The sequence below is a fragment of the Rhamphochromis longiceps genome, linkage group LG4 (genome assembly GCF_057381845.1).
Source record: "Rhamphochromis longiceps isolate RC_006_pf linkage group LG4, R_longiceps_female_GT1.1, whole genome shotgun sequence".
NCBI lineage: Eukaryota > Metazoa > Chordata > Actinopteri > Cichliformes > Cichlidae > Rhamphochromis > Rhamphochromis longiceps.
In genome coordinates, this window is record NC_140560.1 from 36973630 (window position 1) to 37042329 (window position 68700).

The window sequence follows — 68700 nt, forward strand, 5'->3', positions numbered from 1 at the left end:
CAGTGCTCCATTTTAAACCAACATTAAGACAAGACAGACAATACACTAACTAAGAATAGTACAATATATACATATACATACATACATAAGTCACTCATAAATAAATAGCTGGAAAAGAAACATGTGTAGCTGTAGCAGCAAACAGTGTGTTAAGTAGATGCGTTGTACAGGGAGCCACAGGCAGGAATGATTTCCTGTGTCGTTCAGTGGTGCTTTTCGGTAATCTCAGTCTCTCACTGAACGAGCTCCTGTGACTGACCAACATGTCATGGAGTGGGTGGGAGGTGTTATCCAACATTGTCTTTATCTTGGACAGCATCCGCCTCTCCGACACCACCTTGAGGGAGTCCAGCTCCATCCCCACAACATTGCTGGCCTTACGGATCAGTTTATTGAGTCTGTTGGCATCTGCGACCCTCAGCCTGCTCCCCCAGCATGCAACAGCATAGAGGATCGCACTGGCCACCACAGACTCATAGAAAATCCTCAGCATTTTCTGGCAGATGTTGAAGGACCTCAGTCGCCTCAAAAAATAGAGACGACTCTGGCCCTTCCTGTAAAGTGCTGTGGTGTTTTTAGCCCAGTCCAGTTTATTGTCAATGTGAACTCCAAGGTATTTATAGTCCTCCACAATGTCAACACTGACCCCCTGGATTGAAACAGGGGTCAAGTGTTTCCTGGTCTTCCTGAAGTCCACGATCAATATGACAGAAATATGACAGATGTTCAACGTCCTCTCAGACTTTTGGACCTTTAGTGTGTTTTTATTGTGTTACTGTGAATCACATCAGAGGAGGACGGCGCAAAGAAACGTCACAGAGACGTTTTACTGCTTACGAATAATCTCACGTTCATCTTTGTGTACTTTTAGTCATAATTGAATCAACTGTGTTTTCCCCACGTTATTCTAAACTTCTCTGTGGATATAAAAGAAATATGAGGAGAAGAAGAAAGTATGAAGTTATTTAAAACTGTGTTTGGAAACTTTCACAGTAATTTGTGTTGTAGCCTGAGCTGTGTTTGCACTCGGACTAAACGTTGGTTCCTCATCTTTTAGTTCCCATCTTCTGCTGCGCCGTCCTTTGTTCTGCTCCTTTGCTCCACGTGAGCAGCGCCGCTGACCTTTCGCCGTGACCTTGCTTGGCACTCTTTCCGCCCCTCTGTGTTTTAGTCACTCGGCGTCCTCGGGGCGTGTTTTGCAAGTCAACAATTCACATAAAGCAGGACACAAATGGCCGATTTTCTTCAGTTCCTTAAAAACCAGAGGATTAAGGAATCAGGGATGCTGAAAGGCCGCCACACAGCCCTCGGACTCGGGAGTTAAGCGGCTGTGAATGAGATGTGGCGACTCCAAAACAAAAGCTACTGTGTCACTCAGACGGGAACGCTGACGTCACGGCTCACAAAAGACGGAGGCTGTAAAACACCACCTCCGAGGGCTTCTTCTGGGCTTTTTTTTCTCTGTTTGAGCCAATCAAATATCCACGAGCGCTGCTGCCAAGTCCTCTCTCCAAGCAAACAGAGCTGAGAGCACGGCTACATTTTGATCCATATTGGTGGTAAAATATAGGCTCTCTGTCTCCTCGTGGGTGGCCCGGTTTGGCCAGAGGACACAGGCCTGCAGATTCTCGTAGTGGTCTCCATGGGGATGAGCAGGACGTGGGGAGGTATCTGGCTTACTGGAAACGTGGTTTATTGTTGACTTTCAGGAATGAGGAGGGGGCCGCTGCTCTGACGGCGGGGGTGGCACATCCCGGTGGAGTGAACGCTCACACAGTCAGGCCTCACTTAGACTCTGGACGGGTTTCTGTGGACAGATGTGGCCCAAACACCAGCACACACCAAACATCTGCAAAGTGGATGTGACGCTGAGCCACATGCAGACTGTATATAAAAGATGGATGCAGGTTTTTAGTGAGTCTCATTCTGCTCTCAGGTGTTTGCTTTGTCAGCCGCTCGCTGTCATGTTTGTATTTTCAGTGTCACACTGAGCTCATCCGTCAGTCCTGTTTCTTCTGTGCTGCTGAATTAATTTTAACTCAGAGCATTGTTGCAAAATCGTCCCTCTCGTTTCAGTCCATGAATGAAACGAAGGATCGCGCTAACATGTTAAAACCTGCAGAATTTCACAGCTTTTGAGTAAAAAGCAGAAAAAGGATCCTGAGAAAGCAGATGAGTCAAATCTGTCATTTTTCACCCTTCAACACCAACCGTCATCCGTCCACTTCCTGACTGAGCAGGTTTTCCATGTATGGATTCTTCTTTTCCTCCACGATGCTGTGGGAATATCCCAGTATGACACCGCTGGGATTCATTGAGCTCGGATTGCAAAGGAGTGGGTCAGAGAGCGTGGATCGGTCACGACATAGTTCAGCCTTTCACCTTGTGAGAACCTCTGGGATGACATGATGTCATGGTTAACGTGTTTGGAGTGTGTATGAGTGGGTGTGAAAGGTTTCACAGTGTGAGTGTGTTGAGGTGTGGGTTTGTAGGGTGTGTATGTATATGTGGTAGACATGTGTTCATGCAGCTTTTATAAACAAACACACAAACATCCTGACAGTCCTTCTGAGTTAAAGGCAATAAAAATGTACAACATAAGAGACGCTTTTAAATATTTTACTTTTGGTTGTGACACAGTGACGTCAGAGGAAGAGCAGCTCACAGAGCCGACGCCGAGGAGCTACACGCTGTGTCCCAGCGCCCTCTGCTGGGCATGTCAGGAAGTGACGTAAAGCTATTTCTTTTGTAACCTGCAGTCAGCGGGTGTTGTGTTGGGCTTGTATTCAAATAAAGACACGATCTTTATAACTCAGTGCTCTCAGTATAATCGATCCACTGCTTAAAGAGATGTGACAGTTCTGTAAAAATACATTTCTGCTGCCCTCTTTGGCCACATCTGTGCTGGAAAACTGATTTTTAACGTCACTGAATTATTTTCTCAATAAATTAAATTTTATTCGATTTTTAATTTATTTTGTATTTTTATTTTATGAAGAAGCCACGTTGCAAACACTGCGTACGGAATCCAGCCCGAAAGTTGTTCCTGCATCAAAATGACGTGAATTCATTTACAGCGGACAAAACTCTTTACGACACTTAAACCGAGCCAGCCTCTGGCGCCGGCGATGTGTACCTAATAAAGTGTCGGAAGACTGTGAGCAGTAAATATTTTGCAGCCGTTTTTTCCTGCAGTCATTAAAGGAAACATGGCTCCACTGTTCCTGTTAAACGTCTGAGAATAAACGCGCTTTGTCACCTCCAACATTTACAGATATTTTAAACGAACTGAAGCTTTTCGTGACGTGAAACTTGTTTTTCTGTTCTGATCGTGGAAAACTTTGGCATGTGTCAGCAAACCGCAGCTGCTCTCGTCCTGTTTTGATCAGCTGACCTGCCTCGGTCACATGACTCGGTCCTCTTCCTCTGCTCGGCTCCTCTGAGCACCAGCGCGATCACACACCTTAAAGCGCCGCTGGATCACAGCTGCAGGGCAGGTGGAGGCACCGCGGGTGGAGGCGCCGCAGAACTCCGTGTGAAAAACGCAGTTTTAGGTTTCGGCTCTGTGGCGGCTGGAAGAGATCAGCCTGTGTTCAAACAAGAGTCCCACTGAGGGTTTGACGGAGGCCGAGACGGAGGCGTGTTTCTGGGGTTTCACCACTTTGTGTGTCACGGTAGGTAAAGAGGAGAAAAGTGAGGACGAGTTAAATTTTAAATACATTTAAAAGCAGAGTCGGGGTAGAGTCATGGAGCTGACTACAGACAGGCAGATAAGAATAGTTTGGCTTATCTCAGGATGTTTCACAGAGACCATAAACAAGATCAGAGGTCAAAGTCAGCGGCTGCACCCACAGCAATAAGATCAGACCCTCATTACACCCTGCAGCTGCGCCTCACCTCACCTGCATGTTACAAACTTCTGCTTCTGCTTTGGTTTTCCATCGCAAGCTTGAAGCACGTCCTGCTCCTAATTCCTGTCATGCTGGACTCAACTAGGGCAGCTTTGCATGATTCACAGTTCATAATAATCCTCCTTTAGCTGGTTACTTTTTGTGAACTGTAAAGTTTGCTTCTCCACCTGAGATGCCTGTGTCAGGGGAAAACTGATAAACCGGAATAAGTGTGCTCGCACTGTAAGAAGCTGTGGTCGTGTTTAACATGAACATCGAAAGATTTGTGACAGAAAACGGTTTGATTTGTTCTGCTGTGTTTCCCAGTCGTCTGTGGCTGAGCGGGCGGTGTTTGCGGTGTCCGCCTCACCTGCTGAGAGGACACAACAACCAAAAGCATGCCGTCCAACAAATCGGTGTCAGACGCTCCCATCACTCAGTTCATCAACTGCAGGATCCTGAGGGACAACGAGCTGCAGAGGTACGACACACAAAACAACACTGCAAAGAGAGCCGGTCTGAGCCAGGAAACCCAGCTTCAACTATTCTGCTGAGACGAGCGCTCAGAGCTCCTGACAGCAGTATACTCAGAGCGCCGGGTCGCAGCTCGTGGGAGTGTTTGGGGTTTTGAGCCTTTGCAGCTCAGATAAATTCAAACTTGTGCGTCCAGTTTTGATTTGATGAAGTCATTAATGATGTATGCTGTACCATGGACCAGGATGTCGTGACTGTGGTGTGTGTGTGTGTGTGTGTGTGTGTGTGTGTGTGTGTGTGTGTGTGTGTGTGTGTGTGTGTGCGCGCGCGCGCGCAGAGAGGACCTGTGGGTGCGTGAGGGGAGGATTTTAGACCCAGAGAAGCTGTTCTTCGATGAGCAGGGATACGCTGACAAACGTGTGGACTGTGGGGGCAGCATCATCGCGCCGGGCTTTATAGACGTCCAGATCAACGGTACACACACACCCACAGACACACACCTTTGCATGTGTTTCAGAAGCTGCGCTGCTGCAGTATTTGATACCTGGTCAGACGGCGTGCTGGAACAAAGATGACAGAACTGCACAGCTTCAAACTCTTCTTAATGTTCAGTCTCTGGAGTTGAAGGTGGTGTCAGTGGCATCTGAGCTGACGCTGCAGTTTTTCAGAGTCATAGAGAGCATTGTTGCTGCTGAGGGGGCGGGGCTAGTTTACCCCGAGGGGAGTAACGGCTCGTCTTCCTGCTGCAGGAGGTTACGGCATCGACTTCTCGCAGGCGTCTGAGGACGTCAGCGATGGAGTTTCGTTTGTGGCCAAAAAGATCCTCGAGCACGGCGTGACGTCCTTCTGCCCGACTCTGGTCACCTCCCCTCCCGAAGTTTACCACAAGGTCACTGCTTCATTTTTATCAGTTCAAGTTTAGACGCGCTCGCGTGTTCAGGGGTTCCTAGTCTCTCCTTCAAAGTCATCTTCTGGAGCATCTCTGGACAGCTTCTTCCAGGCCAGCTTCTGCTTTCAGTTCCTTCACTGGAAGGTTCTGCTGCACCGCCTCCACCCGCCATCTAAAACCAAACCTGGAAACAACCAGGACGGAGCAGGGAGAGCACTGAGAGTTAAACTAAAACTGGAGATCAGGGTTGGAGGCAGCAGCACTGGAAGGTTCAGAGGTGCATCTGAAGCTGATGAAGTGAAGGCAGGTGTGAGTCGTGCATCTCCCTGAACACGCTGAGCGTTTACACGTCGGGGCGCTAACGATCGGTGACGTGAAGCTTCTACGTGTAAAATCACAGCATCATCAAAATGTGTGTTCCAGGTTCTGCCTCAGGTCAAAGTTCATGATGGAGGACCACATGGAGCTGGAGTTCTCGGTGAGGTTTTACAGATGCTGTTGGTGAATGTTTGTTGTGTTCTTTGTTTATCCTCATTGATCAGAAGCTGCAGACGTGTTTGCGTAAACGATCACGCTGCAGCGGTACACGAGCGCCGACCGCGGCCGAAAATGGTGTCTGTTTCACTTCCTGTAAACTTCCGTGTGCAGGTTTTCACCTGGAGGGTCCGTTCATCAGCGCCGAGAAGAAAGGAGCCCACCCGGAGAAATACCTCCGCACCTTCAAGTCCGGAGGCCTCGAGCACCTGATGGAGGTCTACGGCAGCCTGGACGACGTTGCCATAGTGACGCTTGCTCCTGAGCTGCCCGGCAGCCAATCGGTGGTGAGGGAGCTGAGCCAGAGGGGCATCACTGTGTCTTTGGGTGAGCATCGTGTAGTCACGGCAACGATTATACAGCAAAGTGATGATGATGTAAATAATAAAACACGAAAGTTTCATTTTCAGTTTTATTTACATCATTTTTTCTGTTTCTGTAATATTTGACATTTTATTTCTTAATTTGTCTTTTTTTGCATCCTTGTATTTTTTAAAATATGATTTTATTTATTTTAGATTATTTTTATTTTCTTTAAACATTTATTATTTTTGAGTTTTTTTAAAATTAAAAAAATCACATTTTTAATTTATTATTTTATTTATTTTCATTTTTAGGTGTTTTTTATTGTTTGCATTATTTATTTTAAGTGTGCTTTTATTTTGTAGATTCTTTTTAAAGATAACTTTCTAAAATGTTATTATCCTTTTTTCATTTCCATATTATTATTCAATCCTTGTTTACTTATACACTTTTCTCGTGTGCTTGTATTTTTTATTTTAATGATTGATTTCATTTTTATTTCCTGTTTCTGTTGAAATCGTGTTCCGGTTCGGTGCTGTGCGCGGTGTTAGCGTGGGCCTGTCAGTCCTCTGTAGAGCACCTGGAGCTGCTGTAATCGTCTGAGAGCGCTGATGTGAACAAAGTTTGCTCGACTGGTTCTTGCAGGTCACTCGGCGGCCGACCTGTCGCAGGCCGAGGAGGCGGTGCAGCAGGGCGCGTCCTTCATCACTCACCTGTTCAACGCCATGCTGCCTGTGAGTCCCAGCTGCTGCTCGTCTCTGAGTCAGTTTCTGTTCAGCCCGGTCGGTTTCACGCTCTCAGTAATCCTTCTGTGTCTGCTGTGGTCCAGTTCCACCATCGTGACCCGGGCATAGTGGGTCTGCTGACCAGCGACAGGATCCCCGCAGGCAGGGCGGTTTATTACGGCATGATCGCTGATGGCATCCACACCAACCCTGCAGCCCTGCGCATCGCTCACAGAGCTCACCCGTCAGGTCTGCCCGAGGTTTCTATTTCAGATCAGCAGCCAAAAGCACGAAAATCTCCCCAAATCTATTCCTAAATGTATCAGAATTTTCTTATTTTGGTTCCAGAGGTTGGTAAAAGTCTGCAAACGTGTTTAAACGTGTGGCATCACCTGGGAGTAGATGGATTTTGGACTTTCCCGTGTCTTGTGTGCTTCATACTTTCAGGTCTGGTGCTGGTGACGGACGCCATCACCGCGATGGGTCTTCCTCCCGGCCGTCACACTCTTGGCCAGCAGGTCATCGAGATCCAGGGTCTCCACGCCTACGTGGCAGGTCTGATGCTCTTCAGACGTTATTAGCTAACAGGCCCGTGGTTTCCTGAGCGATGCTGCAGAAAGGAGCAAACGCATAACTAGAACCAGAGATCGGAGAAGTCAAATAAATCGTTCTCGCGACGGTTTCATGTGTAAAACTCTGTAACGTCACTCTTTATGTGTTCAGGCACCAAGACTTTGAGTGGCAGCATCGCCACGATGGACATGTGTGTGCGCCACTTCAAGCAGGTCTCAGGTCAGTTTGTGTTACTTTAATGACTAAAACCAGGAAGTAGAATCATAATGAGCAGTGGCGCGCTGCCTCATGTAAACTCCAGCAGGTGAGACCCGGTTGCTGTGGCGATGCAGGTCAGATCATCATTGCTCTCCACTTCCTGTTCTGTCCACCAGGCTGCAGTGTCCAGGAGGCTCTGGAAGCTGCCTCCCTGCATCCGGCTCAGCTTCTGGGAATCAGCCCCAAAAAGGGAAAGCTGGACTACGGCTCCGACGCAGGTCAGAGCCGACTGCATCTTTATTTCTGCCTCCCTGCTGTTAGAGCTGCTGTAGTTCCTCCTTTGTGTCCTCAGCGTTTTCTTGGGTGTTAATTTGGACTTTTTTCATGGTGGGGTGGGGGGGGGGGGGGGGGGGGCTGTATAACAGTTGACCAAAGCCTGCAGTTCCTCTAGTGTCCAGCAGAGGCTCCAGCCAGTCTCCATAGACTCCCATGTTAAGCTTTACAGCAGAAATAAACACGTTTACAGCCAAACTGCTTCGAGAACTTCGAACTCGCTCTGTTTCAGATTTACAATAAAAGTTTTAATAAGAGTAAATAAAAAAACCATATGAATGTTGGGTGAATGTTTAGCCTCCATCTTGCACATTGTCAGTTGTGCAGCGCTTCAAAGGTCAACGGCGTTGGATTAAAGTTTAACGGCTGTAGCCGTGAGGTTCTCTGGGATCGCGCCGCCGCGCTCTGACCTTTCCTGGAGTTCATGTGCTTTCCTTTAAGTGAGGCCAGCGGCTCGATTCAGGCTGAATTTGTGAGACTTACAGTTTAACTGATCCTTCAAAGCATCGATGTTCGTCCAGATGTTCAGGAGGAAACCGTCTGCGACTGACAGAACTCCAACTTTCCACCGTCTTCTGATTCTTTTCTCTCAGCAGCGCTGCCTCCTGTCTTTCTTACACTCTGCACTATTTTGTTTTATAGACCTCGTTCTGCTCGATGAGGGCCTCAACGTCAAAGCCACTTATATTTCTGGAGAGGAGGTTTGGAGAAAAGGACAGTAGGAGATGAAGAAGGAAACTGGACCGCCTGTGCCTTTGTACATGATCGACATGTCGGGGTTTTAATGGACTGCCTGAGTGCACCAGGCACTGCCGGAAAACTGGACCAGAGTGAAATATTTCTGCATTATTAGTTTATTAAATGTCAGATGATGTGGAAAATGTTTTCCTGCTTTTCAAACTACCAAAGATTTCTGTTTATTACCCTGAAAGTCAGCGTGCTCATTGATCGTGTGTTGCTGAAAGTCTGTTGTGTTAAAGCAGCTGTATGACCTCTGCAGGGTCAGGGGTCACAGTAGATGTCACTGCACACCCTCAGTTTCTGTAAGCGTCTCTTTTTCTTTGTTGCAAATTTTACTGACACCATCAACAGAGTGTGGACAGACTGCTGCTGGTGTGGCAGCAGATTGTCTCATCGTGAGAGGGTCTGGTGGTCTCTGGTTTGAACGTTTTCAGCCTTTAAAAGAAGAAATAGTCACATCGTGGACTCATAACTGTCCGCGTGAGACCGACCTGGTGACAGGCTGTTCAGGAACTCAAAAGTAAGGGTGGGAAACTCCTGCTCAGGAAACTTTGTCATGAATCGCTCTCACGGGTAAAATGCTGCCCCCTGGCGGTGAAAGGTATAGTTAAAGGATAGTGAGAACCTCTTTACCCCTCAGGTGTCCACGAGGGTAACCCTCGTTTCTCTTTCCTGATCTGAACAGAAAGAGAAAAACCTGGAAATGAATCTGATGGTCGTCAAATCTGAGACAGATCGACAGACGCTGGCAGAGTTCAGGCTGTGCTCGCTTTAACCTTTGTGACACCAGACAGATCTGAGAGTACAAAAACTGTAACAAGCTGAGTGTTTACAGCAGGGTGAGCCTGAGCTCACTCAGATTATTCGTACACACTCAGAGCTCACAATTAGAAACACCGGACATGTTTAATCTGAAAATCCAGCACAGGAACAGGAGGGACGGTGGAAAGGACAGTCCAGTTTAATAATGACACAGTATGTAGGCTCAAACAGACACGATGTCCTTTGCAGTAACAGTGTGTGTGTGTGTGTGTGTGTGTGTGTGTGTGTGTGTGTGTGTGTGTGTGTGTGTGTGTGTGTGTGCGCGCGCGCACGCTCAGACACTCTTTATAAAGTAAAAGTCCTGCTTTCATTCAGTGAAAGTAAAAAAATTGTAAAAATACCGAGAGACACTAAGCAGCACAGATAAATACAAACTGATGACAGACTAATCTTCCATCTTGTAGTTTTTTAAAATTCTAATATTGGTGAAAATTTTCAGGGGAAAGGTTTAAAGCAAAGTCTCAATAAACGTAATTTTTCCTTTGATTCCAGTTTTATTTTTATTTAAATGTTTTTTTTAGTTTGGATGATCACAGTGTGACGTGATTTACCTGAAGCACCAATGATCGAGCAGGATCAGGTGATCAGGGACAGAAACATAACTCACATTTTACTGATTTTGCGCATGAGTGGTAAAACTTCTCAGCGCGTGTAAAAACCTCTGTGTCCTGAAGTTACGTTTCCACGCTATGATTCAAATTTAGCGCCGAGTTACACAGGAAGCATCAGTGATTCATAAAAACTAAACTTTGATTGTCAGTGTTTCCGTGCCGGTGGGAGCTGACGAGGCTGATCACATTTCAGCGAGATTTACGGCGGAGGCTGGTGCGCGAGAGCTGGACCGGTTCATCCTCCAGGACAGCACTGCGGGAGGAGACGGTCATCTTCCCGGAGAAGAGGCGCCATGCCCCGGCTGGCTGGCTCGGTCGGTGTCCTGTCCTGAAAACGTCCCCGCAGAATACAACCGTCCACGAGCCAGAGCGAAATAAAGAGGAAGTCACTTTCAAAATAAAAGCTCAGACACATTTTTTTTAACAACAAATATACATAGTAATGTAGTTATAGAAGGGTATGAAAAATTTCACAACTTGCAGTATCTTTTACAAGTCATGCATACAAATACAAGTACGTAAACAAAAAAGTATACTTTAAGAGAAAACAAACAAAATAAGCGATTAAAAAAGAAAGAGGTGCTCAAGGTATAAACAAACAACATATAAATGAAGTGAAACTGAACAGTCGACACAGCTCTTGTGTTTTACATGCTTTGGAGTCAGTGCTGTCCTTTAGATTCTCTAGATAATTGGAAAGCAGGGATTTAAAAACAAATATGTTTGGACGCTGTTGAGAAAATTTTGTGCAATGTTTGTGAAGTTCAGCAAAAATAATCAGAAGACTGATAATATATTTTTTTCCTGGATTTATTTTATCGGTATGTGAGAGGCCAAATAGAATATGTTGAAACTTCAGTTTCAATTTTGGTGTTTATAAAATTATTTAGATCAATACAAAACATACGTGTATACGTGCATTCCCAAAGTACATGACATATTGTTTCCTCTGCACTGCTGCAAAAAGTACAAAGAGTATCAATATTTTTCTTAAATTTAACCAGATATGTCTTTACCGGATAACATCTATGGATCAACTTAAGAGTAACTTCTCTGACCTTATTAGTGATAATAAATTTCCTTGACAGAATCCAAGTGTTTTTCCAGTTTATATCATTGTAAATATCCAATAGAATAAAGCTGCAGGTTTGGAAACAATATCTCTTTGAATAATTTGTCTAATACATTGATTTGTGGCTTTATCACTCAATAAAGGACAGATGTTACCGATGTATATGTTAGTGGGATTTAGTTCTGGAATAACACAATTTCTACCTTTAGGAGCAGACACCAGTAACCTTCTCACCCCATCTGGAATTGCATCAAAAACTACAGCGTATTCTTTTGGAGTGACAGCAAAATCATAAACAGACAAAAATTCCTTATAAGAAAATAATTGACCATTATCATTCAGTAACTGACTCACAAGTAAATTTTTTCTATCAACCCATTTAAAGCTCAGACAGATCACAGACGCTTAAAGCGTGCAGTGACGTCACTTTTGCTTATTAGAAAGAGTTTGAAGGGAGACGGTCCACTAAAGCACTGCAAGTAAAATCTGTCTTTCCAAGTAATGATCATTTACATATTGTTTTTACTTTATAGGACACAAATGTAATATTCCACTGAACGAAAAAGAGTTGTAACAGGGGCAAAAATAATAATATTAACACGCTGTACCTCAGAAAAAAGAAAATATTCATTCATCCCATTATTTTTTAACAGCATGTTTTTCTTGTAAATATACAAAACATATAAATTCCTGATTACTGAGAGTTATAACCAAGCAGTAACGTGAAGCACCAAACCTGCAGTTTCTCTGACGTCCACTAGAGGCTCCAGCAATGAGTCAGTCCCCATAGACTCCAGTGTTAAAACTTTACAGCAGAACTACGTTTACAGTCTGATATACAAGCTGATTGCATTGTTAGGGGCGTGGCCGCTGCGACTGACAGGTGGATGGTGACACAGGCACTGAAATGTTCTGGGCGGTCCCGGAAACCAGGATGAATCTTTCTTGTCATTGCACTGAGGTACAGTTCATTTCTGTTCAGTGATAAATCAGATGACATGTAGAATGAGGCCTTAACGTGGCTTCCTTCGCAGATTCCTACGCAAACGTTCAGCCTCCTCTCGGGGTTTAGTAATCTTCTTCTTGCTTTATTGGGATTTGATTTTGAAGGTGCGGAGAGGAAGTGGTTCTTCCTCCCCGCAGCTTGACGGTGGGGGACCGCGAGGAGCTCGATGGTGACTGTGCACATCGCTGTGTGAATGACAGAGGATGCATGGAGGTCTCCGGCAGCTGGCAGCCACAGATCCGTGTCCCCCTAGGTGCAGCAGCGGCGGCAGCGGGCATCCTCTCCGCGGTGAGTCTGCAGCTCTCCTCCGGGCTGCTCTTTGTTTTCATGCCTGCAGTCTCTCAGCCAGCCACCAGCTGTACTGCAGGTACACCAGGTTACCTAAAGTCTGCATGTGAACTTCAGGTATCAGCAGGGAAGCCTCTGCAGTGAGGGACAGAGGGAGGCACAGCAAACTGTCTCTGATCACTTCATTTAACAGCAGACATCTGCGGCTTTAACGCTCGGAGCGTATCTTTATCATTTAGTCATAAACACCAAGGAGGAGAGAGACAGTTTGAGAGCAAAGCTTTCTCTTCTGGGAATAAAATCGGAGGATTTTGGTAGAAGAGCGTGCAGCAGACTCTCAGTCAGCGTTCCGATCAGGAGCATCTGGATCTGGAGCTCCTGATCGTATCTGAAGTCCTTGTTCAAGGACACAACTGTGGAGCGAGCAGGAGCAGCTGGAGCCAGAGACACACTGATGAGTCTGATGAAGATGAAGCTGCTGATTAACATTTCATATAATCCTCCTCTGGTTTAAAACTGAAGTATGAGGATAAAAGTGATTTAGTTTAAAAATCTGTTAATAGTTAATAATAATCATAACATCACCCATTATTTAATTTTTCATGTATTACACATTTATCTTATCATAAATATCATACGTGGATATATAAGATCAGTGTACGTAACGTAGTCTTCAGACGGCTCCAAACAACCAGTTTCACAGAGTTTTTTGAACTTTTGGATCTGCATGATGTCAGAGAGCAGACAAAAGCTCCACCCACCACCTGTTTAAATGTTGCAGTTGCCCTAAAAGGGGTGGGGCTAAATCTTGTTTCAAACAGAAGAACTGTGAATCATGCAAAGGTACTTAAACTTTCCAGCACAAACTCAGCCTGACGTGCTTACTGAGGTCATAAATCAACAACTTTATTCAAACTCATCGTTACAACAAGAGGAGCTGCCACCTGCTGGCCGTTACAAATAATGCACGATTAGAAAGCTTCAGCACTTTTTCCATCTTTTATTTTCAGCGCGACCAAAACCTCACAGTAAAACAAAGAAACGGTAATTACTTCATCCCTCCTTTACATGCTCAGCCGGCGTCTGTCCACTTATGCTCAGTAAGTAAGGGAGGGAGGCTAATGACTCGTTGCTATTTGTGAATGAAGCTAAATGTGATTTTCTCTCTGGGATAATCTTTCTCTTAATGGTGGAAGTGGTGAATGATTAGGTTTATAAGGATGGATCTGCATCAATCAAACGTGGCTTTTAAGTCTGCTGCAGAGTCATTCAGACTTTGCAAATATAATTTCTTTCTGAAGTCACTCAGAAAAGAGTTTAGAACCTAAATGTATGCACAGGAACTCCAGCCTGCTCTGAACGCTCAGTTTATCGCAGCTTTCTCTACTCTTGGATCTGTATGATGTCATAGAGAGCACATATTCCGACCCACCTGCTGTTTAAACCTTTTTTTTAATGATGAACAACCAATCAGAATAAAGATGTCTTAAAGGGGGAGGGGCTTAAGCGCCTCCTTTCAGACAGGATGAACCGAGGGCTGCGGTGCGAGATAAAGAAGGATTATTTTGCTCTGTGTTTCATGCAAAGCTGCTGTAAAACCCAACAATAAAAAGATGAATGAGCTGAATGGAGACACTTAAAGTTTTGTGACACTGGTCAGAAGTGACGCACAGAATCCCATCAGCAGTGTGTTCGGCCGGGTTAACGCTTCAGTCCCAGCAAACCAAAGGAAGGAGAAGCCTGAAGACGTGGAGGAGCTCGTGCACATTAGCAGAGACGAGACAGTCAGTGAACGCAGCAGCACTGTGTTTGTGTTACTGTCCTCTGTGCATGCTCATGCCCCCTCTGCCTCCCCCTCTCTTTCATCAGGGCACTTCCACCTGAGCCAGCGGCATCATGGGAAGCTCCTCCTCCTCCCTCGCTGACGAGGCGGAGGACGATGCGGCGCCCCGGGGTGCAGCTCTGCCTCCCTCTCCCATCATGGGATGCCTGAGGAGCAGCCAAAGCACATTCCTCCCTCGGCAGCTTCCCAGACCGGGCCGGCACAGGGAGCGCAGGTGAGACACGAAGGAGGCGTGGCAAAGACGTAACGATGAGATGAGAACGAGACCGTGGCTCTTTTTCAGTTTGTAATATCTGCAGTGTAATATCCTCTGCAGCGGTCCCACTTCTGCTCTGATTTTTTATCAGCGAGCAGGTTTGTTTGTGCCTGCCGGTTTGCTGGGAATCAGAGCTGCAGATAATCAGCGCTGTGCAGCTCCACAGCAATGGCGTGTCCAGCGGGGTGGCCTGGGGGGGCACAGGCCACCCCCCAAACCAGACTGGCCACCCCAGGTGCCACCCCAAAGGCAAAACAATAAAATTCAATCAAATATCAATGTTTTCACGGTGACGCTCAGATATCCGAGTGTAAGTGAATGCAGCATCACTTCTGCGCTATGCGCATCACGTTAGCAAAGGTAGGAGAGCCAAGCGCGAAAGATGGCCAAGATGGCACTGCAGGAAACAATTTTTCGGTGAAAGAAAATGAGGACAGAATAAATGTCCCGGTAAGTAATATCAAGTTTGTTGAGTTTAGTAAACTTCGGTGAAATTAGAATACCAAGGAAAAAAATAACACTTAAAGAATTATTGCAGCTGTGGAATATTTCAGACAGTATGCTACTGAGGGCAGCTAACATAAGAGTTATGCGTTATAAGATATAATCTAAGTCGTAACATTGCTGTATGGAGCTGCAGATTTGGTTGCAGGTTAACATAGCTGGACTGGCCATCGGGCATACCGGGCATATCCCCAGTGACTTATTTTTTATTTTTTTTGTAATGGCCAGATGCAGGTCGATGTGTAGAAATAACTCCGTTGTTTGGTGGTGGCTATGACGGGGGCTTCCACAGAGGCAACAGGTGGATGAGGGAAGGGGAGGCAGGAGGAGAGACCCGAGGCAGCCACCAGTCCGAGTGTCAGGTGAACTGAACTTCAGGTAAGAAGTTATGACCTGCAGTCTATCTGGGTCAGATATAAACTAAGTTTAGGTGGAGTTTATTTTCACGTTGCTGACTTTTTACTGTCAGTTGCAATAACTCATACTGCGTTCTAGCCAGTTTGACGGAGTTTTTATACAGCTGGGTGGTGCTATGATGTTACTGATAGTGAACTTTATTTTATTCATAAGGTTAGTAGAGTTGCCAACAGCTCCTTAAAAAAATGGAATGGTCCCTCATTCAGAGAAAATATTACGCGTTTCGTATTGAGCTGAGAAGAGACGCAGTTTGTCCCGGACTTTAGCTAGAATGGAAAAAAGACACAAAGCTGGATTTATTCTGTCTTTACGCTGCACAGCTGCCTCTTCTCTCATTCTCTCACCCTCCCTCTCCTGTTGCTACTTCAATCATGAAACTGATCAATGATCAGCTGATCGGCTTTTCTCTCTTGTTTGTTTATCGCCCACTTTGCGCCAGAAAGAGGAAACCAGCAGATATTGCGCTAAACAACAGCAGCACGTTTAAGCTTGATCAGCTGTTGTTAGAATGTATTTAATATTAATTTCTAGTATCAGCTGATGTTTGCTGGAGCCACAGCTGTAAAGCTGCTGGTCATGATGTCTGTTTAGATATGTGGTGAGAGGGAAACATGAAGATGAAACCAGGAGATGTCCTTACTGAACCATCAGAGCTGAACAGGTGATGGAGAAACAGGTTTACCTTTTAGGTGACATGAATGAGTTGAAGTTATGAACTGTTTCTGAGAGATAAATAACACCAGGATCCTTTTTTATGTAGCTGACAGCTGGTAACTGTGCAGGGGCGGGTCTAGCAAAGTTTTGCCAGGGGGCCAGGTAGGGAATTAACAGGGAAAGGTGGGCACAAAGAAATACTTTTCTTTCTTATTCTCATTTAAAATACCTAGTTTTTATTAAATAATTATCTAAATCTTACAACCAAAGTTTTTATCTGACGTAAAATGTATAGAAATCATACATATACCAACAAGACTGTACATCACTGTCACAACAGCATTTGTTTTCATTCAAAGGCTTTATGGCTTTACTACCTGGTGGGTCGGTCTGTAGTAAAAATGCCCAATTTTTTTGTCCCAGTCCAGCCCTGCAGGTTAATACTGGCAGTGTCACCATGCCAGCTGACTGTATTTTATCATCAGCCAGTGTTGTTCTTTATCAATATTACCAAAGTTTACCATAAGGCAGCATAGAAAGTATTTACTTGCTTTCAGGTTTTATTCAAATGTTAGTCTTTTCATTTGTTTCCCCACTTTTTTCCTGTTTCAAAATCAAACACCAGTTTGTGAGAAGATTATCTTCTTTTTTTAACAGGCAGATAAAGTTTTGCATTGGCATTGGCTAATTTGTCAATTGTTTGTTACAAATGTTCGTATTTTAATTTTCAAAAATGTTTTTGCCCAAAACATATGTGCACTATATGTCAGTAAAAATACTATGCAAATATTGATGTCCTTGAATGCTGAGTAAACACTGACAAAGCACTGATTGTATCTCTTGTACTTTATCAACGCAGTATCTAAAAACTTTGCACCGTAGTGGTTAAAATCTCATTCTAATAAGAGTTAAAAGTGTATTTGGTTATTAGGTTTATAGGATTATTGAATTATGGTTAAGGGTTGGTAGAATTTTTTTTTTAAACATTATCTGCCAATTAAATCTGCCACCCTTCTCCAAATCTGTGCCCCTACCTGGCCCCCCCAACAAAAATTTTCTAGACACGCCACTGCTCCACAGAGACCTGCAGAAACCAGAAGAGGCAGATTTAACCTCTCCTCATCCTCCAGGCTGTCGTCAAACACGCATCTTTGCTAGGCTGCATTTTAACCACATGCTAATGAGCAGAGCAGATTTAGTCTCTTACAAGCATTTAGTTCCTGCAGCTGGGGGTGCAGGGTTAGGGGGTTAAAGTGCAAAGCCAACATGAAGAGCCCTGAATATGAGCTGTAAGCCCAGAGTCTGAGCGCAGGTGCCGCCCTTTAAACTGGCCGATGGTGAGCTAAAGGTTATCAGACCTGCTAACAATGTCTGTAATCCTCCAGGTGTTCAGTAACCATCAGCTTTACTCGATGTCCAGACCCGAGGTTGGAAATAGGGCCAAATCTAAAGTTGTAGATTTGAGTTTTACAGACCGAAGAAGAATCATTTTATTGTTTCTGGGGAAAAATAAGATAAATCGATCTTGAGAAAAGTGAAAATTGTCCTTCTGAGGTATCCGTCAGTTCCCAGCACAGGGTTTAACATGCTGTGTTCAGATGCTCGCCAAAGAAACACGTTAAACAGAATTTAGGTTTAAGTGGTTTAAAAAGGAAACGGGCCACAGAGTTGACGCTGTGTGGCCGTCTGATCACAATCATTACTAACCAGCTGGAACTATACGATGTATATTTCTGATCTCGACCTCAAAGTCACCAAACCTTTCAACAATGTTGAAATGTCTGGGATGCAATCTGGAAGTTTGAATCCAAAGAAGCAAAAACAAGGGAGGAAAACCACAGGAAGCAAAGCGGAGACGCGAGGCGGCGCGAGGGGAATAGGACAGATGGGCAAAGCATCGTCTGTGTTGGGAGTCAAACCCATAAAACGCTCAGCTCAAGGCTTCGATGTCACAGAGATGGACTCTGGAAGATGAACATTAAGATCAAAGGCGTGCAGCAGTCCAGACTGAAGAACTTCCTGTTGCACAGGGGGCGCTCTTACGCTCCTCCAGAATAAACCAATCTCTGTCCTAGCAAATTTTCATCATGCTGTTGATAGAAGAGTTCAAGAAGTTCGAAATAGTTGAGTTTTTAGATTTCTCAGAAGTTTCTGCTGTAGTAAGATGCCACACGCTGCTTTACGGCATCTTCCACTTTGATTTGGGGCATGAAGCGAAGAGGCTGCAGAGAGTTCGTAGCGTCACCTCCAACCACCTCAGTCAGCTGCTTCTGCTGGGCTTTAGCTGCAGCGGGCACCATCCTGAATCGTTAACCGACCAATCAGCACAGATTAGCAGAACGCTAAAAGCTGATTACTGTTTAATTAGGAACCGAGAAAAAATGAAGTCATGTTATTTGAGTTCAGCTGGATCATTGCTGCATGTGTGGGGGCTAAAACGTGAATCCTAAATTGTTTTATCCTCTGAGATTGATTGATTCCCGCTCACTGAGGTCTATTTTCTCCCCGCTAAATTATCCAGCTTCTCCTGCAGCACATGCAATAAACACACTCATACCATCCAGACACTGAGAGTACGTACACAAGCACCGACACACAGCTTCAGGAAACACACAACAAACAGAGAAGCACAGGAGACGAGAACAAAGGAGAAAAACATCTTCAAACCCACCGTGACCAGAACAGCTGGATCCAGCACCACCACAGCTCTCCCAGCTGCTTTTGTTAATGAGCGACTATAGTAAGGCTGAATCTATGTCCGTCGTTTAGACGTCACCGTGAATATTTCATGAATCGTTCGATATGAATCAAACCGCAGCCTTCCTTATTAATTATTACTGCATTTATGTCAAATAAACCACCGGCGCTCGGCTCACTGTGAGTCATCTTAGCCTTCGGGAGCCTCGGCCGGGAGTAGAGTTACTCGCTGACAGGAAACGGAGCGCTGATGGGGAAATCCCCGGTGGAAGAGCTGGTCTGAAGAAGCCCACTCAAGCTTTCCGCTGGGAATTCAGCTCAGCAGGCCACTGCACTCCCCGTCTGATGCACAGAGATCAAAATACCTTTCATAGATGTGGAGGAGAAGGAAAAGAGGCCGGCCGTGGCATCTGGAAACACACACAGCAGAACAGAAGAAGTTCCAGGGTTCTCCGAGGAATCGCCTCCTTAGAGCTGCAGGAAGTCCAGATCTCAGCAGGTTGTTCCATGATCCACAAAACAATCTGATTCAGGTTTAGAGCTGCCTGCACCTTCAGTGTTTCTCCTCCTTATTGAATGAAATGAAATCAGTTTTCTTAAATCATTTAAGAAAAATGAAATGAAATTATTTAAGATCAATAGCAGAGTACAGGAGTTGATAAGGCGCCAAAATAAAGTCAATAAGAGAAGTAAAAATTAAATTAAATAGAAGTGAAGAGCAGAAGTTAGACTGCTGCAGAATTTCATCATATCTGCAGCTCCGCCTTCTGTTACTACAGTAACCCCACAGCAGACATACGATGTCATTAAAAAGGCTCCAACAGCACAAACACGTCCAGTTCAGGTGAAGCTAGCAGACAGCTAGCAGCTACAGCCGCCTGTGTCACCATCAGTGTCGGGGAGTAACGGAGTACATGTACCAGCGTTACGTATTTAAAATAACTGTATTCTGTTACAGTTGAAAAAGGTGGTATTCAGAATACAGTTACTTTGTTTAAATAAATGGATTACATGGCGGTCTTTTCCTGTTTCATATGTTCGGCTGTGTCCTCTCTATTTTGGTGATTCCACGCCGGTGGAAACCCAAACAAACACGCATTAAGAGGCTCTAATGTCTGTGTCTCAGTTTCACGGCCCACGTCACCTCTACTTGCAGCCGCATAATGATGTGAAAAAATATTTATTCTGACAAGCCCAGAAAAAATATTTATTTAAATATTTTTTTAATTATTATTCAAAAAATGATTTAATATGAAGGCAATAGCAGAGTGTTACATGCATCGCCCTAAAGCACGCAGCCTGATGGGCAGTGTAGTCCGTGCTGCAGGGAGAATGGACTGCCATACCCGTGATGTGTCTGTGAGCGTGAGGAGGGAGAAAAAGGAAAAGTACGAACTGTCACCGAGCAGAAACGGGAGCTGGAAGCATGTAAATATAATAATAACCACTGCAGCCAAACAGAGAGCCTGACGAGCCCAGCTGTAAGTAAGCTGTTAAGACTCGACTGTACACTGTGTTCATGTTTTCCTCTGAAACAATGAGCTCCGTTGCAGCAGCCTTTCAACGCCTCTCTCTGTCTCTGCTAGCAAAGTCGACCCAGACAACCAAGTAAAACTAGTTTTCAGCTACGAGCCGACACGAGCCCGACGTATCAGCCAGAGGTCCTTTACTACGGTTCGGAGCCGCGGACCTGTTTTATATACGCGCTGAATAGTTTTCTACACGAGATCGCTGCAAAAAGTGCAGCCTTACCTAATGTCCACCTACTGTTACTCATTTATATTAAGATTTAAACCTTAACCGTCAGTAATAGTAATAAATCACAGCAATAGCTCATTCATGTAGTTGTAAACAGCATGATAATATATTAAGTAATCCAAAGTATTCAGAATACGTTACTCTCATTGAGTAACGTATTCTGAATACGTTACAAACTACATTTTGGGGCATGTAATCTGTAATCTGTAGTGGGATACATTTGAAAAGTAACCTTCCTAACACTGGTCACCATCCACCTGTCAGTCACAGAGGCCACGCCCCTAACAGTATAAACTTTAAGCCTTAATACAGTTGAAACAGGTGAGTTATAAAATCAGGTGTTATGAAGGAGGAAATGATCGACAGAGACCAATCAGTTTGTGTTTCTGGCTGTAAACATTTTTATTCCTGATGCAAAGTTTTAGCGTTTCTCAAACAATGTCATGAGAAGATGCTGCACCAAAAGCTTTGTGTTGATTGCTTTGGTTGTCATGGTTACGGTAGTTTTTCGCATTTGTCTGCAAATATTTGCTAACTGCTAGCCAAGTGACTCGCAGTTAGCTGTTCAGTGCAGCTCAAAGAGCAGCAGGAGGCTGTTTGCAGACGAGTTCCAACTACAGCCGCAGCAGTGTGCTGGCATCGAGGGTGGTTGCTGACAGCTCTCCGGGCCGTTCATTTGATTACATCCAACAAAACTTCTCAAAACCTGAGTGGGTGACTCACTTCTGGAGTCCCCAGTGGACGTCAGTGGAACTGCAGCCTTCACAGGTTGCAGGCCGTTTCCCTGCATCGGTTCCTTTTTCAGCCGCTGTAATTTGCAGCTAAAAGGCTCTCATTGTGTCCGGATTATGAGAAACATTTCCAGGAAATTGGATCCATCCGTCACTTTGTGCAGCAGCTGTTTTGGGACTACTTCCATCTGATTTGGTTTAAATTGAGTTGAATGAATGAGCATACAGCATTTATCTGCATGGAAATATGGGCCGATGAACACACAGGGGATCTGCAGAAAATGAGCACCTCCAACTTTTATGACCTTAGAAAGTTCTCATGTTTATATCTTGTCAGTAAAAATAACTCGGGGTTTTCTGTATTGCACAGCCTTCTGCGTGGGTAACGAGCAGCTTGTTTCTCAAGCACACAAACAGCAGAGGTTCTCACGAAGGCCGGTTGTTGATTAAAAGTGTGTTTTGTCCCGAGCGCGGCGTGCAGCAGCCGTCACCTGCCTCTTACAGACAGCTTGTTCTGCAGTAAATCCTTCAGGTCAGCTGTGCTGGAAGTTTCAGGCTTCATGCCAAACTACTTAGAAAAGTGCAGCCAGAAAATGTGGGCCAGCCTGAACACGGCTGTGACGCTGGCTCCCGAGGTCTCGTTCCTCCCTGGACACCAGGGTGCAGATTATCTGGGTCTGCTTTACAGCCGAGCATGAATCTGAGATTAGAACCGTGTTTTTATTCTATATTCACAAAGACGCTGAGCAGCCTGCTCGCGATGAAGCCGGCGTCAGGGAGGCAAAAGTGGAAGAGCAGATTTTGTTGTTTCATTTGCATATTCGTGCATTTTAATATTTTCCCTCCAGCACAGCAAAGGAAACTGTTATTCACTCACTCGTTTATATTTGGATTTCTTCTCATATTTTCAGGATTTTTCTTCCATTTTCGTCTCTCGGGCTTTCACAGATAAACACACTGAAGCTCGATGTGGCTGTGGTTTGCTTTTAGCAGATACTCACGGTGGAAATTTTCACCAGTGTCATGAAAAACACGGCAAAGTTTATCTAACATTTCCAGACATCATTCTTATCTCAATGAAGAAAATGTCTGAGACTGATCAGCTACTCTGCTTATTTCAAGCTGTTCATTTAATTCTTGATCTCTAGATTCAAAATAATCCAATATGGAGGGCAGGGAGTGCAAAGATTAATATTTAAAATTAAACTAAACTTAACTAAATATAAGGAAATAAATAAGTAAATTGTTATACAGTGTTCCCTCGATATAATGCGGTTCACCTTTCGCGGCCTCGCTGTTTCGCGGATTTTTTTGGGTGCAATTATGCTTTTTTTTTTCTTACAACACATTGTATTGTCAGTTAAAGACACGCTGCATATGAATACTGCTGAAAAAAGCTAGAGAGGATGAGGACCCAAAGATGACGAAACATCATCCACCCAGGAGACGCTTTGACCAATATCTATTTTTAACAACTGGTGTTTGCTGATGGATTTTATTTGTAGGAATAATATATATTAATATATATTAGTCCGACTCATATGTTGATCGATATTAGCTTTTTGCCGATATAATAAATCTGCATTTGTAACGGCTGATACATAAGAGTAAAGAAGAGACGATAGAAACACTCTTCAAACGTCTTATTAGTGTTGATGTTGCATAGTTTGTCCACCAGAGGGCGCTCTGCAACTTTTTTGTTTAGAATGCCTCAAAAAAGGAGTCAACAAGTAATTCATGACTTGTTGTAGCAATGAAACACGATTATTTTTTAGCTAAATTTTTATACTATATTGGTAAATCATCATAAATGGATTTTGATATCGATATCGGTCTCAATAATCTTACATCGGTCAGGTTCTGATGTTAATGTCCTCCCGTTTGATCACATGACTCTGTTTCTCTCTGTAGTTTCTCCTCTGGATCGATGCCCATCCAGAGGAGTCAGTGGGCGTGCGGCTGCTGCACTTTCCTCAACGCCGCCGGCGCCCCCCGCTGCTCCATCTGTGAAGCTCCTCGGCAGGGACCCGATGCCCGGTGGATGTGGCCCGGAGCAAGCAGAGAGGACGACGGTTGGGCGTGCCCACGCTGCACACTGGCGAACTCCCCTGACAGCCTGGCCTGCAACCTCTGCGGCTATGCCAGGGCGTCCGCGGAAGCCCAGCCCCGGCCTCAGCGCTCCAGCAGCTGCTCCGGCCCCCTCAGGATGTCCTGGACGGAGACGTGCCGACCCCAGAGCAGGAAGCAGCCCGGAGACGCCGACAAAAGCAGCCTGGCATGGGAGTGCTCGAGGTGCACGCTGCAGAACACGCCCACCTCTATGTCCTGTTCGGCCTGCGGTGGACCCCGCAAACTGTCCCTCCCTCAGATCCCGGCCGAGGCGCTCCTCGTGCCCGACGTCTGCGAGGATCACGGAGCACGGCGGGCCGAACCTGCAGCGGCGGCGCTCTCGCTATCGATTTCCACCCGAGGGGAGAGTTTACATGCAGAAGCTTTGCATCCGAACACCTCCTCCGTGCTGACTGCGCCCCCTGCTGGCCACAACAATCCAGTGCCCTGCAGCCGCAGAGAGGTGCCCCCTCCAGATGTTGGCCTCAGCCAGGCTCAGAGCACGTCTTCTCCCTCCATCCTCGCTGTGTCCCATCCCTCCACCCAGCCGGAGCTGCTGGCCGGCAGGAGACTCAGCATCCTTAAAGAAGAGATGTCCCCGTTGTCACCTGCATCAGACGCCTCCATGTCATTCTCGCTCGCTGTGAACAGGATGGAGGAGTGGGCGTGTCCGGCGTGCACACTCATAAACCGGCTGGAGTCCAAACACTGCCAGGCCTGCCACACCCCTCAGCAGCTAAAAGCAGAATTGTTCCCAAGGAGGAAGGAGAGCCGGCTGGTGGAGGCGCTGCGGCAGAGTGACGAGGGCACGGCCAAAGAGCTGTGGGAGAACATCGTCAGCTTCTGCAGAGAGGTGCGTTTAAAGCACACACCCACCTTTAAATTTAAGGTAGAAACAAGAGTTTATGCTGATGTTACTTCACTATCATGGAGGTGGACTGACAGTCTTCCTCAGAGCCAAAACGACCTCCACCCAGAGTGCAGAGCAGCCTGAACTTCGCTGTGTTCAGCTCTGGATCTGCATCAGAACCTCCGACATTAACGAGAAAAATTAAACAGGTTAAACAGCAGATGGAGGAGTGGGCGTGTCAGGCGTGCACATCTCATTGCATCATCGTCTTCTTCTTCTCCCAGAACGCGGTGACGTTTGTGGACGACAGTTTCCCTCCTGGTCCAAAGTCCGTCGGCTTCCCGTTGGACGACAGCGTCCAGCATCGGGTCAAGAAGTGGCTTCGTCCACAGGAAATCAGCTGCGCCGCCTTCAGAGACCGCGGCGTGAAGTGGACCGTTTTCCGCACGCTGCGTCCGTCCGACATCCTGCAGGGGCTTCTGGGTAACTGCTGGTGAGCTGATTATGCTGTCACAGAGTTTATTATTGATTATTATTCCCAGGATTTATTTCTGGATGATTGTTTAAGCACATTAAAGGAAGGCTGTGTTCGGGGAGCAGGTTCCTGAGCGCCTTGGCTGTTCTGGCGGAGCGGCCGGAGCTGGTGGAGAAGGTGATGGTGACCCGCTCGCTGTGCGCAGAGGGAGCCTATCAGGTGCGTCTGTGCAAAGACGGCTCGTGGACGACAGTGCTGGTGGACGACATGCTGCCGTGCGACGAGAGCGGCCACCTCCTCTTCTCTCAGGTGAAATTGTTCACGTGATGTGTGGTTGGTGTTGGAAAAAGGTCTCAGCTCAAAACACGGGGAAAAGTCCAGAGTTTTTCAAGGTAACTTTATTTATACCCAAAAGCAAGGTAAATTTGCTCTACAGAAAAATGACAGCATTTGGCATCCCTTCAAAAAAAACACACATACCTAATAAAGATATAAACCTCACTGTAGCACATATATAGTAATTTAATATCTCGAATCAAAAACAAAAACAGTTCTTATTTAATTCAGTGACAGCAACGGGGACAAAGCTATTTTTCTAACGCTTTGTCCTGCATCTCGGAAATAGAAGCCTCCGTCCTGAGGAAAGAAGCTGAAATTCACCTCTTAGAGGATGGGAACCATTTTTAAAGATTGGTAGAGCCATCCTCTGTACCTGCTTGGAGCACAGGGAGGCTAAACAAGACTCCCATCTTTAAGTTATCCTCTTCTTCCTTTGTACTCTGCGGCGCCACCCAGTGGCCTGAATTACACCTTACACAGTGAATTACACATTAAAAGAAGAGGCGATTCCTGTAGCATCATGGGTATTCCTCCATATCTGAGGCATTTCTGTTTAAAGGCACTTTGTGTGATTGCCCGCTGCAGAATTCTGCTTCACCACCAGAGGGCAGCGTTTTATTACTGCCTGAGTTCGGATGTTTTATCTGTGGAAGAATATCCTTTAGATTTTTTACAGGTTTCGACTGCAGTAAAATAATTTCTGTCCACCACACCGTACTTCACGGCATTTTGAGTTCAGGCATCAAATGAGCAGCAGTTAGCTAACAGATGTTTTATCTCTTGGAGTAGGTGAAGAAAACTATCCCTGGATTACTTTAATACTTTAATGCATCTTAGAATTTGGAGGTTTCTAATGGAAGTCCTGACGTGTCCACTCTCAGGTCCTGTTAGCCTGCTTTTGTCAGTAATGATGAGATCAGGATCAGGAACAGGCTTCGGGTTCTCTGATTAGCTGTGAGCACATATGTGCACTTCCTCTTCTCGTCATCATGTTCAAGCTTTGATCCTCTCCATCCTCCCCAGGCCCAGAGGAAGCAGCTGTGGGTGGCTCTGATTGAAAAGGCTCTGGCCAAGCTCCACGGTTCCTACTTTGCTTTGCAAGCCGGCCGCGCCATCGAGGGCCTCTCCACCCTGACCGGGGCCCCCTGCGAGTCGCTGGCCCTTCAGGTCAGCGCCACCAACCCCAAAGAGGAGCCCATCGACACGGACCTGATCTGGGCCAAGATGCTGAGCTCCAAAGAGGCCGGGTGAGACGTTTGTGGGAAGGTTGAAGCGCTCTGAGAGGACGGAGCTGTTTCTTTAAGCTCGGTTAACCCCGCCTCTGTTCGTGCTGCTGTTAGGTTCCTGATGGGGGCGTCCTGCGGTGGAGGTAACATGAAGGTGGACGACGCGGAGTACGAGTCTCTAGGTTTACGTCCGCGACACGCGTACTCTGTGCTCGATGTGCGGGACGTTGACGGCCACAGGTGAGGCTTCGAGGTCGCTCCGTTGGTTACCGTTCTCGTTATCTCATTATAGTTTAGTAAAAATAATAATAATACATTTTATTTAAAAATAGCGCCTTTCAGAGCACCCAAGGACACTGTACAACAAATAAGAGATATATTTAAAAAAAACCAAAAAAAAAAAAAAAACCCAGAGAAACTGGAAATATGCACAATAATAAGAGTAACAGGTAAAAGTTAAGAGCAGGTTTAAAAAACATGAACACAGAAGCTGAGAAACCTGCAGATCCTCCAGCAGAGAGCCATAGTTTACAGCCTGATGCTCAAACTGATTGAATGATAAAATATCTATAACTCACCTGTTTGAATTGGATTAAAGCTGAGTTTAGCGTTAATAGGGGTGTGGCTTCTTTGACGGACAGGTGGATGGGCGTTTGTCCCCCTCAGTAAAAACTGGAAAGACTTCCTTCCATATATGGTGTTGGAAACCTGGTGCCTGGTTTTGGAGTTTTTCCATAAACAACGTTTCAAACATAAATTAATGCAGAAAAATTCACCACAAATCAAAGAAGCCCCGCCTACTCAGCTCCACCCTCTCGTCCACATACAGTCATTCTGTGTCCAAAACACTGACGGTCAGACAGACCCGCTGATGACATCACTCTCTGAGTCTCTGCTTGAAGTTAACAGTTACAAAGTCGACCAAAGAGACGCCACAAGACCGAAAAGGAGACGCAAAGCAAACTGAGCGCAGCACAAAGTGCAGCAGAGACGAACTGCACAAACAGCAGAGACTCGATGTCTGCAGTCGTGTGCCTGCATCAGTCAGAGTGACTTGCTCCTGCGTGGGACAGGCGGGGGTGTTTTCTCCAAGCCTGAGCCCGGAGGCTCTGCTCTTATCATCCATCAAAACTCCCACAGTATAAATGCAGCAGGTCTGCAGACGAGCGCTGCCTTAAGGACACATTCAGAGAACAAATGTTCCTCTCAGCGTCACTCCATTAACCGCTTCATCATTCACACGCATACGGGATGTTTCCTCAAACCTACAGCGGCGACTGCTGCGAGCTACAGGGAGGAGGATCCGCAGGAGGAGGTGGCAGGAGTCGAACTGCAAGAGAAACCCTGGAGGGAACGGGAGGCTGATTACTCACAAACGGATGTTTTTCTGTCAGTGGGGTTGGAGGTGGAGTCTCCGTGGGCGTCAGACCCATCTCATTAACCCAGCAGCGTGAACATTTAGAAGACGTGAAACACATACCGCACATCACTGTGAGTCATCAGCATCTTCTTCATCGTACTCCTCGAAAAATTTAGAACCGCCTCTGACCGTGTGCACGAAGCAGTGATGAAGAGCAGGCTGTTCCTAAATGTTCACGCATCTTTAAGCTTTTATTAAGCGAGGAGCTGCATACACACTAAATCTGTTCAATTCAATTTTATTCATACGGCGCCAAATTACAACAACAGTCCTCTTCAAAGCGCTTTATATTGTAAGGTAGACCCAACAATCCTATGACCCCCTGTGAGCCAGCACTCGGTGACAGTGGGAAGGAAAAACTCCCTTTTAACAGGAAGAAACCAGGTGGAGGAATCAGTGCAATCTGGCACTTCCAGCTGGTTTTAAACCGCATAACCTGCTCCAGACCAGGTCACATGTTCAGCACCAGTTACCATGGTGATATAGCCAGGTTATAAAGGCTCGCCAAATCTGACTTTAAGCTAGCGAGCCTGTTAATCCCATTGTGTGTGTCAGGTTACTGCAGCTGAGGAACCCGTGGGGTCGCTTCTCCTGGACCGGAGCCTGGGCGGACGACTGGTCAGACTGGCCTCCGCAGCTGAAGAGGGAGCTGTGCGCCCAGCGAGCCGAGGACGGCCTGTTCTGGATGGACTTCTGGGATTTCACCAGGTGACGGCAGCAGCGTGTTTTTGATGTCTGCGTTAGTTTTATTCCCGGTCTGAGCAGGAAGACCTAAAAACAGAAGAAAACTTTACTCAGATGTAAAGTGGGAAAAACAAAGAGTTCATTTATGACAAATGACAGAATATAAAGTGTTCATTAACATCCACCCCGCCTGCTCTCTCTGCCCTCTTGTGCGTTGCTTTGTGTAATCTGTGACTGTAAAGTCGTCCTAACTCTCTTGCTAAAGGCTCTCTGGTGACCTGCAGAGTAAAGAAAAGCATCAAAACGCTGAACAAAAACAGACTCGCTGTTCTCTCCTGTCAGGTACTTTGACTCCGTGGACATCTGTAAGATCCACTCAGACTGGCAGGAGGTTCGAGTCCCCGGCGTTTTCCCCCGAGCCGCCGACGTCCCCGTGTCGGTGGTGTCGATCACGGTGCTGGAGAGGACGGCCATGGAGCTGGCTTTATTCCAGCAGGGCAGCAGGTAGGACGCGCACCTGTGCGGCTTTTCGTAACGTCACCGCTGTCACCTGAGCACCACAGAGGTGATAGTAAAGATAAATAAACGTCAGCGATGAAGTAAACATGGTGAAATAAAAGAGCCGTGTTTCAGGCGCTGGGACACGGCAGAGAGCCACCTGCTGGATCTGTGCGTGCTGGTGTTTCGGGTCGCCTACGACAGCGCCGGCACGCTGACGCTGGGCCGCCTGCTGGCTCACAGCCGCCGCTCGGTGAGGAGGTTCGTGGGCTGCGATGTCATGCTGGAGCCGGGCGAGTATGCCGTCCTCTGCTGCGCCTTTAACCACTGGCACAGCTGCATCACCGAGGGCGGAGGTAAGAACACGAGCACTCAATCTCCATGATGATTCTATATTTTGCAGCCAAAATGTGTCTTCTTTAAAAAGTGTTTTTACTCCAAAGGAGTCGGAGCTGGAAGATGATCCTGGTAGAAAATGTAGTTTAAATGGAGCTTCAACTGGTTCTGAGCAGACACATATCCCCCACATGCTGGTTAAAGCCCTGAAAGTTTACCCAGAATGCACTTTTTAAAGTTCTGGGGTTCGGCTGCTGAACAAAAAGCAGACTGCACCGTGGAGTGGACGTGAAGTTGGTTTCGTTGCAGAGCTTAAATCTGTTTTCCAGCCCTGAAAGTTTTGTGGCGATGGCTCCTGCACTCATCAGGTCATTAAGACTCAAAATGCAAGAAAAGGCTGAATTTTAGCCCCTCAGTGCAGAGCATCCAGCTCCATGTAAATGCTGCATGAACTCATTAAAGAGTTCAAAAGAGGTCAGGGGGAAACCGACTCAGAGGGAAACCGACTCAGGGGGAAACTGACTCAGGTGTACCTGAAGCGTCGCAGCAGGCGTTACACCGTCATCAGTGAGCCGCTGTTGTGCTGTTTCAGTGAGCTGCGGCAGGTCGGAGGCGCCTGGCTACGTGCTGGCGGTCTACAGCTCCAGACTGGTGATGGTGGAGCAAGTGACGGCCTCCAGCACCACCATCGCCGACGCCATCATCCAGCTGGCAGAAACCAAAGGCGAGCGGCACGAGGTGAGAGAATCTGAGAGCTTTGAAACATGTTTGTCACCTCTGACGTCCTCAAAGACTGAAACTCATTCAGATGTGTGTAGTTCATTCAGTATTTATGAGCTCTTAAATCTCTCGTCTTCATTTCATCGCTAACGATTTCAAATCGACTTCATTCATCATTAAACAACATCCACCCTGACATTAACAGGAAGTCTCTTTCATTGCTTCAAACTTTGACCTGTAATGGAGAATCACTGTTGTGTGTCAGGGTCGGGAGGGGATGACCTGTTACTACCTGACCCACGGCTGGGCGGGGCTTATCGTCATGGTGGAGAACAGGCACCCGAGGCATCACCTGCACGTGTCCTGCGACTGCAGCGACAGCTTCAACGTGGTGTCGACGCGCAGCAGCCTGAAGACCATCGACAGCATCCCTCCTCTGCACAGGTGCGCCGCACGCCGAGCCTCACGCTCCCACCCGGGAACGCCGCGACATTTCAGCGCAACTTTCAAAACGCCGCTGTACTTCATACACACTTAAATCCCAGCTGAGACCTGTTTGTAGTGGGACGCACCGAGACACGTGCCACCGTCCACAAACCTGTGGATCTGACTCTATCGGGAAATAGTCACAACTCAATTATGTGTTAATATTTAATTTCCTCGCTCTGAGAAATTAAAGGGGCGGAGCATGTTTGTACACCTGTGACTTGGTCTGTGTTTGTCTCTCAGACAGGTGCTTGTGGTTTTGTCTCAGCTGGAGGGGAACGCTGGGTTCTCCATCACGCACAGACTGGCTCACCGGAAGGCCGTCCAGGCCTCTCTGGGGAACTGGAGCCCCTCGAAGGCGACGCACAGTCCGGCTCTGAGCCCCGAGACCGCAGGTCTGCACCGGCCTCGGCCGCTATGACGAGCCGGGAGGAAGCATCTCGATGGACACAGGAACTCATCGGACCGCTGCCTTGATAGAGAACAGGGTTATTTCCCACGGACACCGAGTCTGTTAGAGTCAGAGCTCCTCATCGGCAGAAGTTATCAAAGTGAGGCTGAAAGAAAACAGGGTTAACATCAGAAAACACTTTAATTCTCCTTAAATCTAAGTTTAAACCAGTCTGAGATTACTTTAAACTGAATTTAATTAAGATGAAATTCATTTTCTACGAACTGTTTAAGGACCAGAGTTCACACATCATCTGTCATCACCAGAATAACACGCCACGTCTGATTGGATGACACGAACAGAGATGGCGACGCGTCACACAGCGACGTGACGGCTCGTCAGAGCGCGGACGAGCTCAATAATTCGGTTTCTCTTTCTTACAGATGTGGAACAGATGTTCCAAAGGTTCAGACATCATGTTGCTGTTAATCCCATCTGTTGGTTTGAAATGGAAGCAGCCCTCCCATTGGCTGGTTCACATTTGGTAAAAGGATGAGTATTTACTCTTTACTCTACAGACTAATTGCAATCATTCATCCACACACTTGTTTTTTTATTCTTTAGTTTTAAATATTTACGTAACTTCACATCTGGAGCAGCCAGGGATGAACCACAGGCCTGAGGAGCAGGTGTACCTCCTGACTTCAGTGGGAGTTTCTGTAGCCTGTCCGATCGATCTGTGTTATTATTTCAGAGGTTGAAGCATTTGTCTCTTCACAGATCTTTAAATGTCTCCTGCTCATTTCTGCCTCCATAGTTTTAATCTCGGACCTTCTTTATCTGCTGCTGACTCTTCGTGCAGCCGTTTGAGTTTCTGTCCCTTCAAGGCCCTACTGCCTTTACAGCCGTTTTGTTTCTCATTGGCCAGCTTCTGTAAGCCTGCAGAGGGGCAGCACTTAGTGTCTGTGAGCTGTGCTGTTCCTGTAGCAAAGGGAGAAGCTGCATGAGAGCCAGTTTCCCGTCTGCAGGGATGAAGCTTCTTCTTTTAAGCCAGTCTGGAAGTTAGTGCCGTCTCAGCTCCTTCAACATAAAAGCACGCTGTAACCTTTTCTTCTTCTTCTTCTGGATTATTGCAGGAAATCGTCTCAGTGTGAAATGCTATTTAATACCTTCCCTTTTTATCACTACAAACTGACACTACGTTTGTGAGCAAGCGGTCATGATCAACCTGTGAATGTTCACCTGTAAGGCGGGATTCACACCTGCACGCTGCTCCAACACTTGAAGGTGGAGCTCCTGATTGCTCTCTGCTTTGACTCCAACATTTTGATGCTACTCCCTCAGGATTTCCATATTGTGATTTCATTGGCTAGTGGCAGCACTGGAGTATTTGTATAAGCATGACTTGATTGGCTGACACCAGGTGAAGCTCGAAACACCTCCGTGTGAATCCTGCCTAACATCTGAAAGTGAAGGTCAGAAATTTGGTTTCAATTTTATCTACATAACACCAAACAACAACAGCCACCCCAGGTATTTGTATTGTAAGGTAGAGACTCTACAATAATACAGAGAAAACCCCAACAATCAGATGAGCAAGGACTTTGGCGACAGTGGGAAGGAAAAACTCCCTTTTAGCAGGAAGAAACGTCCAGCAGAACCAGTTTCATCTGCTCTGACCTCATAGTTGCACAGAGTTTAAATTAAATTTTGAATTTAGTCTAAAGTAACAAGTTTTTTGGGGGTTTTTGGGGGTTTTTTTTGCCCAACTCTGATTGGATGAGCTGGACCTGCAGGTGTCTCCCAGCCCAGGTGTCTGTTAACACTTTGACTTCTGCCTTGGGAGCCGCAGAGAAGTGAACCCGGAGCCGCACCCCCCCAGAAACACCACATTTAGAGCAGAAATCACATGATGCACTTTATCCGTCACATCAGAGCATGTTCAGGTCCACGCTGTCTTTGCTGCAACCACTGACACGTGATTGGAGGGCAGCCGTGGAGATGACGTGGTGTCCGCGTGATGTTTGAATGTTGTGTTTTAGAGTCACAGCGCAGAGCTGCTGTGTGAAGCATTAGCACTTTATCAACTGTATGCTGGAGTCTCTTTTATTTTGAAGGACGTGTAGGAAACAGTTTTATTCTCGTGGATTTAAAACTACCATCGTGTTGACAGAATAAAAACTATGCAAATGTTTGAAAGCTGTCTTTATGCTTCAGAAAAACAAGTCGAGCTCTTTATCTGCAGCTTCTCTTCTCTGATAGCAGGGTGAAAATAGACGTGTATGCATTCTGATGTGGTTAGTGTTACACTGAAGCTTTTTAAACGTTCAGGTTGACTTTTACTCCGTATTCTGTTCGCTCAGTAGCTACTTTAATATAAAGTTTATATACTGTATGCATAGCAGTATGAATGTAAATAACAATAGAAAAAAATATGCGGGTGAACTGAAGGAAATAAACATTTGAAAGTTTTCACATCTTCGTTTTTTCATTTTTTGAGACGCAATCAGCAGAAAAGTCTTTTAATGCAGTATTTCACAATAAACAGTTGCATGGCCCTTTACAGTGTGGAGAATTAAATACACAGAATTATCTAGAGTTCTTTTTTATAATTCGTGAGTGCACTAACACCCATCACTGTGTCACTTTTGACACCACAATATTTTAAAATCCACTGATTCCCAGGAAAGCTCTGGATCAACTCTTCCTAGTACATCTTTGCTGTACAATCACTTTGATTTTATTTTTTAACCCTTATTTATCAATATATATTTAAAACTAAATGTGCCGAATACGTTATGAGCCACTTCTTCTTCTTATATATGCATTAATGTAGAGCTTAATCGATTATTTCTGTCCCTAAGTAATCTTAAAACAGGACTGAGAACCCATAATCAGCACGTTATGGCTTTAACACGTATTGTAACCTTTATTTTTACATATTTGTAGAATTAACAAGACCGAATTAGTTATGAGGAGGTTCTTCTTTATGTGCACCATTTGACGTACTGACATGTGTCACTGAATTACTTTGATGATGAACAAATCTTAAAACTCGAGTGATTCGAAGGCGAGTTTGGCAGCGTTCCGATTCCCGCCCCTAGTACACCACGGCTGTAATGTGAGTTTTGTTAATAATTTTAAACATGTATTTATTGACATATTTGCAGAATAAACGGCGCCGAGTTGTTTTGTTTGTCACGTACTCATCACTGTCCCTAAACATATCCATAAATTACTTTCAGAGAGAAAAATTATTAAAATGCGAAATATTTTAAGGTATTTTCTGTCCCAAAACCCACTTCCGGACGTGATGACGCGTTTCTCATCACGCTCCAAACCAAAACATCTGTTGGCAGCTCGTAGCTGTGAGCTTTATCTTGGCGTTTTATTTGATATAAAAACGGCATATTTACACGTCACAGAGGAAGCGTGAGCCCTTCGAGGTCCAGGTGGTTTTCAGCCTCCTCAGGTGTGTAGCCGTGACGCTCAGGTACGCTTTTAGCTAGCGCTGGGTGTGTGTGTCGCATCTGCTACAGCTAGCTGTGCTGGCTGATAGCAGACTTCGTTGATTAGCTTTATAGCCCCGTTTTAATTAAACAACGTGGCTGGAGACCAAAGCTCTGAAGAACCAGGTCAGAAAAAGAGGGAAAGAAACATTAGCATGCTAGGGCTAGCTTCACCTTAGCATTTCCTCCTGTATGGTGTGTGGGCGGTGAGAGCTCAGAGCTCCGTGAAAAACGGGTTAGTCATGTTTTCGGTGTCTGTGGTGATGCGCAGTAAGAACTAATAAATGCACTCAAACTGACATGGTAGGATTACAGGTGTAGTTTTGTTTGCCTGTGCACAGTTGTTTACCTGCACAAACTCAGTAATCAAAGTTACAGCATTGTTGCATCTAGTCAATAATATCCTGATTGTGTAAGCAAAGTCTGATCTCATCGTCCAGTCAGGACAGGATGCTGTTCATTAGGATCTAGCTCCTGCCAGGTAAAGGTACCAAACATCCTCTTACACTGACTCACTCCCTGGATCTTTCCCCTCCAGTTTCCTCTTCCTCCTGTTGGATCCCAGTGTCAGGATAGGGAAGCAAAGCAAAGCAGCAGCTGCTGGTGGTGCAGCCGGCTCGGGTGACAAAATGTCCGAAAGTCCGGAGAAGGACGCCTCTGTGTCGGCTCAGGAGTTGAAGGAGCAGGGAAACCGTCTGTTCCTGAGCCGCAAATACCTGGAGGCCGCAGCCTGCTACACCAAAGCCATAGTAAGGGTCAGGCGATGGGGAGCGTGCTCGCCTTCCTCCCTCTGCTCATTTTCATATAAACACACTTTTCCTGACTTCCATGATTTTCTCTGAGAAACCGAGGAATCAGTCTGATCAGTGCCGCCTCCTCCGTGTGTCTGTTCTCCATCAGAGCCACAGTCCCTCCATTCCGGCGTACTACACCAACAGAGCGCTGTGCTACGTGAAGCTGCAGCAGTACGACAAAGCTCTGGCAGACTGCAGGCAGGCTCTGGAGCTCGACAGCCAGTCGGTCAAAGCACATTTCTTCATGGGACAGTGTCACCTGGAGATGGAAAACTACGACGACGCCATCGGCAACCTGCAGAAAGGTAGGGATTTAGAACACGCCTGCTTCTTTTTCAGAAATGAAGAAAGCGAGTCTGCAAACAGTGGAACACTGCATTAAAAAACCTCTTTGTTTCCTTCTCCAGCTTATAATCTGGCAAAAGAGCAGCGGCTGAACTTTGGCGACGACATCCCCAGCGCGCTGCGCATCGCTAAGAAGAAGCGCTGGAACAGTATGGAGGAGAGGAGGATCAACCAGGAGAGCGAGCTGCAGTCCTATCTCACCAAACTCATCCACGCCGAGAAAAAGAGGCAGGGCCCGAGAGAAACGAGCCGTCGGCCGTTTGGTCGCTGTAACGAGGGCTCCTGGAGTAAAGTGTGTCTGTCTGTGTGGTCTGATCCTCAGAGAACTGGAACACTGCAGACAGAAGCAAGAGGAAAAATCCGACGACAGCAGAGTCCGTCAGCGTTTCAACGAGATCCACACCAAACACGTAGGCTTTTATTGTGAAATTCTCCTCAGTGACATCAGGAGCGTCCTGATAGTGCAAAACATTAAAGCTGAAATGCTGCCAGCAAACAAATTCTGATTTATATTATTTATTTATCTGCAGGACAAATACCTGTCGGACCTGGAGGAGCTGTTCTGTCAGGTCGATGAAAAGAGGAAGGTCAGTGATGGTCCGCCGTGTTTTCCTCAGTCGGACGAGTCCTCGTACAACGAGCCGGTTTAGGACAAATGAGTTTGTTTTGGTGTTTGACAGAAGCGTGAGATCCCAGACTTCCTGTGTGGAAAGATCAGCTTTGAGTTGATGAGGGAGCCGTGCATCACTCCCAGCGGCATCACCTATGACCGCAAAGACATCGAGGAGCACCTGCAGGTAAAAAATGCCCCAACTCGCTCACGGCTGCTTTCATTGACTCATTTTCAGCACGAAAAACTCATCAAATCCTGATTTTACCAGCGAATGAAGTTTAACCGAAGTCTGTAGTATTGTGATGACGACAGGACGCACGGCTCTCTGTTCTGTTCCCACAGAGAGTCGGACATTTTGATCCAGTGACGCGCACGCCGCTGACCCAAGATCAGCTCATCCCAAACCTGGCCATGAAGGAAGTCATCGATGCTTTTATTTTGGAGAACGGATGGGTGGAGGACTACTGACCCAGTTTGTTCAATTCAGCTTTATTTTAAACATCCCAGTCACAGCAGCCGTCACTCTGGGAGTTTTTATCATGAGAGGTAAAGACAGCTGCTGCGTGAGGTCAACGGGCCAATCATCTCCTCTTTATTTCCTGTCATGTTCCAGTGCTGGATGTTTGTATTAAACATGACGTTCGGTGTGTGCGCTAATCCCCGTGAGCCAAAAAGTTTAAACTGCAGATGTTTTTTTCCTGCATCGCTGAGCTAAGTGGGCTAAAGTCCACTCTCGAGTCCAGTTAATGAGCAGAGTGGGTCCACTTTAGTGTCCACAGAAACAAAACCCACCACTTCCGCTTTAATCTGATTAAATACAGACTGAAAACGACGCCCTGCGCTGATGGCGTAGCAGTCTGAGAACCACATGACCACAATCACGCTGCTGCACAACAATCAGAGGCCCAGGCTGCGACGCGAGGTGAGAAAAGAGATCAACAGGTGTGAAATCATCACTCGCCAGCCAATCAGATCTCTGGAAAAAGGACGTAGGAGAGAGCGCTGAGCCGACACCGTTCTTTATGACTGTACGCTGCTGAAGGTATAAACATCGCAGGTTAAACTCTGGTTTTACTGGTTCGCACCCACGTCACAGCTCCGAACGCTTCGGCTGTAGATCTTTAATGTTTGAGGAGACGAAACTGGAAAGTCCTGAAAGGTGGTGTTTGTCAGGCCAGCGCTGCATTCACTGACACCTGAGCAAACATGAGACATCGCACCATGCTCAGTATTCTGTACGCCGGCCCGTTTTCACTCGTTTCATCCTCGATGTTTTTGCTATTTTATCGTTTCTGCTTCAGATCAATCAAGTTAAACCTGCGCGGTTGTTTAGTGGGAGCAGATTTCACAGGGAACGGTTTTCAGATCCAGGTGATGCAACGTCTGTACGGGAAAACTCTGATCAACCTGCCGATGTTCAGTAGAAATAAATGTGAATAAATCTTTCGTGTTTTTGTATTTCAGCCTCAGTTATTCGTGCTCGTCTCGCTCAGTGACCACAAACAATCCAAAACCAGCTCAAATAAAAGACAAAATGAGAAAAGCTCCAGAAACACTCACATCTTCAACCTCAGCTCTTTTTGTTTTACCCGGTGAGAAGCAGACAGCTACGGAGGCCTGCAGGGGCCAAACATATTAAAGGTTTTGCATGAATAAAATAAATGGGCACATTGAGAACGATTGCCTCAGATTGTTAAACTGTATATAAAAGATGGAAATGATTACTGACTCCGCCCACATCGGGGCCTCTGTATTAGCGTTTTGGCTTTTTGGCTCCAGATGTGTGGAGATTTCACAGCTGTCACATGCTTTTTGCATTTTGGAAGAAATTTTCCCCGAGTGCTTCCCTGACCGTTAGAGGCAGCCGGAGAGTGGGAGGGCTCAGTGTTAGAGTCATGTTACAGTTTGTTCAGATGTTCGGAATAAAAACATTTAAAACAAATCCAGTTTAGTTCCTCGGTTTAATTCCCAGGATTTTAAGTACTTTATTGCTTCTCCGTGACCCCTCGGGGTCGCCGTAAAAAAGTTAACATGACAGAAAATCAAATCTCATCAAAAAATGAAAAGATGTTTGCATTTGATTTCAAGTAAAACCTGTTGCAGCACACGGTGATCAGAGCTGAATTCAGCTTCCAGAGAGCAGAAACACAGCGTGATGGTCAACATTACAACAACCTGCTAAAATAAATGAGTAATCTGTGATTGTGATCCCCCGAGGTCTGCAGAATTAAACTGCAGACATCCTAAAATGACACAAATCTGTTATTTGCGGTTGAATCCCTCTGTGAGTCAGTTTTCTTAAAATGTGCCAGGAAATCCTTAAAGACGTCCTGAGAGCTCAGCCCAGGAAGGTGGAGATGAAGACGCTTGTGTCCAGGTTTAGAGTGGCGTGCCACCAACGGTCGGGGAAATACAGCACCTGGAGACAAACATGCAGAAACGCACCGTTAGCGCCGCGCTCACGATCCAGTCGTTCAAATGTAACAGGCGGCGCTCCGAGGGCTCAGTTTTAGAGCCGGTCTCCCGTCAGGGGCTGGAAAACCTCCAGGACGGCTGAAAACTTCAGAAGCATGAGGTGTAATTAAATGTCCAAGTAAGGAAACAGCCTGAGTATCACTGCTCTCACATCTGAAGCGTTGCTGAATCCCGTCTCTCTTAAATCAGCTGTTTATCTGTGGCGTTCTGAACGGGTCACTGCTTAGTTCGCCGGCATCTGGGGTCAGAGTCCAGACGAAGCTTTTTACTTTACACACATGAACTAACTTTCATGTTTTTACTGAAATGGACGCTGAGATAAAGCGACCCTGCTGTGTGTGCTTGGGGCGAGTCGTGAGCAGGTTGGGCGGCGTTACCTCTCCGGGTCGGATGGTGCACTCCAGCGGGGCCTCGTCCTCCAGCAGGTTGGGGTACGTTTCTGTGACCCAGGACAGAGTGGTGCGGTTCGGGTGGAAGTGAGGCTCCTGATCGGGCGGGTAGAGGAACCACCGCTGTGTGAGGAGTAATTCAGAGGTTAACAGGAAACGCATCACTCTGTGAGGAAGCAGTTTTAGTTTACTTCAGTTTTATTTTGAAAATCTGACACTGAGACGCTGCCACATGACCCGCAGATTTAAGCACGCATTTACACAACCACACCTCATCCACTCCGTTACTGGAAATCCAGCTCTGAATGGCTGAGATCCACCAGAGGGCGCCACATGTCCACAAAGCCACTCCCCTCCCCACACAGAGCCTCTTTAATTAGTTTAATTAAACAGCTGGTTTCCTCTATGGGCTCAAAATGTGGTCATAAATATTTTGTACTTGTAAATCAGGATTTGTATGTGTAAAAAAAATTTGTGTGTGGACTTAGCCAAAAAAATCCTGCAAGTTACAAGTACGAATTTTGACCCTATTTTTCTTCCCGTCATCTGATTGGTCAATGTCATGTCAATCACAAATGTAACAATCCAATCAGAGAACAGATGGGTTTGGCTGTCGAGGGGCGCTTTTTTTGAACTGCAGGTCCTTGAAGGGTGATACAGTTTGAAGCTGGAGGATCTCTATATAAATATCCGATAGCAGCTAGGTCCCCTAACTTTCAGCAGCTGTTGAAAGGAAAAAGTTGTGGTTTATCAGTGGTTAGAAATACCGTTATTACTTTAGGATTAGTTTAACACAAAGTCAGGGCTGACCCAGGACCATTGCTGTGAGTCACAGGGCGCAGCATAAAAGTCCTTTCACATCGGACGCAGGATGTGCTGCTAATGCTAACTGCTAACTAAAAGCAAAGGATCCAGAATTTGCTGCTGGCTGCTGGGCTCTGTGTGCAGCAGCTCTACCTGTACTAGATGCACCTGCTCCTTGTCTTTTCTATCTCTGACTTTATGTCCTCTACAAGAGTTTGTGGGTTTTTTTTTGCTGGTTCTTCAAATGTTCAATAAAAACATGTATGCTAATTCATAACGAAGAAAGCTTTGTAATGAAGACTGTCATTTCCAAAACACTGCCCGCCCTCACCCCGCGGTCCGCAGCGCTGTTGAAAAGGCTGTGGAAGTCCCTGTATTAAACACGTAGACCTGTGACACAAAAATCACCAAACTCTGACGACCACAGACTGTTTTCCTTCGTGGTGATGAAGGAAAACGCTGGGTTGGCATGTAAAAGAGCATTTATTCCCTTCAAAGACCTGCAGTTCAAAAAAAGCGCCCCTCGACAGCCAAACCCATCTGTTCTCTGATTGGATCGTTACATTTGTGATTGACATGACATTGACCAATCAGATGAAAGGAAGAAAAATAGGGTCAAAATCCGTACTTGTAACTTGCAGGATTTTTTTGGCTAAGTCCACACACAAATCTTTTTTACACATACAAATCCTGATTTACAAGTACAAAAAGTTTATGACCACATTTTGAGCCCATATTCCTCCCACCTTCCTTCCGTAGATGACCTCGGAGTATCCCGGGCCGTGCCAGTGGAAGGGGACTCCTGTTCCAGGACCTGAAGGAGAAGAAAGCGGAGCTGCAGTTTGGATTCCACTCTCGGATATTTCTGAGATTTCTTTCATTTTAAAAGAATTTTCACAGTAATGGTCCTAAAAAAGCAGATTATCATAGAGAATTATGTATCACACGAGTCCTGTCAGGTTTATCAGATCTTTTTCCTTCTCTTGATTTTATGTCATTCCTCGTTTGTCTGCCGCTCTCTGACCTGCGATGCCGAAGCTGTACGCTCCGCTGGTGAGCGGCAGGACGTACGGCGGAGACTCGTAGTGCTCGAAGAGACTCTGCCACTCGGTGAAGTTATTGTCCCCGAAAAAATACAGCGTGTCTGCAGGAAAGTCAAACATTATTCAATAAATCTCACAGCATAAAAGTCACAGCAGCGTCCAGTCGAAGAAAACAGACGGAAACAGATTCATAAGGAAAACAACAAAATATTTTTTAATTATGAATGAAAACAAACCATGTTAATAAAAGCAAAATAGTAAAAATAGAAAACATTTAAAATAAACAAAGTCTGACAGAAAATTCTGACTAAATTAAAAAATAAATAAATAAACAAGAGTAAAATAAAACAAAACTAAAAAAATGAAGTGAAATAAGTTTTAAAACTAAATAAATAAATAAGACATCACTAAATAAGAGGAAATACAAACAATTAAAACCAAAAAATATGAATAAACTAAGAAATCCTTTTTAAAAAAAGCAAAGTGACCAAAAATGTTTAGAATTAAACAAAAAATGACGAAACCTAAAAAACTTGAATAAATGAGAGAAAACAAAAAAACAAGTTTAACAAAGCAAAGCCAGAAACAGGAAACCAAACGAGAGCGTTTCCTGAACACCTGTCCCGGCGGCGGCTTTAAGACTCACCGCTGCCGAGGGCGTCCGCAGACTGAGGCCTCAGAAACTCGTCCACGTACTCCTGGAAGGGAACGTCCACTGAAACAGATCAGCACAGTCAGGAGCAGGAAGTGAACAGGTGTGTCTGCGAGGCCACACAGGTGAGACGGGCGTACCTTTCCTGTAGGAGTAGGTGTTGGCCGTGCTGAGCCTCACTCTGTGGGCGCCGTACTCTCTCAGTAAGCTCGACTTGGAGCACAGAAGCCTGAATTTCTGAAACAGATCCAGTGTGACCTTTCAGGCTGTTCACCTGTGCTCACCTGCCTGCAGCTCAGTCATGTGATGCTTACATGTAGATAAGATGTCTGTTTTCAATACGTACAGTGTTGTCAGTGAGGCCTCTGAGGATGACCGGCCTGCCGTACGCATACCTGCAGGAAACACAGTTGAAGGTTAGTGCTGCTGTTTACACGGTGATGTCATCAGTGAATGTCTGCTGAGAAACAGCAGCTTACTCACGCACCTCTCCATGAACTGCTGGTACGAGAGCGACGAGCCGTGCAGCACGTCGATGTTACACCGACCTTCATCCTGAGACCTGACGTCTGAGGCCGAGAACCTGAGCAGAGCGGGGCGCGCAGGTAAGAGCAGAGCTCACCTGTGGAGCTGCTTACACGCTCTAACATTCATTCAGCAGCTCCTCAGTCATTTAAATCTGTCTCCCTCGTTCCACCTTAAAAACCCAACATTCATGTCACATTCGAGCTGATGACCTCCAGGATGCGAGGAGGAGGAGCTATTAAATAAAACTGAGGCGTAGACTCAAACCCAGAGATCGTCCTTTTATAACATTCCTCAGACCTCATAGCAGCCATGTTATTGGTCACATGATGTCATTCAAAATGCTCCAACAGCACAAACACGGTCCAGAGGTCCAGGTCAGGTGAAGCTAGCAGACAGCTACACCTGTGTCTCCATCCACCTGTCAGTCACAGAGGCCACGCCCCTAATAATGCAAACTTTAAATAGGTGAGTTATAAACACAGGTGTTATCTACAGGCTGCAAACATGTTTATTTCTGCTGGAAAGTTTTAACCTGGAGTCTATGGGGCTGACTCACTGCTGCCTCTCCTGGACGTTGGATGAACTGCAGCCTCTCAGCAGCTCACTAATCTGAATCCAGAGTTTATCTTTAAACGATAAAATAATGTTCTCGTTTTAATTTCCACCCTCGGATCTGCTGAAGTGCAGCTGGAAGCTAAGATGGGAAAATCTGAAATTGTGCTTTTATATTTTATTAAACAATAATAAAAATAACGTGAAATGATTTTATTTATTTATCTGTGCGGGGACAAAATCAGCTGCCATATGACGTATTTAGGAGCACGCGGACAGTTTAATACGGTTATATTATCGTAGTCATAATCGTCTCTGACCGGGCTCGTTCTGCATGAAACGTATGACGTCATCAGTGCCACTGTAATCGCTCCTCGTGGACACAGCTGTTAACTTCACAGATTTTTGAACGGAGTCTGGTTGAAACTACAGCGAGGGTTGTTTGAATGAGTTTTATGCAAACGTGTCAGGCTGAAGCAGAGTGTAGCTCACCATCCTCCTCCATCCTCATCTTCCTCCTGCTGCTGCAGCTGCGCAGTCACTGCGGCGGTGAAGAAGATAAAAGCGAGCCGCGCCGCTTTGATCTCCATTCTCCCCAAAAGCCTCCGCGAGCTTCGACCGAGCTCAGCCCCACAAATCAGCCTGTTTCTCCTCAGTGTCCCACATGAACGTCAAGTAAGCGCCGACTCCTACTTCCTGGACGACAGCCAATCAGAAAGGACCACATTAATCAGACCGGTTGATGCGTTCGAGGTGCGTGGAACGTTTGAGCGCCTCTGTAGATCGGTTTGTAGTCCTCAACTCTTTATTTATTTCAAGAGGCCCGTTTCCCTGCAGCACTGCTGTGACCCACCTGGCCTTGATAAAGTCCTGCTGTTTGTTGCTGCTCTCATGCAAAACAGCACAAACTGCAGCACATCTATTTGCATTCTTGTTTGACTAAACAAAAAATTTGCTTTCTAATCTGAGACCTAACCATCGACTGCACGCCTCCAATTTCTTCCTCTATAATCTGTTTCCTGCTGGCTGCTCATTTGCATTTTGTATTTCTTGTATTGTGTTGTTCCAATACACCTGCTTTACATCTGATAAATACAGACTGCAGTATTTAAACATCAGCCGCCTGTTCAGAATGAAATTAAACACATTACACATCAGTTGAAATGTCTCATGATTCAGAGTCAAACTTGTTAGGATACAAAACCAAAGCAAGAACCATAATTCTATATTTATTACCATGTCACTATTTATTTAAATGAGTTAAACAACATGTAGCTGTACTGATGACAGAGGAATGTATATTTATTATACTCAAATAAATAAAAGGATTTCTAGAGTCTTAGCTTGCAAATTAAACTCAGGACTGTAAGTGCAGTCAGAGCCGTGAATGTGTGGACAGGGACAGCTTTTGAGTTTTACACTCAGGATGCGATTAAAGTTTAGACCTTCAGCTTCAGAGCTTTAACACAAATGTTCAGCAGTTACAGACATTTTTATACGCAGCACCGTTTCAGAGACTCGGACACGAATGAAAAATTGAGCGATGAGCACTTGATGGGCAGGTGAGGCCTGTCGTCATCACACAGCTGAAACATCCATGAAAGTTAAAATCTTTGAGGACCAACAGAAACATTTTCCTTCTAAAGCGAAGAGGGAAAAATCAGGAACTTTTCTCTCATTTAACTCTTTATTTGTTACTTCAGTGTGTATGAATAGCTGCGTGGAAGGTTTTTTATCAGCAGGAAGAACTGAAATGCATGAAAATGCAATTAAAACTCCAAAATTGACGCTTTCCTTCACATTTTCTGAAGCTGTCCAGTGTCCTTGCCAGGCCAATTCTGGCCCCTGGGTCTAAACAACAAAAGCCCCCCCCCCCGGCTGACAGGTCAGTGGTTGCTGACAGCATAACAGACACATACAAAGATTTCTTCCTTGGGACTAACTGTGCTCGGTCCTGTTATAAATCTTAATGGCATCCAAAGTGCCCATAGACAGTGCAAAATGTGCTTCTGGGTCTAAAAAGTGACGCCACCATGAAAGTCTGCAGAAAGACTTCCAGTCGCATGTTGATGTCACTGATTGGTCGACTCCGTTTCTATTGTTAGACTGATGACGGCCAAAGAGACACAGCAGCACGTTTAAACATCCCTGATCATTTTAATAAGCTGTGCAAAAGTTAGTAATAGTAAATATTCCTCTGATTTATTGGCCTTAAAGAGCAGATCACAGTTACTGGCACTTGGTTCAAACATTTTAAAACATTAAACTTAATTAACGAAAAGAAAGATAAAAAGAGATTTTTTAAAAAGTCAAAATGGTTCATATTTACTTTAGTCATCAGTTTAGTTCAGCTTGAGATTCCTTCATATTTAAAAAGGAGTTTTTATCTCCCCACTTTCACCAGCTGGTACTCATGAAACTGTTGAGCTGCTTTAACCAGAAAGTGCCCTGAGATAGTACGTGTTACATCGAGCACCACATAAACAACATAAAGCTGAATTAAAAAATTTTCAGTTCCTACAGTAAATGTAGACACTGGCTGAAGTTAAATATAACATTTTAAAAAAAATCACACTGATATTGATTGTTTAAAGGTGAGTAGTAGAGTAGAGAAAGAGAAAGTAGAACATTTTTGCACCAGTATTTTAGTTGAACACACTCAACATAACAGCTGTCGTTATGTCATTGCTCATTTATTGCTTTTATATACTGTAAATTTGATGTGTCCTAGCACATGGAGTTGTTTTTAATTAAACGATTCATCATTTTTCATGTTTCTTTAATTTATTACTGAAAAGCTTTACAAGTCATTAATAAGATTATTAATATGTGTATACATATTCTTTAAGTTATTTTCTTCCCTATTTGATATAAAAATGGAAACAGCAAAATAAACTGATGGATCAAATATTTCAATTTAATTAAAACATCAATCAAATACAAGATGTAATTCTTCTGAAGATTTTTAGATTTTATTAATTTGCGTCATTTAAAGAAAGAATGCATTTAAAAAAATATACAATTGTAGTTCTTTTTACTTTTACTTTAATAGAATATTTTAAGACTAAGGGGTAATTTTTTATAAAACACCATGATTTTTATAAGGGTGCACAGGCTCCATGAAAGTGAAATATTTTACTTTTTATAAATATGCTTTGTTAATTCAGTGATACTAAAAAGTGTCAGGGTCATTATTCTTCTGGTGGGATGATAATTTCCAACACAGTTTACTTTATTTCAGAATCCGTTTTAATGAAACTACACAGATTGGTCCATCTAAATGTGAGCTAATCAGTTTTAAATGAATTAGTATTGCTTTGTAATCTGTTTTTAGGATTGGACAAACAACAATAAAGTCACACATTCCCAAGATTCAAGTTCTCTGTAATGTTATTAAAAGAGCAAAGTGAACTGGAAACTAATGTGAATGTTTGATATCCTCAGGTGAGGTTTTTAAGTTTTTAAAGAGAAACTGATCTTGAAGTAAGTGTGATATTTCCAGTGATATTCAGCAGAAATGATGCATTCCTATGAGAGGACAAAGAGAGAGAAGAGGATGGGGAGGATGGAGAGCAGCAGAAGAACTGAGAGGTAGATGAAGTGAGCCGAGGAGGGCACAAAGGTGATGAAGCCCGGCTGGTCGGAGGTGATCTGGCTGTTGATCCAGGACTGGTACTGTGATACCCGAGTGTAGACTCCTGGGAAATTGGGCTGAGCGCAGCCTTTCCCAAAGCTCACCACTCCAGCCTGGACCCAAACGGAGCTGTTTTTAACCACCAGTGGGCCTCCAGAGTCACCCTGCACACATCAGACATGGTGGTTATAGTTACAGTAACTTGAATTTTTCTATTTATGTGACTGTTTGATTGTTTTTGCTCTTTAAGGATTCACACAAAGCTGCCCTTGACATTGCTGACAGAGTCAGTGTTTAAAAAAACAAGACAACTGTTTCTTTATTCATTTTTTACAGGAGCCAAAAAACTGAAGAAATCAGTTCATTTTTTGAACTATTTCACACTGACATTCTTTCTGCATTCCACTATAACTTAACTTAAGCAATAAAAAATCTAATTAAATTAGTCTTTTTTTCTTCTTCTTACAGATCTTAACATTTGACTTAAACATCATTATACATCTTCTTACTCAGTTCATTTTGTCGTGGTTTCTGTTTTTGTCACAGTGTTTTGAGTTTTTGTGGGTTCATAATTTATTTCTGGATTTATTGTGTGATTTTAGTCTACCGTAATTCTACATTCTTTAGTCTTTAGTACCTTAGTTCTTAGTTATTCAAGCTTCTAGTTTTTAGTTCCTTATTTAATATTGCATCTGGCCCGTCCTGGTCTTGTATCTGTGTGTCCTCCCTATAGTGCCCCCTGTATGTAGTCAGTCTTTTCTCTGTTTTGTTTCTCTTTCTGTCTCAGTGTCAGTCTGCCAGTCCCTCGTGGTGAGTGCTTTGTGTTTAGATTTGCTTCCCTCTGTATTGTATTTCCCTGATTTGGTTCAGCTGTGTTCCATCTCGCTGATTCATGTGTGTAGTTAAGACCTCAGTTCTCTGTTATGTTGTGAGCGCTGTGTGTTCTGTATTGCTTCCACAGTTTTCAGTAAGTTCTGACTAAGGACTCTGGGGGGGGGGGGGGTTAGCATACAATTTATTGAAAACAACACTTAGACTAAAACAGGTTGTTTTACAGCTGATCAAAAGTTAAGGGCCACATCTCCAAAAAACCCAGTAAACCCCCCAAAACAGAAATTAAAGTTCCAAACATGAAGTAATGAGTAGTTCCACCGTTATTGTTGATCACTTCAAAAATTTGTTGTGGCGTGCGTGATGCAAGTGTTTCCAGGAGGTGAGTGGGAACATTTCTCCAAGTGGTGAAGACGGCCGTATGAAGGGCATCTTCTGTCTGGATCTGTTGTCCATTTTTGTCAACTTCTCTTCCCATCCATTCCCAAAGGTTCTCAACTGGATTTAGATCAGGGGAAGACGCATGATGGTCCAAAAGAGTGATGTTATTCTCCTGGCCCCTTGTCCTGCAGCCATCGTGTACTGTAGCGTTGTCCTGTTGAAAAACCCAGTCAATACCACACAGACGAGGGCCCTCAGTCATGAGGGACGCTCTCTGCAACATCTGGATACAGCCAGTGGCCGCACTTCCTGAATATCCGTCGTCCCACTGAAGGAAAAAGCCCCAGACCATTATGGCGCCCCCTCCACTGTGGCGCATAGAAAACATCTCAGGTGGGATCTGCTTGTCCCATTTCTTTTTGTTGCATGGTGAAGCTCTACTTGGAACTTTGTTAAAATCCAACCTTGCAAAGTAAGATTTTTTTTTTTTTTGGCCATTTTTCAGGTGACCTTAAACATTTGATCGGGACTCTATTTACATATTTCACAGTTTCCACTGCTTCTAATTTCATTGGTGATTTACATCATAGTCCCAGACTTGATTGTGGGTGTTAAGATGGACTCAGACTAACCTGACAGGAGTCCTTTCCTCCCTCTGTCAAGCCGGCACACATCATGTTGTTTGTGATTCCACTGTAGGACTTACTGCAGTCAGCGTTGGACACAATAGGGATGCTCACCTCCTGCAGATTCCCAGGGAAGGGAAGTGGATCTGGAAAAGAAAACAGAAATATCAACATTTAGGTCTGAGGTGTGTAGAAAGTGCTTCATATGCACAGTCCATTAAAAAAAAGTGCAGCACACACAGTTTCTCTCCTGTGTGACTGGACATTTATCCTTTGCATTTTTCGTGTGTGGCGGAGACGTGGTCTTTGGCTTGCTGCAGAGGAGGGGTGACGCAGTGAGCTCGCAGGGCGCCAAGGCCACCTCATGATGGTATTTCGTGTCATTGGCTGAAACGCCATGAAGAGCAAACTGAGCTTCGACGTGCACGAACCATGAAGGAGGGTCGTGAAGCCAAAAATCCAGCAGCTTAACCGCCACAGCAAAAATTCAAACGTACAGCTCTGCTATCACTTCCACTATATATGAAGACAAAAAACAGCAGTGACTTTTGTAGGGTTACTGAAGTTTGGCTAGCTGGTATATAATAATTTGCTGTGCGGTGGCCAGCTACACAGCTATGTTAGCATAATATAAACAGAGTGACGCTGGAAGAGCGCTAACGTTTTTCCACTCAGTGAAGGTTCCTGATGGTTAGAGACAAATGTAATCGCATGGCAGGATGCTGTAAACAGACCAAACTTCAGTCAGAACAACTGAGATAATCCATCCACAATACGAGGTTAGTCATTCATATACTGCTGCTGAGCTGGAGTTACATCGTAAGGTTTTAAAAACTGAGCTTTAAAATGAACAGTGGTAATAAAAACAGAGGGAGGTGACAGTGATCACTGACTGGTTTTAGGGGCTTGTTCAGATTAAATAGAACAAGATACAAAACATTAAAACATTTTAAAAACACAACAGCCTTAATAAATGCAGAGTAGTTTGGACCTGGAAGCAGGGTTCACCACGTCATCACTTAAAGACTGGATATCCCAACTGCCGTGAATGTTTTAATGCAGTACAGTTGTTATTATTATCATTCAGCACATCCTGTTTATGACAGTGAAAATAAATAACATTCATATAAGAAATAAAATTGTCTCGTGTAAACTGTATATGGTGTTAAATAGGCCTATACTACTGTACTTTAATGTTGGTCATAAGGGTGGTGCTTCAAGAGCCATATATTTTATGAGGTGGTACTCAAAAGTTGAGAACAACTGGCCTAACATATGAAACAGGAAAATACCGCCGTGTAATCCCTTTATTTCAACAAAGTAACTGTATTCTGAATACCACCTTTTTAAACGGTAACTGTAACAGAATACAGTTACTCATATTGTGTATTTTAAATACGTAACGCTGTCTTTACATGTATTCCATTACTCCCCAACACTGCCGGCTCTGGTCATATGGTAGCTGAGGGTGGCTCCAGCCCCGACCCTGACCCTCAGAGAGATTAAGTGTACTGGATGCACACTCACCTCATTATTTAAATCTTTGGCCAGGTGGAAAAGTAGAATATGTCACCTTAAAATTAACAGGAGCTGAGGATAATCAAAATCAGTCTATAACAGGGCTGCCCAATCCCGGTCCTCGAGAGCTACTATCCTGCAGCTTTTAGATGCATCCCTACTCCAACACAGCTGAATCAAATGAATGGCTTGTTATCAGGCCTTTGCCAAACATGATGGCATGCTGAAGAGGTAATCACACCATTTGATTCAGCTGTGTTGGAGTAGGGATGCATCTAAAAGCTGCAGGATAGTAGCTCTCGAGGACTGGGATTGGGCAGCCCTGGTCTATAACAATAAAATGTAATAATTCTGAGCTGTCACTTAATCCTCACTATTGGAACCGATCCTTCCCCAGCCAGTGACCCAGGTCGTCGTCCCAGCAGGGAAGTCGCTGCCCTTCTCCGCCAGACAAACAGGTCTGATGTAGTTGTTAAATGTAACAGCTGAGGACAGCCGCAGCAGTGCGATGTCATTGTCACTAGTTTTGGAGTTATAGTCGGGATGGTTGATTATCCGGGACACTGACTGGGAAACCTCATTGGGATTATTGCCTCCCTGTGACTCGCGTCCAAGGTAAACAGTCAACCCCGGTGTGCCATAGCTGAGAAAACCAAGAAATAAGTATCTTAATGCTTTGGTTCAGAAGGTGAGGGGTGGGTCATGTGACACAATGAAAACCCACCTTTGGAAACAGTGGGCAGCAGTCAGGATCCACTGGTTGTTGATCAGGGAGCCGCCACAGAAGTGTGAACCGTAATGGTGCAGACTGACCTGCCAGGGCCATGCCCCGGCAGTAGCATCCTCGCCTCCTACAATCCTGGTGTTGAGTGGAGCAACTCCACAAACTGTAGGCAAATGCATATATGCATTTAGTAAACTTTCTCTGGGTAAGCGTCTGTGTATTCTGATTCAAAGCAGCTTCAGACAGTCAGCACATAAAAAACATGAGTGAAAGAAATCCAGTGGTCCACAAATGAAACCTCAGCGACTGTGGTCAACAGTCTGTCCCATGTCAGATTATTCAATTCAGATTTGCCCTTTTTTTCTTTAGGCTAAACACCCTAGGCAATCTTTCCAGTACAAATGAGAATTGTATCACTAATACTGTCCTTTACATACATGCCTCTGCAGGACAGCAGTACAAGAACTGCAGTCTCCATTTCACACACTTAGACATGCCCAAATGTATTGTTGAATTTAAAAGCATCGTAATGAAGGAGCTTATGCTGATAATATGACCTTACAGGGGATTCATTTCTGATGAAGAACTTACAGAAATGTCAGTGAACTGTATTATAGATATATGGATGACATCCTGCAAATGTGCAACTTTCCATTTAGCTGTTGACAAAAACTGTATCAGAAAGCATATTGGTAATTTTAAAATATTTAAAATATTAAAATAAACATCATGTTTTATTTCATAAGACTTTTAACTACTCACCGAGACCCTAAGTTCACCAGAAAAGTGGTTACCAAGGTCAAAGGTCAAGTGAGCAACAGGCTTATTTCACTTCTTTCAAACTGAGATTCATTTTGATTAAAGATTCAGATTATCTTCAGTTTTCTGTTTTACTATGTGTGTGTGTGTGTGTGTGTGTGTGTGTGTGTGTGTGTGTGTGTGTGTGTGTGTGTGTACTCACCATCGAGCTGTGCGTTGCTTCCTGTTTAGGGACAATAGAAACAGAGACATGATGTATTTGTTAGATCTCAGTGAACTGAACAGGCTGGTTGTTCTTAACGTGCTGTTAAGGTTTCTAGGTGGAGCTGGAATGTGCAGCATGAAGCCAAACAAAAGACAGAAACGATATCTTTATCTTTTAGCAAGACAAAAAAACCCCAATAATGTTGAAAGGCAGGATATATAAGTAGGCCACAAGAAGAACATAAGTGTACTGAGAGAGTGAGATAAGCAGAAACAGAGCAGTTAAGGAACCTTTCTCAATTCTCAAGTACGCAAGTACGTGCTCGCGTTCTCGGCGAGCACGTACTTGCCGAGAACGCGAGCAGGGACTCGCAATTTGTACAATTGGAACACCAGCGTACTTGATGATGTCTCAGGTCCGGAGTTTTTACTGCCATCCTCTTAATTTAACTGTGAGTAGGATATGAAGCTTAACTTTAATCACAGCCAAACCGGTTTACTCAGGAACAAATAAAACACTGAAATAAACCAAACATTAACATTTAGAAGTGATCTAAGCGACTTATATATCATCTTTAACCTCAGTAGTGAAATCTCTATTAATAAAAATAGTGTACATGTACATACGTGTACATACCTTAATAAAAACAAGCAGGTGAGATGTTAGAACGCTTTTATTTTTATTGTAGTGGACACTCAATACAATAGACAGCTGCTGGGGTTTGTTTAACCTGAGTAGCGAAAAGACCGCGGGGGGGTTAGAAACGATGTGCCGGGAGTCCGCTGTTCTCGCCGGCTCTAATGATCCTCGACCTCGCTGTCTGCTACGGAGCTGGCGGGTCACAGACGTCTCCGAAAACATCGGAGCGCGTTTGGAAATATGTGATATCTTGATAAATCGAGCCGATATTTGAAGTTTACACAGCTACATTCTTGCTTGAAAATAACTTAAACGTTTATTTTGTGACCCAGAAAGAATAATATTTAAATGTTTTTTTTCGTCCGCCATTGCCGCGTTTGAGTTTTGGACGAAATGCATTCTGGGATATTTAGCTGTACCGAGTCCACACAAGTCACTGGTCGTGTCCAAATTCATGGGCTGCATCCTCCTGAGGCCGCATTTGTAGGCCGATTACGTCACAGCAACGCGCCGAAAGCTGTTCAAATTTGTAGACTCCTCCGAATGCAGCCGACAAATGTGTCCTCCTTTTCCCCGAATATGAAGGATGGGTTGGGTGTGTCCTTCGTGGCCCACCATATCCCAGAATTCATAGCGCGGCCCAGCCAAACTCCAGTTTCCAGCAATGGCGGCCGCTACTAAGTTTTAAAATTACTCATACTAATCTTTCTGGGTCACAAAATAAACTTTTAACATATTTTCAGGCGAGAAAGTAGCTGTGCAAACATCAAATATCTGCTCGGTTTATCAAGATATCCCATATTTGCAAAAGTGCTTCGACGTTTTCAGAGGCGTCTGCTACCCACCAGCTCGACAACTAGCCGGGAGCTCGAGGGTTACTGATGCGGCCGAGAGCGGCACAACTCCCGGCACATCATTTTCAGATCACCGCGGAGTTTCGCTGCTCGGGTTAAACGTAATATATAAGTCACTTAGACAACCTAAAAATGTTATTGTTGGGCTTTTTTCAGTGTTTTGTTTGTTCGTGAGTAAATCGGTTTGGCTGAGATTAAAGTTATTAGATTAGATAAAATAAAACTTTATTAATCCCCCTCCTCCTTGGTTTTTACACAGCTGACTAAACGTCAAACAGAAACCTGATTAAACATAAGTATGAGACAGTCGAGAAATTACGCCAGTGTCCTGTTATATTTTATATGCTTGTCTGTGAGGAGAGGATTGCTGGAATAGTGATGATGATGTGCGCCATCACTGTCAATTGTCAGTAAACACTTCATCTGGCTGATGAATCTACACGTGAGATATTACAAAGTCTGCATTATTAACTCTGTAATTCGGCGCCATTCTTCTTATTTTACGGCGCTGTTGCTCAATCGGGGGACGCTCTCTGTTGAGGAGAAAAGCATGAATTTCTTTGTATACGGATTATCCATTGTTTAAATGTCCCGGGCAGTCGAAAAGGAGGCAGAGCTGTTGAGAAATGCTAGGAGCTAACTGGGCGCTAACCGTATCATTCAAATATATTGAATGTCGCAATGTTGGCAAAGAGAGGAAGTGACGTAAGATTTGCGCATGCGGGGTACCGATCGGGTTTCCGGTACGGATCGGGTAGTGACAGTGACAACACGTACTTCGAATTGGAACAGTACTTGGTCTCCGACTGATGACGTATCACGAGTACACGAGAACACAAGTACGCACAAGTACGCACATTGAGAAAGGGCCACTATGTTATCTCCGCGTAGTTTAATGCCACATATTAATGGTTTGACTGATATTAAATACCCGTGTTACTAACATACATTTGAACAATATATGTTAGTACACATAGCTGTAACATTTACACATAGCTGCAGTGCTGCAGACTAACACGTTTATTCTGTTTTATTCATTATTAAAATTCAGAGGAAACCGGATGTTTCCTCTGTCAGTACGCAGATTTTAAACAACAAACAGAAGTTTGTTTTCCCCAACCTTTCAGGTTTGTGGTGTCCTACAAAAAATAAAAAGGCACTTTGGACTAAATTTATATTCACATTTTGTTCAAATCGTACTTGACATAAACATAAAAAAGCAATTCTGCCCCTGTTTCCATCCATCAAATGTCATTATTTCTTTTTATTTCTTTTATCAGCTTTAAGTATTGTAAAAGATGAATAAAAATAGATTGATAAATCAAATCAAACAATGATTGAATAGAAGATAACACAAGGAAACATTAAGAGATACCATTTTATTGGAACACTGTCCTACATACATACACAAAGCATATGAATTGGATTTTAAATGAAATTTAGAAAATGCTTAAGAAATGAAAAACTGTCTCCTGATGTCACAGCAGGATGTTTTTACTCATATGGCAGACCCAATAGGACTGCGTCGTGTTAAGAGGAGAATGACCCTGGAAAAGTCACATTATAACATAACACTGAAATACAAATGTTTCAATAATGTTTCCAGTGAACATTTTTATTATTATAGGTTTCAGGTTTTTCTCTCCGGTCCTTCCTGTTTTAATGGTCTTGTAGTTTTAACATAGGTTATTGTTATTGTAGTTCTGCACATGGCTGATTTCTGCTTGCAGTGACATAATTATTGTTTCTGATCCAACCTGTGTGAGAGAATGCCCTCTGAGACGAGAGCGTTCAGTGAAAGGTAAAACCCACCCACGTGTCGATACCTCAGTATGAATCATCAGCAGGACACCGAGAATCAAACCGGCCAGCCTGGTTTTTTTAAACCGAAAAAAGCTTTGACGTGACCTGAAGCTCCTTTAACCTGTATGACTTCAAAGCTCTTTGACTTGTTTACTTTAGTCTACAGCTCTTAAATGAGCAGCTGACGTCATGTTTTCTTTTCCAAGAATTTGTTTGTTCTGTGGGACACGTCGGGAACATCGGAGCTTCTACAGTCTAAAAGCATGATGTGAGAAAACCAAAGAACTTTATGGTGAAAGCACTTTTCTGGTTCCTTTTAATGTTTTAGCAGGAAGATTCTTTTAAATCATGTCTAAAATAAAATGTATTATTTTTATTATTACTGAACTGCATTATTTGATGAATTAAAGCTGTTCTTTACTCACAGCTTGACTCCGTCTGAACTCTGACCTGTGATGTAAGAGGAAGCAGGAAAACACGCTTTTGTTGCTTTTTATGTTTTAAATGATTACAGGGACGATCTGTTTTATTATTTTATGATGAAGTCATGATGGCGTGATCATGTTTGTTTGTTTTTCTCAGCTGATTTCTCCTTGTTTTGTAATTAATGTTAAATTAAAATACTCTTAAAAACTTTTATTGGAATCAACTTTCAGTCCTCGACAGATGAGGAAGCCCTCATCCATCAGGCCCTCAGGGCTGAGCAGCTGACTGTCACCATCAGTAAAGCACAGCGGCGCTGTCATCACGCTTTAGAAACTCATTCAGTGTGCCCGATGCTACCAGTGCATGCGGGCATCTCATAGGTATGTACACAATGTGCTCTGGCATCATCACTATGACATATTAATTAGTTCCTGATGGTTTCTGTTCAGACTGAAAGAGGACAAAGTTCACAAGATTGTTTCCTGCGGGTGAACTTTATTTCACTTCCTCTTATTCTGCTTTGTTCGGCTAGCTTCACACAACGATCTTCGAAGAATAACTAACTAAAGTGAAGGCAAACGGTAGCCGACAGCTAGCAGCCGTGCTGTCTGTATCCATCACTCACAGCAGCCCTCACTTTAAGAAAACACATCTAAAGGCTACAGTTGTCTGTGGGACTGACTCGATGCCTCAAGCAAATAGAGAACTGCAGTTTTCAGTATTTACACCAAAATAGCCCCAAATATTCCTGTCAGAAGCCACGTGCCGACCTAAATGTAAACGTCAAAATATTTGACTTATTCTTTGCATATTTCCACGACCCTTTATCCATAACACATTCATAGAACCTACCGTTGTATATACTGGATTATCTTATTTTGTATTTCTTGAGTTTATATTCTGGTGCACTCTTTGCATTCTTCTGTTATCTGTACCTGAGCCGTGGGGTCTGTAAAATCTTATCTTCAAACTGGTACAGTTTACAAGAATTCACTCCCATGACTGCCAATTGAAACTACCACAGATCTCTTACAGGACAGTCGCCTGAGAGCAGGAACTGTCAGCAGTGAAGTGGAGGAAGGGTTCAGATATTTAAAAGATACTTTTACTGAGAACTTACATTAAAAAAAACCTGTAAACGTGTGAGCAGAAGGATAAACTACAGCAATACAAATTGTATGCTTTTTATTGATGCTGAGACATTTCCATGTACATGAATTGTTAATTTTATTAGTTGAGTAAATTTGTGATGTTTCACATCCTTCTAAACTTTATACATTTAACATTTATCTCTGAATTTAGTGAAATAAAGTACAAAGTATTAAAACGATCCTTCTAACTTTAAGATCTCAGGTTGTTGAAGCTGGTATTGTTGTGGCTCTTTTCATTTGTTCATTTATTCCTGGTAATCATGAGTCAGCTTGTTGTGGGACTAATAAAGGTTATCTTATCTTATCTTATCTTATCTGTAATGAGCAGTAAAAGCAGCACAAGAGCCCGGCTCAGGTCTCTGAGAAAGACGGAGTCAAACTGACTCGTCTGGATGTTCGTGTTCGTGTAGCAGTGAAAACAGGAAATTTACAGATTTAAAAGCAGACTTTTAATTTTGTTTGATGTTACAACCTGAACAAATGTGTCCACGGCCATTTATAACTTACAATATTGTAAATTATTACAATTTTGTAAAAAGAGACGAGCCGAATTTCTTTGTATCATCATTTAAATTGCAAAATAAATGAGATTGTGAGTCTTAAATCTCAGGTGAGACTCACCTGTAAGCGTTAAGGCCAACAGCAGGACTCCACATGAAAACAGCTCCATCCCCACAGAGTCTCTTCTCAAAGTGTCTCCCAACTCCAACGGCAGGAGTCTGTAAAGCACGAGGGCGTGACCGCCTGCATCATACCTGACCGTCAGCCAGCTGAGCACACGCCACAAACACACCTGACACACCTTCTTCTTCTGAAACCAAAAGCAAACACAGATGCAAACAGACCGCACTGCTCACGGTGCTAATGTTGTTGTCCTGATTTGTTTTTATTGATATGTTTACATTCATACAGATTTTCCACCAGTTTTCCTGTGAAAATGGTTTCATTTTTATTAATTTGCCAACAAAATATGTCAAATATTAAAAGCATTTCTGTATTTTATTTTACAAATATTATTACTTAGATTTTTATGTTCACTCTTCTTCTGACAAATAAAGTCGTCTAAGGAAAGAGAGCTCCTTCGACGACGATGACCTGGATGACTGAGAACCTTCACCGACAAATAAAGTCACAAACACTTTTCTTTATATTTATATTTTATATTTCATTCCGCACCGATCGACCTCTGCCCCAGTTACTAACGACTGTGCTGGCCTTAACGCTGCACCTGAGACCACAGACCAATTGTAAAGTCAGATGTGACGCTGATGGAGAGATCGGTGCAGGGCGATGGAGATGCAAATCGTTTCAGTGAGATCTCATTCATGGAAGTGATGTGAGACACACGGAGCAGCCAAAGCTCCGCGATGGCCATGCTCGGCTTGGACTTTAAGGTTCTGTTATTATGAAGTATTTTCTTTTTTGATTCTGAGCTTAATGATTGATCGTTTATTGATCCTCTGTCGTGAGTTCTTGGTTGCTGTTGTATATTAGAGGTGAAGTCCTGTGTGAAGTTGGAGGTTTCCTGATTTAGTTACTTCCTGTCTGGTTTTGGTCATCATTTGTTTCTTGTGTCTTGTATTTAGTCTTATTTACTTGTCTTGATTAGTTTCAGCAGTTTTTGTTCCAGGCTCCTGGTTAGTCCTCGTTGTGTCCGTGTACATACAGCCTGTGGTTTCCTTTGTTCCCTGTCAGAGCTTCTGTTTCTGTTCGTCATGCCTGTGTTCGTTCGCTTGTGTATTGAATTACGTTTCTGGACTTTCGTTTCCCAGGAGATAAAGGTAGTGAAACACTGAAACATACGAAGCTTTTGTGCCAGAACAATCTGAAACCATCTCTGCTGTGACTCCTGCTGCCAGTTTGTTATCTCTACATCTCGAGGATGCTTTTCTGTGAAACAGTGATGCAGGTGAGCTCTTTTTATGCCAGACTGTCAGTAACTATGATTCTCACGTCAGGCCAGCGATGATCCAACAGGATGATCAGTTTTTAGTTTACCTAACCATGTATATTTAAATTTTAAAAACTGACAACATTTGTTTTTTTTTTAAATAAAAAGGTCAAATTAATCACATTTTCAGGGGCTGATTCTGACCAATCGTCACATCTTTACCTGTAACCATGAATAAACTTTCCTGAGCGATGCTTCGTCCTGTAACACCTACATGATGTTTTACTGAGACTGGAGCTTTGGTCGTGCCGTCCCAGCACAACTGCTGTTGTTTATGAAATATTCACAACAGACACGTCGGGGGAACGAAAGAAGGAAAGACAAAACTCATCTGCCAAGAAAATATGTTAAGAAAAAGATTGCCTGTAATTAATGAGTGTTTCTCTGTTGACAGTATGAATATACTCTTCATGGTGGCGTGTGTTGTTGTGAGGATGATGTCATCTAATGCAGCAAATACAGTTTTCTGTTGAAAGTAGAAAAAGGTAGCGAACAGAAGGAGTCAGAGCTGAGAACTTCTGTTGAGCAGAGAAAAACTTTTTATTGACACTTTAATGAATTTGCAGCTGAGTGTGGCGCTCTCGCTCTCTGCTGATAGGAGTGGATGGAGCTCATCCACCTGTCTCTCTTTCTCTCATCTATACGCTGTTAATCATTCCAGTGAGATATTTATGTTATTTATATATCAATATATTTACTGGAGTCTGTTGACTGACTGAATAATCTATACTAGTCATCACAATCCACAGCAAAAACAATGAGTGGCATCAATCAAAGCACTCATCCAGTAACTACAAGGCCCGGCCCAAATGACTGTGTGTGATACAAAATGTGAATCGTTGTCCTGGCCTTATCGTAGCAGCAGGTACAACACCTGGTTTGGTTGTGGTCACGTGATCGCGGTGTTTCGAAACACATGAGCTTCCCATAAGCAAAGTCTGGAGCTGGAAGAGACGAACCTGCTCAGCCGAGTCGCTGCCTTCACCGACGCACAGAAGCTTCATGGAGCAGAGTCCACGCGCCTTCACATCAGCAGTGCTCAGTGGTGTTTTGGTGGCTCATGACAAATGATGTGAGATTTATGAAGTGTATCATATATTTAATATCACACTGGGCAGATTTACCCGTGTACGGCTATTTTCAGTACATGTTGCTCGTTGTAAACTTTCCGTGTAACATTCACGATGATATTGTTGATGGTAACGTGTATGATTCCAGCGCAGCCGACAGGCACTTTGAATTTGTAAAGCTCCTCGCATTACATTCATAATCAAGTTCACTGACTGACGACCCTGCAGTGCTGTTTTCCTGTTTCATCCACTTTAATAAAGTGTCCTGTGTTACAGTAACTGAGTTGTGGATTCGCTTAATGAACGCCTAAGTTGGGCTTCAATCTGCCTTAGACTCACTGACCTTCTTTGAATCAGCATCACAAAGATCCGAAGTCACTGACAAAACATACACGTATAAATAAATAAAATCTATAGAGAGAAACATGTTTGATATGTTTTTTATTAAGTTACACACAAACAGTGTTTTCTGCCAACAGGCTCAGACAACACACAACAGACCAGAAACAAAGAAGCAATGTGTACAAGCAGGTGGCAAACACAGGTTTTTGAAGTAATTGTACAACAAATGCCTCCCAACAGCTTCAGTGTTTCCTGGAATTGATTCAGAAACACCAACAGAGCTATTATCCATCTCTTATGTCAGGCAAGTTTCCCCCAGATAGTCCTGGTTGAGATCTAGTGACTGTGAAAGCCATGGTGTATGATCACACCATTTTCATAATCAACTATTCAGTGACCCCTCTTCAAATACAAAACATCTCTCATAGCAACTTTGCACTGATTTTAAAACTCTTTCCCCTTTGACAAAGGGACCCGACGCAGCAGCAAAGTCCAACACTGACTCTTCGTGCAAATGTCAAGAGTAATTTCAGGGGATTTTCCAACCTCTTGGTTCACAAGAGCCAAAGAAAAATCCTCATCAACGTTGGAGTAAAAACTAGATGCTTTTATTGTATATACACTGATAATGCTTACTGTTGTGTCAATAAATAACACGCTGAAGACCACAGACAGCAGTCCAGGCATCAGGAGCTGGAAACATCACCTGATAAAGAAAAAAAGACAACGGACCAAATGAAGAACAGAAGTGTTCTTCATTGCACATTTTTGACCAATCAGAAGTCCCCTTCTTTCACTCTAGACTTTTGACCAATCACCAATCAGGACGAATTGCACTATGGTCCATCCCCCTTTTCAGGTAACCTTGCATTTGGAGTGTAATTGTTTTTGTGTTCTAGTTTCTGTTCATGGTGTTGGTTTGATTATTTCCCTGGGTTCAGTTTTCTGCCTCCTCTGTGTCTTGTAGTCAGTTTGTGTGCCTCAGCAGATTTTACTCTTGTTCTATACAACCTCTGTGTTTGTCTTCAGGTTCAGTCAGTAGTCGTTGTAGATGCTCTCATGCTCCTGCACCATCACCCCGTCCCAGGACAGACATGGATGTGATTCCTTCTGATTTGATCAGCTCCTCCCAGCAGCAGATCATTCCAGGGGCGATTCTAGGATCAGAGCTTTGGGGGTGCTGAGCACCCAGAGAGCTGCTCAGCCAGGCAAGCTCAACTTTACTCATCACGATGAGACGTTTTCCCCGTCTCTGTCAGTCCCTGCATCTTTAAATGTCTCCAGTTGTCCCGAGTTCCCTCTGTTCCTCCCTGTCCTCATCGTCTGTTGTCTTCGTCTCCGTTATCAGTCATCATAATTTTACAATCTCTGTGCAAGTCTGCAAATTTCTTTATTAAATCATAAGATTCTTAAATTCATCAAGTCTCTCTGTGCCTGGGTCCTCATCACAAAACATGACATCACTGTTTTGTACATTTTAACACAATTTAATAAGCACATGCTTCAGCCAGTACCTTTTGATTAGCCTTGTCTCGTGGTTTCTTGCTTTGTGGTAGATCTTTATTCTGTTTTCACCGAGATATTTGAATACTAATCAATAAATCGATACTCAATTCTAAAAAAAAAAATTCTAAACCCACATTTGTGAAAGAAAAGCAAAACGCTTTTTTGAAAAGTTTTTAACAAAACCATCAAATCTGATCAAGGTTATTTAAATGCTGCAAAAGAAGAATGGATCAGAATAAAAATACATCCTAACCTTAATTACTGGGGAGAATAATGAATGATGCTCATAGTGAGCTTTTAATGTGTATATATAATATAATACAGATACATAAAAATACACTCCAAAAATAGAAGAGTCCTTGAAATGTACAAAATATTAATAAAGAAATTATAAAAATGGAGGCAACTATGCCTATGGTACAATGTATGAAAAGATCTTTACTGCAGATACTAATATGGCTCTGCAGATTTTTTATTTTATTTTAACGTTGCCTCAGCTTGATGTTGGCAAATCTGTCACTGTTTGGTGATCAACTCTCTCAAGCAGTTTAAGAGTTTCTGCTGTGCCTGTCACTGCTCCCTGTCTGTTTCCTTACCTCATTCTTCCTGACCTTCCGCCCTCATATCCATTATGAACCTGGCTGTCTCACTGTACACACACACACACACACACACACACAAACAACAGCAGTTATAAGGTTAATGGGAATCCAGTCAGTTAGCTAGTTAGTACCTTGGGTTTAATATCGGCACATATGACAAAATAAGCAGCTCCTCTCATTCCTTTTCAAACAGGACAGTGGTAACAACAGCAGGCTACAGACAATGTTACGTTTTAGATTTTAAATAGGCTGTATACATTTCAATGGGAGCAACAGGGCGGTCAAATATCACTGATTTCACTACAGAGCAGGACGGATTGTAGGGCAGCAAACATCGTGGGGAAACACGTTTCCCACACTGCAGGTTACCTGGTGTCATGTTTTTCAGCTAAAAGAAACATGGTCTGACTCCTACCTACTGTACAAAGAGTAACGCAAGGTTAAAGGCAGCTAACATGTCCTGTTTTAAGCCAGGCTCTTCCACCTCCCTCTGCTGCGTCTCAGCCGCCATCGCTCTGGCAGTAGCTAGAGCCAGAGCAGGGGAGAGCTGGAACAAACCATTTTGGGAGGGGGGGGGGGGGGGTATCTTTGTTGTTAAAATATCTCAACCAAGTTTCTATATTTTTGTAGTGTATCACACAAAAAATATGACACTATCCTGTACCAAATATTGTCAAAAAAGTAAGAAATCTTTGGGGGTGCTTTGATGAATTTTGATTAAAATGGGCTAAAACCGCCCCTGGATCATTCCTCTCTGACCGCAGTCCTTACTTCCTGCTCTCTGTTGATTTAAACCTTACTTTGGTGACATCTAGTGGAATGAAATGAGAATAACACCTCCGAGTGAAATAGTTCTTTGATTTTAACCTGTAAAGTTGCATTTTATATATTTCTGTTTATTAACTCGTAATCAAACTTTTTTCTTCCACCACTTACCTCACAGAATAGTCACAAACATTTTTATGTGTTATTTCTTTCTTTCTAATTCTTTTCATCTTTACTGCTTTTTCTTTAAAATAGTCAAAAATATTGCATACATGCCAACCCTCCCGATTTTTCCGGGAGAATCCCGAATTTCAATGCCCCTACCGAAAATCTCCCGGAGCCACCATTCTCCCGAATTTCTCCCGATTTTCCACCCGGACAACAAAATTGAAAAACCATATCCCAGATTGGCCCAGCCAATTCCAGTTTCCAACAATGGCTACTACTACTGCAGCTACTGAGCTTTAATATTGCTCTTATTACTCTCTCTGGGTCGCATAATAAACTTTTAACACATTTTCAGGCGAGAATGTAAACTTCAGATATCTGAGCCGGGGAGAACAGCAAACTCCGGTCACATCGTCTTCAAATCTCTGCGGACTTTCGCTACAAAGGTTAAACATTATATATAAGTCACTTAAATAACTCATACATGTTATTGTTTGACTTTTTTCAGTGTTTTTTTCCCTGAGTAAATCGGTTTGGCTGTGATTAAAGTTACTAGATTAGATTAAATAAAACTTTATTAATCCCTCGGGAGGGTTTTCACACAGCTGAATAAACATCAAACGGAAAACTGATTAAACAGAAGCGTGAGACGGTCGAGAGTTTATAATTTATAAATAGTTATAATTTAGATAGCAAGGAGCAGACGGCAGTTTCACTGCACCGAGAGAGCTTAGATGAATTATACTTCAGCGATTTTCTTCTTCTATCAAGCGAACTTTATCCCAAAATGTGTAATTTTAAAGGATTTATGTTAATTCTAGGTAATTCTAGTTAATTATCGCTGCAACGAAACGGATTTTAGTCGATGATGGTGATAATATCGTATTCAAAGGTGAAAAACCTTGCTTTGTTTCATGTTTAGTGACTCAGAGTTACAGAACTTAGCCTTTTCCCCTGCCCACATCCGCTGACTCAGATTTGTTCTATCTATCTATCATTTTTCCACGTTCTGACCTTCTTCTATGAGATTCTCGGAGAAGCTGGTAGAAACTTCTCCCGGTGACGTCACCACGCAGAGCTCACCGCGGAGCACTCTGATTGGACGAGAGTCACGGGAAAGCTCGAGAACTCACGAGAAGTCAGCGAGGAACGTATAAAGTCACTGTGCCGGTTAGAGACCCTGACATCAGACCACCGACAGGAGCTGGACGAGACAAATGCTACAGAGGAGAAGAACAAGAGCTTCATTCATCTTCTAAACGATCTTCATCTGTCAGCGAGAGTGAGTTTCATTTATAGTTTATTTGAAATAATGTTCTGTTCAACGAAATTAGTTTCTTAAATATTAGGCTTAAGAAATGTAATGTTCAGGGATACTTTTAAAGTTTATTTAATTAAGCTTCATTCATTAGTGGCTGGACGAAAACTCAAAAATTACAATTCCTCTACATCTTTATGAAATAAGCTTTATTTTTTAACTTTTTATTTAAGTGTTTCAGTGTTGTTCCGGTGTTGGAAAAGTGTCAGTTACAAAAGATAACTACTGCAGTATTTGATTTAAAAATGTTTAAATAAAACCTTATTTAAAAATCTACTGATTTTTAAATAAGGTTTAGACATGAGGTGGATTTATATCTGTACCCAGCACCTAAAATCATGGCTGCCTTCTAGAAAATACAGTATTAATCGTGCAGAGTCACGAGACCATATTCAATAATAAATATATACTCAGTTGGACTAGGGAAGACTGTACTGATTTATTTTTAAATGCAGCAATGTTTAATGCAAGATTTAAAAAATCCATCCATCCATTCGCTTCCGCTTATCCTTTTCAGGGTCGCGGGGGGCGCTGGAGCCTATCCCAGCTGTCATAGGGCGAGAGGCAGGCATGATTTAAAAAAATTTAGTTATATTTAAAACTTAAAATCTCAACATTTGCACAAATTGTACAACTTTGTTATTTTAAGGACCCATAGTTTGACTTAATTTAGCGCTCCATAAACAGAAGTTGTTGTTGCCTCTGTCAGTATTTGTTAATGTTCCTCTCTGATGTTTTCGCCTCCTCTTTAGGAGACTAAGTCAACGTAATCAAGATGTCTTCAGCTAAAGGCGTAGCGATCGGCATCGACCTGGGCACCACCTACTCCTGTGTGGGGGTTTTCCAGCACGGGAAAGTAGAAATCATCGCCAACGACCAGGGCAACAGGACCACCCCCAGCTATGTGGCCTTCACAGACACCGAGAGGCTCATCGGGGACGCAGCCAAGAACCAGGTGGCTCTGAACCCCAGCAACACTGTGTTTGATGCCAAGAGGCTGATTGGAAGAAAGTTTGATGAACCTGTGGTGCAGGCGGACATGAAGCACTGGCCCTTCAAGGTGATTTCAGATGGAGGGAAGCCCAAAATCGGAGTGGAGTACAAAGGGGAGGACAAGACCTTCTACCCAGAGGAGATCTCCTCCATGGTGCTGGTGAAGATGAAGGAGATCGCAGAGGCCTACCTGGGCCAAAAGGTGTCCAACGCTGTCATCACGGTCCCGGCATACTTCAACGACTCCCAGCGACAGGCCACTAAAGACGCGGGCGCCATCGCGGGCCTCAACGTCCTGAGGATCATCAACGAGCCCACGGCGGCCGCCATCGCCTACGGTCTGGACAAAGGCAAGTCAGGAGAGAGGAACGTCCTGATCTTTGACCTGGGTGGGGGCACCTTCGACGTGTCCATCCTGACCATCGAAGACGGTATCTTTGAGGTGAAGTCCACGGCCGGAGACACCCACCTGGGCGGAGAGGACTTTGACAACCGTATGGTGAACCACTTTGTGGAGGAGTTCAAGAGGAAGCACAAGAAGGACATCAGCCAGAACAAAAGAGCCTTGAGGAGGCTGCGCACAGCTTGTGAGAGGGCCAAGAGGACCCTGTCCTCCAGCTCCCAGGCCAGCATCGAGATCGACTCTCTGTTTGAGGGCGTCGACTTCTACACCTCCATCACCAGGGCTCGCTTTGAGGAGCTATGCTCCGACCTGTTCAGGGGAACCTTGGAGCCGGTGGAGAAGTCCCTGAGGGACGCCAAACTGGACAAGGGACAGATCCACGATGTCGTCCTGGTGGGAGGCTCCACCCGAATCCCCAAAATCCAGAAGCTGCTGCAGGACTTCTTCAACGGCCGGGAGCTGAACAAGAGCATCAACCCAGACGAGGCCGTGGCTTACGGCGCCGCCGTCCAGGCCGCCATCCTCTCGGGTGACACCTCTGGCAACGTTCAGGACCTGCTGCTGCTGGACGTGGCGCCTCTGTCCCTGGGTATCGAGACGGCCGGAGGGGTTATGACGGCCCTGATCAAACGCAACACCACCATCCCCACCAAGCAGACCCAGACCTTCACCACCTACTCCGACAACCAGCCCGGCGTCCTGATCCAGGTCTACGAAGGAGAGAGAGCCATGACCAAGGACAACAACCTGCTGGGCAAGTTTGAGCTGACGGGGATCCCGCCCGCCCCGCGAGGCGTCCCGCAGATTGAGGTCACCTTCGACGTTGACGCCAACGGCATTTTGAACGTGTCTGCAGTGGACAAGAGCACCGGCAAAGAGAACAAGATCACCATCACCAACGATAAGGGCCGACTGAGCAAAGAAGAGATCGAGAGGATGGTGCAGAACGCAGAGAAATACAAAGCCGAGGACGACCTTCAGAGGGACAAAATCGCCACCAAGAACTCCCTGGAGTCCTACGCCTTCAACATGAAGAGCAGCATGCAGGACGACAACCTGAAGGGCAAAATTAGCGAGGAGGACAAGAAGAAGGTGGTCGAGAAATGTGACGAGGCCATCGCCTGGCTGGAGAACAACCAGCTGGCTGATAAAGAGGAGTACCAACACAAGCAGAAAGAGCTGGAGAAAGTGTGCAACCCCATCATCAGCAAGCTGTATCAGGGAGGGATGCCCACTGGTGCTACCTGTGGAGAGCAGGCACGAGCCGGCTCCCAGGGTCCCACTATTGAGGAGGTGGACTAAAGAGGCCCTGAAGATGGACTCTGAGCTCACTGGGACTGTTGAACACTCACATCAGACTCTTTAGCTGTGGGCCACAAAATAAACTTTTAACATATTTTAAGGCGAGAAAGCAGCTGTGTAAATTACAAATGTCTGCTCGGTTTATCAAGAAATCGTATATTTGCAAAAGTGTGCCGACGTTTTCGGAGACATCTGTTACCCACCCGCTCGATAGCAGGCCGGGGGGTTCAATGGTCACTCCAGCCGGCAGCGGACTCCCGGCTTCATCGTTTTCAGTCCCCCGCTCTTTTGCTACTCAGGTTAAACATGATATATTAGTCACTCAGATAACTTAAAAATGTAATTGTTTGCCTTTTTTGGGTGTTTTATTTGTTCTGGAGTAAATCGGTTTGGTTGATCAAAGTTATTAGATTATTAGATTAAATAAACTTTAATAATCCATCGACTGGGTTCCTCCGGGATTTTCTCACAGCTGAATAAACGTCAAACAGAAAACTGATTAAACAGAAGTGTGAGACGGTCGAGAATTTACGCCAGTGTCCTGTTATATTTTAGACAGCAAGGAGCAGACGGCCGAGTTTATTAAACTCCACCGACACAGCGGTGACGCAAATCTGAAGGCTAGACCGTCCCATTTCACAGCCTCGCACTTCCGGCCTTCTCAGTCTTTGAAGGACCCGGCCCACGTAGACCACGAAGGCCGGGTCCTCCGAAGGATGCAGCCGACATTTTGGGACACAGCTTTTGACTTCAAACTATTGGCCTCATGTTAGTTTTTGTTATTTATAATGTGTAAATGAAAAGGTGAAGGAACCGCTATACTTGTGTTTATGAATTTTAATATTCTTGCAATGCTGGATTTTGCAATAAAAACAGTCATTAAATACATTTATGTTTTTCTTCGTTTAATTTACCATGTTGTCATACATATCACTGCATTTTGAAACATTTCTCCATCTGAATTTTGTCATCCGGTTAGACCAGAGATCATTAATACTGAATTTTTGTGCAAACTGTTTCAGGCCTTTAGGTAAAAAGAGGATCAGGAAACCATCTCTGTACAAGGATAAATCAAGAACGCATGGCACCGCATATATGAAAACAGGCACTGCAGTACGCAGAAATACCACCAGATGTCACTATTTAACACCTTTCAGAGCCTGAATGACACTTTTTTTTTTTTTTTATCAGAACTGAGCAGCTTTACAGCATTCATGCACAACAATCAATACTGCCACCACCTCTCATTTTCTTTTCCCGGTAAAGACAAACTCACATAATTTTCTCATTAGTGTACGGTGAAATTGGTTTCTTTTAATTTTGAACAAATTGAAAAAAAAAGTATGCACAGGACTAACTGCCACAAGCTGAAGAAATAAGTACAGATCAATCAAGACATTTTATATTACTTACATAATTTAGCTGAATAAAGACATTGGTAACCCACAATGATAGTAAATGTCCTGTATTGAAAGTCGATGAGAAAATACTGAGTAACTGGAGGAAATTTATGACAGAGGACTGCAGCTTAATGTTACTATTTAATGCCTAATATTATGATTTTTACTTTTTAATGCATAAAAAAGTCTGATTAGGCACAACTGGAATGTTCCTTTTGCTGAACCAAGAGTCCGAAATGGCTGCAAATGGGTCAATCTTTAACATGTCTAAAATACGAAAGGTCAAAATATTTTCTATATTGTAAGATCTGAACATGTTCAGCTCTGTCTGTCTGTTTATCAGTGCCACCATCTCCAGACCGAAAATCACTATCCTGTAACCTTCTCTTTCACTCTTGCTGCTCTCCTTCTGTTTCTCATCATGCCTGACAGTTGGCTCCACCCACTCCACCCGGGCTGCACTCTCTTCTTCACCTCTCTTGTGCACTCTCTGTTGTTGTGGATGGTTGACCCCAGGTATTTAAACCAATATACTTTCGCCACCTTTGCACCTTGCATGTTTTTTTCCCACCAGTCTACCTCTCATCAGAATCAGAATCAGAATACTTTATTAATCCCTGGGGGAAATTATTTTTTGTTACAGTGCTCCATTATAAACAAATTCACACATCTGTGACACATGACACACAACACCTTTTGCTTCCACTGACTTTTATTCCTCTCCCTCCAGAGCATACCTCCACTTCTTAAAGCTCTCCTCTACCTACTCCCG

At 44.1% G+C, this 68700-nt stretch overlaps 6 protein-coding genes across 9 annotated transcripts; 4 read left to right on the forward strand and 2 right to left on the reverse strand.

Moving 5' to 3' along the window:
• Positions 1-3162: 3162 nt before the first annotated feature.
• On the forward strand, positions 3163-9958 carry amdhd2 (amidohydrolase domain containing 2). The gene is made up of 12 exons (XM_085404804.1): positions 3163-3674; positions 4218-4371; positions 4702-4838; positions 5114-5253; positions 5677-5731; positions 5902-6114; positions 6736-6824; positions 6920-7064; positions 7263-7370; positions 7539-7607; positions 7763-7864; positions 8562-9958. Exons 2-12 carry the CDS (start codon positions 4289-4291, stop codon positions 8639-8641), a joined length of 1221 nt encoding a protein of 406 aa, XP_085260930.1. The 5' UTR covers positions 3163-3674; positions 4218-4288; the 3' UTR covers positions 8642-9958.
• Positions 9959-12276: 2318 nt separating this feature from the next.
• Positions 12277-33405, forward strand: LOC146672278 (calpain-15-like). The gene is made up of 13 exons (XM_085404811.1): positions 12277-12459; positions 14329-14516; positions 23231-24281; positions 24563-24771; positions 24879-25062; positions 26116-26339; positions 26433-26558; positions 28294-28446; positions 28765-28926; positions 29056-29276; positions 29849-29994; positions 30242-30420; positions 30706-33405. The coding sequence occupies exons 2-13, from the start codon at positions 14356-14358 to the stop codon at positions 30881-30883; spliced, it is 2994 nt and encodes a 997-aa protein (XP_085260937.1). The 5' UTR covers positions 12277-12459; positions 14329-14355; the 3' UTR covers positions 30884-33405.
• Positions 33406-34146: 741 nt separating this feature from the next.
• LOC146672279 (E3 ubiquitin-protein ligase CHIP-like) lies at positions 34147-37572 on the forward strand. Of its 3 annotated transcripts, none has more exons than XM_085404826.1 (8): positions 34147-34346; positions 34901-35111; positions 35263-35461; positions 35564-35729; positions 35824-35911; positions 36032-36088; positions 36182-36298; positions 36457-37572. In XM_085404826.1, exons 2-8 carry the CDS (start codon positions 34992-34994, stop codon positions 36580-36582), a joined length of 873 nt encoding a protein of 290 aa, XP_085260952.1. In that variant the 5' UTR covers positions 34147-34346; positions 34901-34991; the 3' UTR covers positions 36583-37572. The 3 variants fall into 3 exon arrangements, with proteins under 3 accessions (XP_085260952.1, XP_085260950.1, XP_085260953.1); XM_085404824.1 differs by having other exon boundaries at positions 34147-34325; XM_085404827.1 differs by lacking the exon at positions 34147-34346 and adding an exon at positions 34371-34597.
• Positions 37573-38056: 484 nt separating this feature from the next.
• Positions 38057-43372, reverse strand: jmjd8 (jumonji domain containing 8). 2 transcript variants are annotated; one of them, XM_085404828.1, is made up of 9 exons: positions 43050-43340; positions 41965-42060; positions 41824-41872; positions 41618-41714; positions 41472-41540; positions 40807-40926; positions 40529-40596; positions 38967-39101; positions 38057-38533 (listed from the first exon to the last, which is right to left on the reverse strand). In XM_085404828.1, the coding sequence occupies exons 1-9, from the start codon at positions 43145-43147 to the stop codon at positions 38453-38455; spliced, it is 813 nt and encodes a 270-aa protein (XP_085260954.1). In that variant the 5' UTR covers positions 43148-43340; the 3' UTR covers positions 38057-38452. The 2 variants fall into 2 exon arrangements, with proteins under 2 accessions (XP_085260954.1, XP_085260955.1); XM_085404829.1 differs by lacking the exon at positions 38057-38533 and adding an exon at positions 38546-38827 and having other exon boundaries at positions 43050-43372.
• A 275-nt stretch (positions 43373-43647) lies between these two features.
• Positions 43648-56864, reverse strand: LOC146672281 (serine protease 33-like). Its single transcript, XM_085404823.1, has 6 exons — positions 56730-56864; positions 51233-51253; positions 50272-50434; positions 49922-50190; positions 48036-48175; positions 43648-46355 (listed from the first exon to the last, which is right to left on the reverse strand). The coding sequence occupies exons 1-6, from the start codon at positions 56776-56778 to the stop codon at positions 46086-46088; spliced, it is 912 nt and encodes a 303-aa protein (XP_085260949.1). The 5' UTR covers positions 56779-56864; the 3' UTR covers positions 43648-46085.
• A 6780-nt stretch (positions 56865-63644) lies between these two features.
• LOC146672282 (heat shock 70 kDa protein 1) lies at positions 63645-67418 on the forward strand. The gene is made up of 2 exons (XM_085404844.1): positions 63645-63794; positions 64583-67418. The coding sequence occupies exon 2, from the start codon at positions 64606-64608 to the stop codon at positions 66526-66528; it is 1923 nt and encodes a 640-aa protein (XP_085260970.1). The 5' UTR covers positions 63645-63794; positions 64583-64605; the 3' UTR covers positions 66529-67418.
• The last annotated feature ends 1282 nt before the right edge of the window (positions 67419-68700 follow it).

What these genes read in the sequence shown, in the direction of transcription:
- amdhd2 (XM_085404804.1), top strand. Translation starts at nt 4,289, where the DNA reads ATGCCGTCCAACAAATCGGTGTCAGACGCTCCCATCACTCAGTTCATC. An exon ending in TGTTCAACGCCATGCTGCCT is followed by an intron (nt 6,825 to 6,919) that starts GTGAGTCCCAGC and finishes GCTGTGGTCCAG; the next exon opens with TTCCACCATCGTGACCCGGG. An exon ending in CCACTTCAAGCAGGTCTCAG is followed by an intron (nt 7,608 to 7,762) that starts GTCAGTTTGTGT and finishes TCTGTCCACCAG; the next exon opens with GCTGCAGTGTCCAGGAGGCT.
- LOC146672278 (XM_085404811.1), top strand. Translation starts at nt 14,356, where the DNA reads ATGGGAAGCTCCTCCTCCTCCCTCGCTGACGAGGCGGAGGACGATGCG. An exon ending in GGCCGGCACAGGGAGCGCAG is followed by an intron (nt 14,517 to 23,230) that starts GTGAGACACGAA and finishes TTCTCTCTGTAG; the next exon opens with TTTCTCCTCTGGATCGATGC. An exon ending in CGGGACGTTGACGGCCACAG is followed by an intron (nt 26,559 to 28,293) that starts GTGAGGCTTCGA and finishes TGTGTGTGTCAG; the next exon opens with GTTACTGCAGCTGAGGAACC.
- LOC146672279 (XM_085404826.1), top strand. Translation starts at nt 34,992, where the DNA reads ATGTCCGAAAGTCCGGAGAAGGACGCCTCTGTGTCGGCTCAGGAGTTG. An exon ending in ACGAGATCCACACCAAACAC is followed by an intron (nt 35,912 to 36,031) that starts GTAGGCTTTTAT and finishes ATTTATCTGCAG; the next exon opens with GACAAATACCTGTCGGACCT. An exon ending in AGGTCGATGAAAAGAGGAAG is followed by an intron (nt 36,089 to 36,181) that starts GTCAGTGATGGT and finishes GGTGTTTGACAG; the next exon opens with AAGCGTGAGATCCCAGACTT.
- jmjd8 (XM_085404828.1), bottom strand. Translation starts at nt 43,147, where the DNA reads ATGGAGATCAAAGCGGCGCGGCTCGCTTTTATCTTCTTCACCGCCGCA. An exon ending in GAGGCCTCACTGACAACACT is followed by an intron (nt 41,715 to 41,823) that starts GTACGTATTGAA and finishes GATCTGTTTCAG; the next exon opens with AAATTCAGGCTTCTGTGCTC. An exon ending in GCACCATCCGACCCGGAGAG is followed by an intron (nt 38,534 to 38,966) that starts GTAACGCCGCCC and finishes GTTTGTCTCCAG; the next exon opens with GTGCTGTATTTCCCCGACCG.
- LOC146672281 (XM_085404823.1), bottom strand. Translation starts at nt 56,778, where the DNA reads ATGGAGCTGTTTTCATGTGGAGTCCTGCTGTTGGCCTTAACGCTTACA. An exon ending in GCTGCCCACTGTTTCCAAAG is followed by an intron (nt 50,191 to 50,271) that starts GTGGGTTTTCAT and finishes TGGTTTTCTCAG; the next exon opens with CTATGGCACACCGGGGTTGA. An exon ending in GGGAAGGATCGGTTCCAATA is followed by an intron (nt 48,176 to 49,921) that starts GTGAGGATTAAG and finishes TTTCTTTTCCAG; the next exon opens with ATCCACTTCCCTTCCCTGGG.
- LOC146672282 (XM_085404844.1), top strand. Translation starts at nt 64,606, where the DNA reads ATGTCTTCAGCTAAAGGCGTAGCGATCGGCATCGACCTGGGCACCACC.